The sequence below is a fragment of the Bidens hawaiensis genome, unplaced genomic scaffold, assembly GCF_021521415.1.
Source record: "Bidens hawaiensis isolate Kalapana, Puna unplaced genomic scaffold, B.hawaiensis_p1.1 tig00045939_1, whole genome shotgun sequence".
In the NCBI taxonomy this organism is placed as follows: domain Eukaryota; kingdom Viridiplantae; phylum Streptophyta; class Magnoliopsida; order Asterales; family Asteraceae; genus Bidens; species Bidens hawaiensis.
Window position 1 is genome coordinate 1638 of NW_027505953.1, and position 72089 is coordinate 73726.

General features: G+C 37.3%; 1 protein-coding gene and 1 pseudogene across 1 annotated transcript; both read right to left on the minus strand.

The window, feature by feature from the left end:
• Positions 1-38716: 38716 nt before the first annotated feature.
• LOC143616118 (putative pectate lyase 2) lies at positions 38717-40955 on the minus strand (annotated as a pseudogene).
• Positions 40870-49203, minus strand: LOC143616116 (heterogeneous nuclear ribonucleoprotein 1-like). Its single transcript, XM_077089050.1, has 6 exons — positions 49157-49203; positions 49048-49088; positions 48800-48963; positions 46111-46210; positions 45849-46018; positions 40870-41643 (listed from the first exon to the last, which is right to left on the minus strand). Exons 1-6 carry the CDS (start codon positions 49198-49200, stop codon positions 41062-41064), a joined length of 1101 nt encoding a protein of 366 aa, XP_076945165.1. The 5' UTR covers positions 49201-49203; the 3' UTR covers positions 40870-41061.
• Positions 49204-72089: the final 22886 nt, after the last annotated feature.

Here is a 72089-nt window from a genome sequence, read left to right on the forward strand (position 1 = left end):
TGGCCTAACATGTCTGTCATGTGGTCTGACACCTCTGCCACGTGTCACATCCGGGTGGCACATGTTGATGCGTCATCAAGGACCATTGCGTATCGCGATGGGTCCCTGAAATTTTTTTTTCATTTTTGGTCCTTCATCCTTTTATTGACAAGCTACCCAAACCATCTTATATAAGCACATGTTAATAAAAGCACGGGGTCATGCCTCCTTGGCCAAGGGGCCGTGGTCACCTTCAGATAAAGACAAAAAGAATTTAAGAACATGTCAATAAAAGCACGGGGGCGCGCCTCCAAAAGCACACCCCCGTGGTGAGTCATCATGTACGATCTGACAACATGCAACTGGGACACGTAGACACGGGGCCGTGCTTAATAAAGCACGGGGCCGTGCTCTTTCCTCCAGAAAGCCTATAAATAGAGGCTCTTGTGTCATTTGAGAGGTGTGCTTGAATAAGAATTCTAAACGGTTTTCACTTATAAAACGCCCGCATCACACTCATATTGAAGATCTTGTGAGGAGTTTGAAGGCTTGGAGGTTATCATCATCATCATCCAGCATCATCAACACCATCATAATCCATCATCAAGAGAGGAGATTCATCCATATTTGTTTAGATTGTTCTAAGTTTAAGTATGTGTTTGTTATCATCATCTCATATGTTCATAACAATGCTCATTATAAGCTAAACTTCTATTACCATATATAATCTATGAAGAAGCTTTGTTTTACTTGATGATTACATGAAATATGTGGTTTAGTGTGGTATAGTACATGGTTATTTTGCAATTATCCATAGATGAAGAAATGTTTTATCACTTTAATCCAATACATCAAGGTTGATGATTTTCAATCAATCATTGTAATACATGTTCTTGGAACCTAAAAATGGTAAAAAGAATACTCTGATACTTTATTCAAGATAAAACATGGATCCTTATGTTGTACTTAGAAATGATGAGATATAAGCTATGATCTATTTCTCTAGTTTTGATAATTCTATAATAACATTGTTAACACGATTGCTTAGGTTATCATGCTAGTTAAAGAAATCATATGTTAATTGAATGTGTAATTATAATCTAATTAAATCAACCAAGGGGAGGTTGTGTGAGTTAACTACAATCAATCGAAGTTGTTAGGATTGATATTTGAGAAATTGAAGTTAATCCTAATCGTTCTATTATACCAAACTGCTTGTCTACTCAAATTGATATTCTCGTGGTAACATGAAATTAGGAAATGATGGACTTTAAAATGCGCATGTTACTTTCTTTTATGTCATAGGATATGTTCACTTAGAAATGAGGGACTATTCTATCATATATTATTAGGACAAGTTTATCACATGTTTAACTATTAATCATCAAGGAAAAATGGAGTGGATTCTTGATAATAGATGGTAAACTTTCATATAATTGAACTACCCATTTAGAAATTCTATTCTTGTCACCTATATATATATATTATATATTTCTATTTTATAAAAGTTTAAAATCAACCTCAAAATGATTAAATTCTCCGATTAAACTAAAACAAAGATTCATTATTAGATACATTTGTGTACACGGATCGATACTTGGTTTTTACCAATACTATTCTACATATACGATAGGTACACTTGCCTATTTTGTGTGTGTTTAGTCTTATTAGAAATCACTTTTATAAATTTAAAACACGATCTTGTGCAAAAGTTAACTATCCAATCAGTTATCATATTACAAGACACGCAGCACGCATCAAGTTTTTGGCGCCATTGCCAGGGACACGGTACGTTTCTAAGAACGATCCAAGTTTTAATTTATTCATTGTTTATAATTGTACAAAATTTTTAACTTACATTTCATTTTACTTTTTTTATTAGCTAATTAAAATTATATATTTTAAAGACTAGCCTAACCTTTACCTTTATTTATCTAACCTTTACTTTAGCTTAAATAACTTAGACCTTAGTTTAGTTTTAAAATAGCTTAGCTTAACCATTAGCCTAACTTTAACTAACCTTTTGTTTAATTTAAACAGTTTCAATTTGATTTAACCCCATGTATGTCCTCTACATTCGAGCCTGAGCTTGTTTCTCCAATTTCTGAACCGGAACGACTCTTTCGTCGACGAGCATGTAAACGGACTGCAGAAACCGCCGAAAAAATCAAAGAAGAGTCAGTAGACTCCAACACATCAGGAGAAAATCAAACCGAAGAAATGATGGCGGCCCAAAACAACGAACCAAACATGAGCCAATATGCCAAGACAACTCTCGAAGGCTACGGCAATGGAGTGGCTGCACCCGAAATCACCGAAAATTTTGAAATCAAATCATAAACCATTCATATGGTGAAAAATTCAGTTGAATTTCATGGTCTCCTCGATGAAGACCCTCTTTCTCATATATATCGAGTCCTACGAATTTGCAGAACCTTTAAAATTCAAAACTGTTCAGAGGATCAGATCAAACTCAAGCTCTTTCCTTTCTCTCTAAGGGGCCAAGCCCTGGAATGGATAGAATCTCTTTCCTCTGGTTCCATCACCACTTGGGACCAGATGGTTGAACAGTTTCTCCTCAAATACTTTCCTTTTGATAAAACTGCCAAAATACCGAGCCAGCATTACCGGATTCCGAACCGATGATGATGAGTCGTTACACGCAGCATGGGAGAGATACAAAAGTCTCCTGAGAAGATTCCCACATCATGGACTGAGTGTATAGTTACAAGTACAAACTTTCTTTGACGCACAATCCAATCAAAATAAACAGGCCATCGACCAAATCGCCGGTGAAGACCTGAGATCTAAATAACCTAATGAAGCATTTGAATCCCTGGAGAAAGCAGCAAAGAAAAGTTTCACCTACAACCCACCAAGATCTACTCCAACCCATAAAGGAATACACCACGTTGATTCCAACACTCTTGTCACCGCACATCTTGAAACCCTTTCTAAAAAATTTAAACAACTTCAAACCGAACTATCAAAGACCAAGATCACCTGTGACACCCGTGGAGGAACTCACAAGACAAGTGACTGCAAACAAGTCATTATGGCCATGGAAGAAGTCAATTTCATCGCCCGTCAGAACAACGCTTTCAGCAACAACTACAATCCAGGTTGGAGGAACCACCCAAACTTCAGTTGGAATGACGGAGGTAAAAATCAAACCTTACATGGATTCGAAAAGAGACCGATGAATCAACCCTTCAAGCCTAAAACACAATTTCAAGATCAAATCTCCAAGAGCCATCAAAATTCAGGCTACTCGAAAATCGAAGAAATGTTGATCCAAATCATGACCAAATTAAATGAAGCAGAAAAGCAGGCCGACTAAAGAGCTGTTGATATCAGCGGGGTATTGTTAAAGCATGAAGCTTACCTAAAAAGTCAACAAGCATCGCTACAAAATCCAGAAACTCAGATCGGACAAATTTCCCGACAATTATTCGAAAGACCACCTAGCGCTCTCCCAAGCAACACAATCACCAACCCGAACGCGACAGCTAACGCTGTTACACTCAGAAGTGGTACAACCACCGTTGCCTCACCCACTTCAGAACTAGTTATGGAAAAGGAAACCACTGGCAAAACACGAGAAATATTGATTCCAACAGGCACCATACAACCTAAGGAACCGGTCAGAACCTATATTCCACCTATTCCATACCCAAGAAGACTAAAGCAGGAGAGATTGGAAGCACCGTACGGGAAGTTTTTAGAACTCTTAAAAAAACTCCACATCAACATACCTTTTATCGAAGCCATCGCTCAAATGCCAAAATATGCCAAGTTTCTCAAAGAAGTGCTGACAAACAAGAGGAAACTGGAGGAACTGTCTCATGTCACCCTAAGTGAAGAATGCTCAGCAGCCTCCAAAACAAGCTGCCAACAAAAATGACCGGTCTAGGGAGCCTTACTATCCCTTGTCTCATAGGAAATTTGCTTGTTAGCAATGCCCTGGTCGACCTATGAGCTAGTATTAACCTAATGCCATATGCGGTTTTTGAAAAACTAGGGATAGGAAAAACAAAACCCACCCGCATGAGCATTCAGTTAGCCGACCGATCCGTTAAATATCCTCGGGGCATTGTTGAAAACATGCTTGTCAAGATTGACAAATTTGTTTTCCCAGTAGATTTTGTAATTCTAGATATGGAGAAAGACAAAAGTGTACCTCTAATTGGCCAGGTTCTCAAACTTGTAACCGTGCTTGATCAGACAAAGAATCAAAGGATGATTCCTCCTTGCATTGTCCAACATTGTCTGTATATTATCCCTATGTTCATCTGTTATTGCAATGTTTGGGGAGTCAACAGTATCATCATCTTCTTTGGTTGTGTCTTCAAGAACCTCAATTCTGGGATCATTCATTCAAGGCTCATCATTTGGCGTATAGCTTTGTAGAGGAACGGCCTTGACAGGACTGTCCTTAGGACTTTTAACTATGTAGTCACTTCTTTCAACATCAGCCTTAACAGGACTCTCAACCATCTTGGGACTCTCCACATTATGTTCATCTTTATCAGTATTGTCAGCCTTCTTCCTCTTCCTTGTATATTTCTTTCCATGTTTGTTTCTAGAATCATAATCATAATCCCATTCATCAGGGCTTTCTCTTATATCATCTTCAATCTTCTCGACCCATGTTTTAGTAGCTATACGTGTGATTGATTCTCTAGCTTCATCAGTCACAATTTGTTTTTCAGGTTGAGCTTGTTTAAACTGATACATGACCAGGGCTAAGGTATTATCAACCTCTTCAATTTGTTTCAATTTTATAAGCCCTTCAATTGCTTCTTGGTCAATCTCTCATTCTTCAATCAACGTTTTGGCAATATGAGCTTCCTCCAATACAGTTTCATGTTGCACAAACTCCTCCTCAGTCAAGGATCTAGCAATATTCTCCCTCTCCATCATCTCATTTAAAATGCCAGCATGCCTCTTGGCAGCTTGTTCTTCAGTTTCATCTTTGTCCAACACATCATCAATAGACTTAGCTAAAGTTTCCAGTTGCTCTTCATTCTCAGCAATGGATTTTCCTTTCGTTTTCCTCCTCCTTTCTTCATCAGATTTCCTCACCTCATCAGGTGTACTGGGAAAGGTTTCAATATCGTCTATCAAGTCCCTCATCTCCTTATCTACCTCATCAACCTTTTTGGAAGTTTTATCATTTATATCTTCCTCAGTTGATATCACTTCCTCAGTATCTTCTCCTTCATCAATCACAACATTAGTTTGTGGCTCTGTACCAATAGCATCAGTTGCTATGGCTTCAGTCAATACAACTTCAGATTCAGCCACATTTTTTATCAACATCATCCTCCTTCTCCAACTCCTTCTCCCTCTCCTCATCCACATTTTTCTTCTTTATTATCACATCTTCTACATTATATTCTTGCTCTCCACCATCTAATTGATCTGCATCATAGTAAATATCATCAATCATTCTTTCTCCACTGTCATCATACTCATCATCACTTCCATACAAATCACCCAAATTCTTCAAAATGTCTTCCCTCTCAACCTCATTTCTCACCACTTCATCAGTCACAATATTGGCAACAGAGAGATTCTCCCCCTATTTTGGTACAGCTGAGGTCTTCTCAACCTCAGCCTCCAGGGTTTGAATTCGGTTTTGAGCTTTTGCCAATTGTGCTTTCAACTCATCATTATCCCTTTTAAGATCTTCATTATGCCTTCTCCGATCAACATTCTTTACCACTTCATCCATATCTTCTAAACAACATAGCACCAAGGGAAGGGGATTGGGTTGGTGGATCTGAAAATGGATCAGTTTGGGGTTGGAATGGTTTATGGGTTGAGATTGGTTCATGGGTAGGGATTGGGCTTTCAAAAATATTAGTGCTTGTTGAAGGTAGTGGATTTATGTTTCGGGTTGATGGTAAGGGTTTGTGGTTATGGAAAATTCCAAAAGTTGGCTGGTTGGGTTGGTCTAAGGTTTGGGATTGGGTTGGGGATTGGAATAGTGTGTTTGGCAGGTTAAGTTGGTGAGATGGGACATGTTCTGGGATGTATAGTCCATGGAAAGGTAGGTCTTGGGGTGGGATAATGGGTTGGTTTTGGTTAAGCTTTCGGTCTTGATGTGGCCTTTGGGTTTGGGGTTGGGTTTGTTTTTGGTTTTGCATTTGGGAAAATGGGATAGCTTGGTGGTGATTCTGTCTGGATAGCTTGGGATGGTATATAAGGTTCATTTTGTGGTGGTGGAGATGGTGTGTGGTGTTGTGGTGGGGATTGGATATGCTGTTGGGGTGGGCTAATGGGTGTGGTTGGTGGTGTTGGTAAGGGTTGGTTTAATATATCCCCATGTGCTTGTACATCATCATTCAACTGTCCTTCAACATTACCTCCATTACCTTCATCTTCATCTCCTGCACCTTCATCATCAGAATCATCATCAAATTCCTCATCCTCCTCAGAACTTAAGCCTGGAACAGGCATTATAGCCAAATCATTGTCCAACAACCAAGGTAAAACACAAACTCCACATCAGGGTTGAAGTAGCTTGTGGGAGCCAACTTCGCTATTCGTTTGTAGACAGTTGGATCCTGCAAAATGTGTGTGGTGCAATGGTTGGCAAGTCTGGTAATACCCTGTTGAAGATGATTTGCATAAATCTCGGATATGCCAGATATTTAACTTTATCCTCCTTCCTCAAATTCGCAGCTAACCCCTCAAATATCATCTTTGAAAAATTGAATGGTTGTCTGAAGTTGACAGCCACTGTGGCATTAGCAAGGTCACGACTCATAAGAGTCCATGATCCTTTCCTCGGTCCAAACCCATGTACGATTTAGTATATCAAAAACCTGTATACATTAGGGAGCATGCCCTTCTTGAATTGTCCCTCGTGGACATCACCCTGACATCCCATCGTGGTTTGGAATATCTTTAATAATCGGTCATTGTTGAAATGAATAGGGTTCTTCTTGTTATCTTGAAGTTGCAGGGTTGCTCTTATAAGGTATTCTGTTATTACTATCTCATATCGAGCCACGGTAGCCTCTATTCACCTACCTCCTGCACCGTCGTGTAGTTCGGCAGAGTGCCAAAAGTCCAATTGGTGATTTTTGTAGATTACTGGACTCTCCGTTAGGGAAACACAAATGTTTGATTGTTGTAACCATCGTATCATTTGCTCTACATGCCGGTTATCATCGGTCACTTGCAAAAGAGCACACATACTGTGTTTCTTTTCAAATGGATATGCAAGTACAACTGCCATATCAGTGCTTCGAAAAATTAATAACTCGAAATACAAGATTGCTTGAGAAATAAATCACAAGACAAATAATCAAGTGTAAATAAACAAATAGGCGACCTTATATAGGAATCAATAAAGAATCCCAAAATAATAACTTAGAGACATTTCTAATTTTCAACCTTGCTCGAATTTCGGAGTAACACAAATCGTGCCCGAAAATACTTAAACAGTTAATAAATATTCAATCAAGTATACTTTGAAAAAAATTATGCCCGAAAAACTTTAAGAATGCAAAGTGTGCTAGAGAAGACTTGTTATCTTCTGATATACAAGTGTGCTCTAAACACAAAGTGTACTTGAAAAATAAAGTTTGCTAGATATTATCCGAAATTACCAAGTGTGCTAGGAGAACACTTGCAATGATTTACCAATGTCCAAGTGTGCCCGAAACATAAAGTGTGCCCGGTAAACAAAGTTTACCCGAAAACACTTGTAATTTCAGAAAATCGCATTTGAAATCATTATATTATGCTAGACAAAGACATATCATTACTAAAAAAACCAAAGTTTACTCGAAATAGACATGTAAAGCATATTCAAATAAGTATCATACAATCATCAAGTATGTTAGATAAAACTAACCTTCAGAACATCTAAGTTTACTCGAAAGCTAATAAGTATCAAAGTTTGCTAGAATGAATTTAAACAGTCAATCAAAACACCAAAGTTTTCTAGAAAGTTCAAATAAAATTGAAGTCGCTAGTAATATCATATCAAATATCAAACTTACTAGAATGAGTTAAACTTCAAATAAAACATTCAAGTCTACTCGAAAGTTTGTAAAACATCAAAGCATGCTCGAAAAAGATGAACTTGGAAAAAAACATCTAAGTTTACTCGAAAAGGTTGAAAAACATCAAACCTTACTTGAAAGTACATATTTAAACATATTAAATGTAAAATGCAACTCTTTTTTGTCTTAAACCATATTTTAAACAGTATTATCATTAAAAACATTGTTTAAGAGCAAATGGTGCATAATGAGATCAAATTTCAGTCTTAATTCCTTTCAACCCATTTTCTTTCTTTTTGTGAAAAGATCTCAACATAGGATCATATTAATTAAGTCGTTTCTCAATACTTCATTCTCAGCATTATTGTGGCAAATTAGGCAGGTTAATAGCAGGTCTAGACTTAGCATGAATTTCATTGCCTTGGTGATATGATTAAGATTCAATTAATTTGCATAAGACTAAATGGATAACACATATTGTGTCATGATAATCCATATTTATTCTCAAGGCTTATTTGGCTTTCTCCAGATCACCCACAATTGACTCCGACCCCCTGACATTTGGTCAAAAATTTAATGACTAAACATATTAAATGTATTTGTTATTTCTTTTCAAAACTTCAAACATATGTGAGGTTGAACGTTGGACTTACATGCCATGCAGTTCGGAATTACAGGCCTTTCATTCGAGACTTGACAGGACTTACTTTTATGCCCCCATCTATTTAGTTCTATAATTAACCCTCATGTTTGGATTTTCTTTCAAATTTGGTGAACATATATCAACTTTTGGTTGAATAAAGTTAAAAGAATTTTTGTTCACATTTGTTCTTTGTCATTTTCAATAAGATAATTCATTTTTGTGACCAAATACCAACAGGCTCGTGTATGACTGGATAATCACTTTTATGCCTATCATGCGGAAAGATGTATGTTGGAACATGCATAGACAACAATGTAACTCCACATTAAGTTTAGCATTTTCATTTTGTTTATATCACCTTAGTTTTTTTACACATCATAGAAAGCAACCATACATATCAATGACTGCACTAATTGTCTTGTTAGCCTATTAAATCCATATGATTGACAGAATAATCAATGTACTATCATTTCCCAAAATGATAGTACAAATTTTCATTGAAACCCCCATTCTTAAGCTTCTATAGCTTGAACTGAATAATCTTATCACATCTCTACACCATAATTTACTTGCTCTGTTTTGTCAATAAAAAATGTTTTGAGCAAAATCTTCTTGAAAGCTTTTCATTTGAGCATGAAAATTTTGACACAAAAGCATACTTTGACTCCAACAGTAAGTAACATAATCAATGAATAATCATAATATGAAAGACACAATCAAAACAAGCAAACTCCACACAAGTTATGCAAAGCCTATCCTATCCTAGACATATCATTATATCAGATTATCCAAATACTCAAAATCCACTTAATTAAAACATCAGATAAGCACATAAATAGATCATTTCAAATACTTATCCTGATATCACACGCATATACTGACCATTAACCTAAGCATCAAAGATACATAAGTTACTCAAATAATCATTCAAAGAACATATCAGTGAATCATCGAAACATAATATCACACATCAAACACACAAACACTCATCAAGACCTTCCTGAAGATAGTCAATTAGTATAATGAGCACACATCATCAATCAGACTTCATTAGAGTTGATCATTCCCAGGGCTTTCAGAAGAAAGTGGAATATGGTTTTATCAAGTGGCTTGGTGAATAGGTCAGCCAAATTGTCACTTGTATCAACTCTTTTCATTTCAATTAAACCTTTTTCACTACAATCCCTAATGAAATGATGTCTGATTTCAATGTGCTTGGTCTTGGAGTGTTGAACTGGATTCTTAACAATAAGCAATGCAGCAGTATTATCAATAAAGATAGGGGTGTTCAAGAAATTCAAAACATAATCCAGTATCTTATTTTGAATCCAAAGAACTTGTGCACGGCAGGCAAATGCAGCTATATACTCAGCTTCAGCAGTTGATATGAACACTGCAGTTTGTTTCTCGCACTGCCATGACACTAGCATGTCTCCCAGAAATTGACAACTTCCAGACGTGGACTTTCTACTCATGTTACATCCATCATAATCACTGTCAGTATAAGCAATTATATCAAAGGCATGGTTCTTTGGGTACCATATCCCCAAATCAGGTTTCCCTTTCAAGTATCTAAAAATCCTCTTGACAACAGTCATATGAGAAATCTTTGGACTTGATTAGAATATTGCACAAACACACACAACAAACATGATGTCTGGTCTTGAAGCAGTCAGATACATCAGAGATCTAATCTTTGCTCTGTATTCATGTTCATCAACAGGCTCCTCCTTTTCATTTGCAATCATCTTTTCATTGGTGTCCATTGGAGTGGAAGCAGTTTTGAGGTCTTGACACTTGAACTTATTCAATATGTCTTGCACATACTTTGACTGGCATATGAAGATACCATCAGCCTTTTGATGAACTTTTAGTCCAAGAAAGAAGTTCATTTCTCCCATAGAGCTCATGTTGTACTTGGACTTCATCACTTCTTCAAACTCCAGACACATTTGTTTATTTGTTGAACCAAAAATAATATCATCCACATAGACCTGAAGAAAGAGTAAATCTCTTTCTCTCCTTTTGTAAAAGAGGGTCTTGTCAATAGCTTCCCTTTAGAAACCATTAGCAAGTAGGTGATTTGATAACTCATCATACCAAGCTCTTGGAGCTTAATGCAAAACATACAAAGCCTTGTTTAACTTACACTTTGTTAGGATAACCAGGGTCCTCAAATCTTTGTGGTTGAGCCACATACACCTCCTCTTCTATTTTTCCATTCAAATATGAATATTTGACATCCAATTGGAATACTCTTATGTTCTTTAACGCAACATAAGCTAAGAAAATTCTTATTGCTTCAAGTCTTTCTATAGGAGCAAAAACTTCCTCAACTGTCAATCCCTTCTTCTTGTAAGCATCCCAATGCAACTAGGCTTGCTTTGTTCGTTATAAAAATTCCTCTCGCCTCCCTCTTGTTCCTGAAAACACACTTGGTTCCAATGGCGTATCTGTTTTTTTGGCTTATCTACAAGTTCCTACACTTGCAGATCTCTGAATTAAGCCAACTCTTCTTGCATTGCGTCTACCCAAAAATTGTCTTTCAAAGCTTGAACAATGTTCTTGGGTTCAATTTGAGATAGAAAGCAGAACAAATGTTTGCAAATTCAAATGCACTTCTTGTTACACTCATTGATATCCCCAATGTTGTTCTCATGTGGATGATTTCTTTCAACATATGAGGATTGTACAATCACATCCGTAGACATACTTGTATCAAGATTTGTGTGATTGAGATCATGTTCATCAATGACCAAATCAGTTGTTGCATCATGAAATTCAGGTGCTTCTTCATTATTCTGTTGTGAAGTGGATGCACCATTATTTCCAATATTTAAGTTTTGAAACAAATTTTCAAATCTTGCTTCTCTTACAACTTGTCTTTGAATTTCATGTTGGTTGCTAGGATCTTCCTCATTCAAGATATGATCATCTTGAACTTCATGATTGTCTTGATTATCATGTTCTTGATCTTGTCCTGGATTATGACCTTGGTCTTTATCTTGAACTTGTTCATTTTCAGCAGTTTAAGGATCCTTAATGAATGTATATTCAGTCCTTTTACCAGCAACCTTGGACCACAGTTTGTACAAATCAATCTTCTTTTGATTATTCTCTTCATGCACACTTGTTTTGTAAAAAGTTTTATCAAAGTCCTCAGGATAAATCTTGAAGGACTTGATTAACTTCTCAAGATCAAACAACCATGATGCTCCATAAACTGTATTGAACTGATTTCATTAAATACCACATCAAATGATTCAATCACACTCAAATGGTCTTTCACATAGACGCTATAAGCTTTTGAGTGTGTTGAATACCCAACAAAGAAGCACTACAAGGATTTTGATTGAAACTTGTTAAGATAATCCTTGGAGTTTAACAGTGAACATTTGCAACCAAATGGCTTGAGAAACTTGATGTAGGCCTTTATTTTAAACAAAATCTCATAAGGAGTCTTGTCTTGACTTTTGTTGAGAAGTACCCTGTTCTGAACATAGCTGGCAGTATTGATTACTTCTGCCCAAAAAGTAACAGGCAAGAAAACATTTGCTAACATGGTCCTTGCAGCTTCAATGAGTGTTCTGTTTCTTCTCTCTGCAACCCCATTTTGTTCAGGAGTTCTAGGGTCATTGAATTGTTGAATAATTCCTTTTGCATTACAAAACTCATCCATTACCCCATTTTTGAACTCACTCCCATTGTCACTTCTCATGACTTTCACCATTGCATCCAATTGATTCTCAATCCTTGTCACAAAACTCTTTATCAACTCAGCAGCCTCATATTTAGAATTTAGAAAATAAACCCATTTTTATCTTGAGAAATCATCAATGATCACGAAACAATACCTCTTTTTGCCAATACTTGGGACACTCACAGGACCAAAGAGATCCATATGAAGCATTTCAATCACCTGATCAATTGAGTTATTTAGCGTTGTTTTGTGTGATGATTTGTGTTGCTTACCCTTTTAACAGGAAATGCAATTGTCATCAAGTTTGAATTCTCTTGTGGGTAAACCAATTACATGTTTACCTTTAACAAGTCTGTTCATGTTCTTTAAATTTTCATGACAAAGCTTTATGTGCCACAATTTGGTTTCATTTTCAGTGGCCTTTGATACAAAACAAGTACCTCTCCTTGAAATAACATATTTCATATTCAATTCATACAAGTTCTCATTTCTTGGAGCCATCATCATAATCATGTCTGGAGGAATTAAAAAGTCAGGTTTGAGAATAAAGCAATGATGGTCATCAAACCCAACCTTATAACCTTTATCACAAATTTGGGATATGCTCAATAAGTTATATTGTAATCCTTCAACATAGAACACATTATCAAAAGTGACTTTGCCATTTGTGAGCATTCCTTTCCCCACAATTTTCCCTTCATTCTCATCACTCCTAAATGCAACTGGTCGGGCCTTCAAACTCCTCTTCATAATTCACAAGTGACCTCTTCCATGAACTATACTTCACTAACCGGTGTGGACTATCCCTGCACAAATCTAAGAAATTGATCAGTTAGGTAATGAAGTGCAATCTGAATCAACTTGCAAATCATCAGTTACATGGACAAGTGTTGCATTAGGATTGGGAATAGGTTTAGGATCCTCATAGACAACTTCACAAGTGATAGAACCATCTGATTCATATCCTGTATCACTTGTGCTTCCCACATATGGAATGATACTCTTGCATTCTTCAATTACATAATCTTTCTTCACACTTGTTACAATAGTTTCACTCCTTGGTTTCCAAAGGAATCCTTGGGGTTCATATCCATGTTTAAATAAAAAATTCTCATCACCATTGAGTTCTCTTGGCTTCTTATTCAAGAATACTTCTCTTTTCACCTTCTTTTCACCTTTTGGTGACCTAGTAGACTCATCAGGCCTCATAGACTTAGAGTCTTGGTTAGGTACTATTCTGATGGGTTGTGTGTTCCTTTTCACTTAGTGAACTACACTCTTCTTTGTCTTCTCATTTGTAGTCTCAGTCTTCTTCTCACTATTTTCATTCTTTGACTCATCACTTTTTCCTACCACATCTTCACACTTCTTCCCTTTTCCCAAATATTCATTATACTTCTCTTTGTAAAAACTAAAGTCTTGTCCAAACTTTGTTTCATTTAGGACATGAATTTTTTTGAAGGTAAACCTTTCATGACAAGAATCTGTGTGGTGTCCATACTCATCACAATGTTTGCACCAAACTTTGCCCTTGAAGCTTTCACTTGACTTCCCCTTCTTGAAACTTTCACTTGGTTTTGGGGGTTCAATGCCAATTGTTTTCTACGTTTTGAGACCATCAAAGTCAATTGAGAATGGCATAAATTCTTCAATCTCGATGTCTTGCCTTTCAACTTTGCTCTTCACAAATTTTATTCTTTCCAATTTCATTGGCTAATCATTCAAATTACCTTTATACCTTGACTGTCTTCTCTCATATTCTTGCACAGTTTCAAATTCTCCAATATCAAATATTTCTTGACTTAAGAAAAGAGGATACACATGTATAAATTGATCATTGACAACAGTTTCTTTGGTCTTCTTCTTGTTATTGATCTTTATCTTCTTCAAAACTTCTTTGTTTGGTGGCTTCACAACATTATAATTCACCTTTGATTTTTCACATATGTCAAATGACACATGTTCCCTTTTCATCTGTTCATAGTGTTTTCTCATTATGGGTGTAATTCTTGGTAGAGTTGGGATCTTGCTTGGTGGACTTGAATTGCTCTTTCTTTCTTCATTTGAATCATCATTACTTGAGCACTTGTCATTTGACTCACTTAAGTCATCCACATTCAAGCAATCTTCATCAAAGTCATCCTCTGAAACTTGAATACCAACAGACTTTTCTACTTTCACATCTTCCTTTAACACAAACTCCCCATTTTCATCAACTTTTACCATTTCATAGTTTTCTAGAAATTCTTCTTTGTCTTTGAACACATCTCTAAACTGATTAAGGTATGCCTCTCTTTTCTCCTTATCAACCTTCAAAGAGTAATTGTCATTGAAAGGTGGAAGAACAACCTTATATTTGTCTTCTTCTTTGATTTTCTTCAGAATCCCACAAATATTCTCTATTGGGACTAGGTTTTTCAAGAATTCATTCTCAACCTGAAGTGTGGTAATCTTCACTTTCTCATCAATCACCATTTTCTTCAAACCATCAATCTCAGTCACATATCTAGACTATTTTCTATAACTATCCATGCAGTCTTGCTCACTACTTTTGATCCTATCTTCATAGGTCACATCACTTGTTTCATATACATTGATTATGTTTTGCTTTTTGAAACATTCACTTTCAAGCTTTCCTACCTTCAATTTTAATGATTCAATAGTTTTATGTAATTCAAGTGTTGAGTTTGAATGTACCTGAGTTGAAGAAGATCCGGCTTCATTTTCTGCTTGAGCCATAAGTGCAACATTGGCTCTACTTATATCTTATTCATGAATGCTCCAATCAAATTCTCCATCTTGTTGATGAGCAGCCAATGCAATATTGCCTTGATTTCTGGGTTGGTTACCATTGTTTCTGTTGGTGTTAGTAGGAGCATGTGTAGCATTTGAAGGGTTTTGATTATTGTTTCTTTGATAATTCTGGTTCTGAGGAATAACTTGCCGGTTGTGCTGCTGTGGCTGTTAGTTCTTGTAATTGTTGTTAAAGTTTTTGTTATAGTTTCTGTGATGGCCTTGCTGGTATTGATAATTGTTTCTTGGTTGTGCAAGCTGATTGTTTTGGAAGTTTCTTGGTTGATTGCACTCCCTTTCAAAATGTCCAGGTTGTTGACAGTTGTAGCATATAACTTTTGACTTGTTAAAACCTATTCTTTCATTTGACCCTAACATAAGAGGTCTTCCACTCCTGTTGAACAATTTCTTGCTTCTCAATGCCAACATAGCAGCTTGCCATTTTAAGTCCATGTCATCTAGATCATCTGCATCTATTTTCTCAAGATCATCTTGAACAACACTTGTATGGATCATGTTCTTGGCGAAAAAGACATTGTAGAATCTGTGAACATTGAAAACAAGGCTTGGTATTCATTTCCTTGATTAACAGTACCACCACGATAAGGTGTATGCCCACTAGCCATTGAGGCAGAGTCATTATCATCAAAAAGTTGGACATTGAACCTTGATTGTCCACCCTGGTTACTTGAACTTCCAGCAACAAAACCCCTTGGTGTATCACCACCATTCTCACTTGGTTCTTAAATAATTGGAATTTGTTGTTGTCTCTTTGTAGACAAGTTACCCATTGTTCCAATGAGTGCAGTAGACACTTGAAAACAAGGTTTGTCCTCCTTAATAATTTCATTCTCAATCATCTCTATCTCAACTGCTTGAAAGAAGCATATCACATCATCAAGATTGAGTGCATCATAGTTTGGTTTCTGCCTAATAAATTTGCTGGCAGTATACCTGATGTGATGTAAAACACACATGTTTTCCTAATAGTTTTTATGTTATTTTGTGCTTAAACGTGTACGATTATTTTGTTATTATTGCATTAAATTACATGTTTGTGTATGTGATAGGTCCCATGTTGAAGAGAGCGAGAAAACGAGTCAAATGGAAAAAGAATCAGCTAAAACGGAGCTCAGATGAAGCCGGTACGCAAAAACGAAGATAAACAAGCTGAAAGTAGAAAAACGTCAGAAAATGTCATGTTCGAGCTACGCGACCAGGTAATACCATTCAAGAAGCATGTGGTAGATTCCAACATGTCCCAAGGCTGCCAAGAATGTTCAAGAATCAGCCACCACGTCTATTTTGTCTTCTAGTGGGCCTAGTGGGCTTGTTTTAACCTATTTTATATTAGGAAGGAGGTGATTAGACATATATATAAACCCTAAAAGCCTATGAACGATTTTATTCAAGTTTCCAGCCATCCCACACCTGCTCTAGAGGAGAAACCAAGGAGGACAAGCTTACGGTTCTATCTTTTATCCTTCGGTTGTCGGTTTTGACTATTTTAACGTTTGTGAGTTCGTTTTTGGTTTTTAAGCATTCAAACCTTTTGTAATCAGATTTATATAAACATGTTTATCATTTATATCTATTTCATCTATTGTTCATTGATTATGATTGGCTAAACGTGTTAGTTCTACCTAGGTTAGATTAATATTGTTAGGTTTTAATGAGTAATATGGATTGTTGATTATCATGGCTTGAATTGTTAATGAAAAGTTTGGTTTAATATTGAATTAGGTTGTGTTTAGTGGTTGTGAATTTATTAATTACACTCATATACCTCTTGCTTTGATTAATTGAATACGTTTTGATTAGTTGCTGCTTGTTTGACCTCTTTACTTGGTGTTTAGGGTTTGTTTGCGGGGTGATCAACCGTAGGGTTTAAGTGAGTGTTTTAATTGAATATAATCAGCGGGTGAACACCTTCTTAGAGACCGAGAGGTGATAGGAAGTAAGGTCGTCTCTTAGCTTTTACTTGTTAGGATTAAGATCGCGCGAGAGCGGGTTTGGTTCTTGTCGGGTTTGGGTTTTTGAGCGATTAGTTGATCTAGTTTAAGGATGAGTTTGGTGAAGAGTTGATGGACTTTGCCACTACGGATGAAGGCAAGTTTGACCCACTTGGTGATCTAAAGCTGCTTGAAGATTTAATATATAACGAGCCAAGTGTGGGGATCGAGAAGGAGCTTTGTAAGGAGAGCCATGAAGTAGTTAGTGATTTGGTCCTTCCGACACTTCACCTCGATTGTGAAAAACCAAAACACGAACCGTACTCAATCTCCATTCGGGACGTGTTAAGGTTTAAAAGTTTGGCTAAAAGAACTAGAAGGAGGATTTCTGGGAGAAGAAATCGTAGTGTGATGAAGAGATTGACTTCCCCGTTTCACTTCATTGAACCATTTTTGGGGGAATTCAAGAGTTGGTGGGCCGAGTTTAATTCATATGGTCGGGCCAATGAGAGTTGTGCAATTGGTTTCTTCCCAACCAATTGTAAAAGGAGAGTGTTGAGGAGCATCGATGGGAAGAGGATAAAGGAGAAGCCTCCTGATTGAGGTTTCGGGAGTGAGTCCGGCTGAAGACTATTCAATAAACTTAGTGCTTCCTGGGAGGAAACCCGGTAATATCTTTCCTTATTATTTTATTTTCATTTTTATTTATATTTCCGAGTTTTGTCGGGTGTTTCTTCTCTTACTTGCAGGTTATTCCTTGGTTGGCTGATGACGGTTGATGAGCTAGAGTTTTAAACAAGTGTGGGGATGCAATATGCTTAAGGATTGTCGCTTTCGTTCGTTAGTGATAGATTGATAGAGAGCACTGGAGTTTTAAGCTTGCGTTCGAATAGGAGGGCGAGGAACATGATTCACCGCACACTTGCATGATCACATATACCAGGGAAGTCTGTTCCATTTTACTTTTCTTTATGTTTAGTTTTGTCTTTTCCTTGTCTCACATTGAGGACAATGTGAAATTTAAGTGTGGGGATGGGGAACTGACGTTTTCATTTTTAAGAAAAATAAAAGAATATTGAAAATCTTGAGAGTTAATATTTAAAAAAAAAAGTTTTAAAAGAAAAATGTCCCTTGAAAATTGTTTTTCTTCTACGTTAAGCAGGAAATGATATTATCACCGTTGTGTTAACGAACTCTTGGAACTTTTGAAATATATAATATAATAATAAAAGAAGGGATGGTTCACATATCTGATTTTGGATGTGTCGGTAGGCCCAACTAGCTTTGATAGTCCTCTTTAGCAGTTTTTATATATATAATAATTTGAAAAACGGTGAAACCGAATTTCGATGCTTAGGGAGGATTACCATAATCTGAAAACTTTGAGATGGTTATACTTAGACGCACTTAAACCAGCACACACCACATGCCCATCTTTCTACGAGCTTAGAAATAGTTATAGTTTTTAGGGTGATATAAAAGATTGAAAAAAAAAAGAAAAAAAAAAGAGAAAAAAAATAAAGTAAAAGAAACGCATGTATTGAAAGTTATGTTTGTGTATTCTCAAAAGTTGTTAAAGAAAAGCAAAATGCTTGTGAAGAAAGTTATGTATTGTAAAATGCCAAATGAGCATTCTTTAAAGTTAGTAAAAGAGGCCAAAGTGCACATACTAGACGGGACTTAGAGTTTACGTGTTACCAAGGGGATAGTGACTCTGAGGATACACTATTGGGGCTCGAAGGTTCTTAGTCAATAAATAAAAATTAGGAATTTATAGGACAAAGTCCAATAATATTTAGGAATAGCTCGTACAACCTCCACATGACCATTCATCCATCAAAATTTCACCGAGTGCATCTAATTAGTACTATCAACGAGTCCTTGGCTTATGGTGATTTGTCGAACCAGTTTGCTTCGACTCTAGTTTTTCTAGCTCTCTTTGTCTGAGATGGGGTAGGTGTAGCCTTAATTTTTGGACTTAAAAAGTTTAATGCAAAAGGGGGGCTTGATTAGCTGGTGGCTGGGTTTAAGTGGACAACAATATCGGCAATCGCGGTCAATATGTCGAGTTGTTTCTTATGCTTTAGTAATGTTAAATAATCTGGGAGTTTGTTGTTTTTCACTTGGTTATGATCCTGTGTAGATTTCTTTTTCAGGGACGAAAAAGATTTAAGTGTGGGGATGTTTGATGTGATGTAAAACACACATGTTTTCCTAATAGTTTTTATGTTATTTTGTGCTTAAACGTGTACGATTATTTTGTTATTATTGCATTAAATTACATGTTTGTGTATGTGATAGGTCCCATGTTGAAGAGAGCGAGAAAACGAGTCAAATGGAAAAAGAATCAGCTAAAACGGAGCTCGGATGAAGCCGGTACGCAAAAACAAAGATAAACGAGCTGAAGGTAGAAAAACGTCAGAAAATGTCATGTTCGAGCTACGCGACCAGGTAATACCATTCAAGAAGCATGTGGTAGATTCCAACATGTCCCAAGGCTGCCAAGAATGTTCAAGAATCAGCTACCACGTCTATTTTGTCTTCTAGTAGGCCTAGTGGGCTTGTTTTAACATATTTTATATTAGGAAGGAGGTGATTAAACATATATATAAACCCTAAAAGCCTATGAACGATTTTATTCAAGTTTCCAGCCATCCCACACCTGCTCTAGAGGAGAAATCAAAGAGGACAAGCTTACGGTTCTATCTTTTATCCTTCGGTTTTCGGTTTTGACTATTTTAACGTTTGTGAGTTCGTTTTTGGTTTTTAAGCATTCAAACCTTTTGTAATCAGATTTATATGAACATGTTTATCATTTATATCTATTTCATCTATTGTTCATTGATTATGATTGGCTAAACGTGTTAGTTCTACCTAGGTTAGATGAATATTGTTAGGTTTTAATGAGTAATATGGATTGTTGATTATCATGGCTTGAATTGTTAATGCAAAGTTTGGTTTAATATTGAATTAGGTTGTGTTTAGTGGTTGTGAATTTATTAATTACACTCATATACCTCTTGCTTTGATTAATTGAATACGTTTTGATTAATTGTTGCTTGTTAGACCTCTTTACTTGGTGTTTAGGGTTTGTTTGCGGAGTGATCAACCGTAGGGTTTAAGTGAGTGTTTTAATTGAATATAATCAGTGGGTGAACACCTTCTTAGAGACCGAGAGGTGATAGGAAGTAAGGTCGTCTCTTAGCTTTTACTTGTTAGGATTAAGATCGCGCGAGAGCGGGTTTGGTTCTTGTCGGGTTTGGGTTTTTGAGCGATTAGTTGATCTAGTTTAAGTTAAGCCGAATTGTTCCTCCATCCTTGGTTGCGTAGTATTTGTCTCCATTAGGGTAGCGTGTCGGTGAGACCGAGAGGAGAGTCGACATTAGAGCACTTTAACAATTTGTTTCCCGGTTTGTTCTTAAAATCAACTAAGTGTAAGTTAGAGTTTGTTAGTGAGACTGAGAGGTGATCTAGCCTTCTTGAGCGAACCTTAGTTGTGTCATCCTTTAGAACCGGTGTCGTGAGAGTCTTCAATCCATTATCTTATTATACCTTCAATATGATTCTTACTTAGGTAGACGTTCTCTCCGATTGCAGTTAAGTTTCCAAGTTTTGTTAAGTGTTTAGTTAAGTTAAGTTAAGTCTAGCTAATTAATTTAGTTAAAGTAAGTTAGGTTAAGTAGTTAATTATTAAAAATCATTTAAATATTCTTAGGTGAGTCTTGGTTAGGGTTAAGTATCATTAACGTTTTCAAGTGTTCTTGTGTTCGATACTCGGACTTCCATAGTGCTATACTATTAGTGATCGGTACACTTGCCGGTTTTGTGTGGTTTCTTTAGGAGTCTTGTTTAATAAATTTAAAGCTTAGTTGTGAGAGCATCATATTACACACCATATCACATCATCAAGCTTAAGTGCATCATAGTTTGGTTTCTGCCTAATAAATTTGCTGGCAGTATACCATTCTTTTGATAAAGATGATAGCAGCTTGGTGTTCAAGTCAGAATCAGTCACCATATAATTAGTTATCCTAATTTCATTGACAACGGCCAGGAACCTTTCCAAGAAAGACTTCAGTCATTCACCATCTTTATACTTTAATTAGTCAAGATGTTTCTTCAGCCTCTCTTTCTTGATATTCTTCAAATATGAATTTCCTTCAAGCATCTCCAATAGAGAATCATACATGGCTTTAGTAGTTTGATGGTGAGCAACCTTTGTCGGAATTTCCCAAAATAACCCCAATTTCAGCGTGTCTAAGGCTCTATCATCAACCTTCTTCATTATAGCTTCAAAATTAAGGTTGTTGTTTGTTCCATCAGCCACATAGGGTCCATTCTTGATAGAATGCCACGTCTCTACATCGTTGTAGCATACTACGGCTTCAAAAAGCACTTTCCATTTGATAAAATTCTCTTGTCTGTACAATCTTGGAATTTTGTTAGCTGACGCTTCTTGCTCTTCATATCCAGACATCTTTTTGGGGTTTTATAGGATAATTTTGAAAAAACAGAGAAACACTTACTAGAAATTTAGACACAACTTAAAAGCTCTTTTGAAAAATAATCAGATCTGTGGATGAAAACCACATATATGATATAACTGGACAACTAAGAGCAAGAATAATGACAAAGAAAATAAAGATATGAGACAAAAATCACTTTTAAACCTCAAACAAAATGTAGATCTGAAAAATGAAAAACATAACAGATGATGTCACAAATCAATGTAACAGTGGGCAGCTGACGTCATTCGTCATCTTCAAATCAGCAACAGTTCTTTACCCAAAACAACATAATCAGCTCTGATACCACTTGACGGTCCCATATATATTGCTCAATCACTCAATATCTCATTGTCGCAACCCACATGGTTAAGTGTTGACAAGAGGGATATTGACTTACTATTTAGGGTAAGAAACACAAACTGTAACTCAAAAGTTTTCAATTTATAGAATCGTCAATACAAACGAAAATCAATTAGGGTTTCAGAATAGAATATTTTATCCGTACGTAATAAAGACAACCGTCACAATCGATGTCAGGAATAATATCACGTGTCTCAGGTTTTTCTTAGCCGTCTGTCTGTTTCAAGGCGTGCCCTAAATTATTCCTTTTATAGGCCTGCTCTGACACCTGTCATTCCTTCTAGAAACCCTAATCATTGATACATAATCGTAAACATATTACAAAAAGATTCTAAGTATAAAGCAGGTCTTCGGGTAAGCTTTGCAGCTTTTGTCTTCATCGAGCAGACCTGGTAACCAAAGTGTGTTGGGGAACAGTTCTCCGGGTAGATGAAAATATTCTCATAGCAGACTTCAATCCTTTTGACCATAGCAAAAGTTGGTCGATATGATCATTCGAGCAAACTTTTTCTTCAGGAATCCCTTCAACTCTTTGTTAACTTTAACTTATTAATCAAACCAAAGTGTGCTGGTAACATTGTAGATTGTTCTGGTAGCTCTATAGCTTGCTCTGAGTTGAACCTTACTAGAATAAGTCCTTAAGATATTTCCTTATCAACTTTCTTCAAGCTTGATGGGACCATTGTTTATTAATAATAAATCTTGCTAGATCTTCCAAAGTACTTGGTTTCTTTAGCTTGGTTTAGCCAAGGGTTTGCTAGGAAACAAATCATGCTTGACTTGAAGAACGACCTTGCTATACAATGTGAACCCTGCTTATATTGACACTTAAGAGGAATTCTAAAAGATAACCTTACCCGAAAGGCAAAATACCTTTCTATGATAAGTAAAAGTTTGCTCGGAGGCCTAAGTGTGCTCGGTATCCATACTTAGCCATTTTCATAGAGTGTTCAGAAGATTGCAATCTCTCTTATGTCTTTTCTTGTCAAATCTTCGACCCAACAAGACATCTTCGAACGGTCCTTTGATGTATGATTTTAATCGATGTTCATTAACTTTGATATTGTGGCCGTCAGAATCTGAAATCTCAACTATCCCATAGTCAAAAACTGATTCAACTATGGACGGACCTGTCCAACGAGACTTCAGTTTTCCTGGAAAAAGACGTAAATGCGTGTTATATAACAATACACGATTGCCAACTTGAAATTTCTTGTTTCCCTTCAAGTGGGCGTCATGCAGACGTTTAGTCTTTTCTTTATAAGACCATGAATTTTCATAGGCCAGTGCTCTTAGTTCTTCGAGCTCATGAATTTAATCTTCCCGATTTTTACTAGCGGACATTAGATCAAAATTTACTGCTCTAAGAGCCCAATAAGCCTTGTGCTTTAGTTCTGTTGGTAGATGGCATGCTCCCATAAACAAGTTTGAAAGGTGTTGTTCCTATGGGGGTTTTGTAGGCTGTCCTAAGGGCCCACAAAGCCTCATCTAATTTTTCAGCCCAATTTTTGCGATTCATTCCTATAGTTCTTACAAGGATCCTTTTAATTCCCCATTTCGAAACTTCCACTTGCCCACAAGTCTGTGGATGGTATGGTGTTGCTAAACGATGGTGAACTCCATATCGTGCTAAGACTTTGTCCATCAATGCATTGCAGAAGTAAGTACCCCTGTCGCTGATTAGGGCTTTTGAAGTACCGAATAGTGAAAACAACTTTTTTCTGAAATCGTACAGCTACTCTAGCATCGTTAGTGGGAAGAACATGCGCTTCTACCCATTTAGACACGTAGTCGACTGCTACAAGGATGTACTTATTTCCAAATGAGTTAGGAAATGGGCCCATGAAATCTATTCCCAATACATCAAATACCTCACAAATTTGAATGCCTTTTTGAGCTGTCTCATTTTGGCCGAGATGTTTCCGGCTCTTTGACAAGCATCGCATGCTTTGATCAAAGCATGTGTGTCTTTACATATGGTGGGCCAGAAGAATCCTGCGTCGAACACTTTTCTGACCATGGTGGCGGTACTGTGGTGTCCACCAGTTGGTCCTTCATGGTAATGTTTGAGAATATTTAAGGCTTCTTTTCCTAATACACACCTACGAACAACCTGATCGTCGCGTATCCTAAACAAGTAAGGATCTTCCCAGAAATAGAACTTAAGGTCGGAGAAGAGTTTCTTCCGTTGTTGATTAGTTAGCCCCTTTCTTAGGACTCTGTAAGCTAGATAGTTCACGAAATTGGCAAACCAAGGACTTTCATCCTTCTCCTGCATGACTGCTTGGATATGCATTAGAACTTCATATGGGAAATTATCATCGATAATTTCCTTGTGATGTTATTCTGAAGCTGGGCATTCTAAGCGCGAGAGATGGTCTGCGGCTACATTCTCTGCTCCTTCGTTGTCCTTAACTTCAATTTCAAATTCTTGGAGTAGTAGAATCTATCGGATAAGTCTGGGTTTTGCATCTTGTTCGTTTAAAAGGTATCGTATGGAGGCATGGTCGGTGTAAACTATGGTTTTAGAAAGAACTAGGTAGGATCTAAATTTTTCAAAGGCAAAAACTACTAATAATAACTCTTTTTCTGTTGTGGTGTAATTTTCTTGTGCATCAATAAGAGTTTTACTAGCGTAGTATATTGGGTGAAAATGCTTTTCTTTGCGTTGTCCGAGTACGGCTCCAACTGCAAAGTCACTTGCATCGCACATGATCTCGAATGGAAGGGTCCAATCGGGTGTAGTCATGATTGGTGCGTTGACAAGTTTGTTTTTCAATATGTTGAATGATTCAACATATTCTTCATAGAAGATGAATGGTGCATCTTTCTCCAGAAGTTTGGTCACATGTCTAGCAATTTTGGAGAAATATTTTAGGAAGCGACGGTAGAATCCTGCATGATCTAGAAAACTTCTAATGGCTTTGACTGAAGTTGGTGGCGGAAGTTTGGATATGGTTTCGATTTTTGCCCTATCAACTTCTAGTCCTGCTTGGGATATCTTATGACAGAGAACAATGCCCTCTTTGACCATAAAGTGGCATTTTTCCCAATTGAGTACTAAATTTACTTCTTCACACCTAGCCAACATTTTGTCTAGGTTCTTCAGACAATGATCGAAATAGTCTCCAAAGACTGAGAAGTCATCCATGAATACTTCCATAGAGTGTTCGATCATTTCATGAAAGATGGCCACCATGCAACGTTGGAAGGTGGCCGGAGCATTACACAGTCCAAATGGCATTCTTCGGTAGGCAAAGGTGCTATACGGACATGCAAAAGTGGTTTTCTCCTTATCTTTAGGAGCAATGGGAATTTGAAAGTATCCTGAGAATCCATCAAGAAAACAGTAGAACATTTTTCCAGATAAACGTTCAAGCATTTGATCGATAAAAGGAAGTGGGAAATAATATTTCTTGTTAAGTCATTAAGCTTTCGATAGTCAATGCAAACATGCGAGCCAGTGATGGTCCTCATTAGAATTAACTTGTCCTTCTTGTTCGTTACAATTGTCATTCATCCCTTCTTGGGTACTACTTGAACTGGACTAACCCAAGGTGAATCTGATATTGGGTAGATTAATCTGGCATCAAGGAGTTTGATTACTTCTTTCTTCACCACATCTTGGATGTTGGGATTGACACGTCTTTGATATTGGACCACGGGATTTTATTCTTCTTCCATGAGGATTTTGTGAGTACAAAAGGAAGGATTGATGCCCTTGATATCCATGATCTTCCATGCGATAGCCTTCTTATGGTTCTTAAGAACCTTAAGCAGTTCGTCTTTCTCTTCTTTAGAAAGGTGAGATGAAATAATTACTAGGAGTTGAGAGTCATTTTCTAGAAAGGCATATTCGAGATGGTTTGGTTGTTCTTTTAACTCTATGGCTGGTGGTTCTTCGATTGAAGGTTTTGATTTTTCATTGCATTCGATGGTCTCACATACTACTTCTGATGTCTCTTGATTGTTGTTATTAGTATTTTCATCTTCTATAACGGATTTGGTGATAATGTCAGTTTAGATTTGTGTTTCCAGTGGGTTATTAATGGAGGATTTCTGCACATAGCAACTCACGATATAATCGATGATGTCAACACAGTATAATGTGTCATCGTGATGTTGCAGATGTTGCATAGATTTCTCTATGTCAAAAGTGATAGCTTCGTCATTGACCCTGAGAGTGATTTTGTCGGTGCAAACACCAACGATAGCCTTTGCAGTGGCTAAAACGGGTCTTCCTAAAATTAGAGGTACACTTTTGTCTTCCTCCTCAATGTCTAGAATTGCAAAATCTTTGGGGGGGGAAATTTGTCAATTTTGACAAGCATGTTTTCAACAATTCCCCGAGGATATTTAAAGGATCGGTCAGCTAAATGAATGCTCATGCGGGTGGGCTTTGGTTCTCCAATTCCTAGTTTTGCAAAAACCGCATAAGTCATTAAATTAATACTAGCTCCTAGGTCGGCCAAGGCATTGCTAACAGACAAATTCCCTATAAGACAAGGGATAGTAAAGCTCCTTGGATTGGTCATTTTTTGTGGCAGCTTGGTTTGGAGGACAACTAAGCATTCTTTACTCAGGGTGACATGCGAGAGCTCCTCCAACTTCTTTTTGTTGGTAAGCACTTCTTTGAGAAACTTTGCATACTTCGGAATCTGAGCAATGACTTCGACGAAAGGGATGTTGACGTGGAGTTGCTTGAAGAGCTCTAAAAACTTTCCGTACTGAGCTTCCAATATCTCCTGTTTCAGCCATCCAGGGTATGGAATAGTTGGAACATAAGTTCAGACGGGTTCCTTAGGTTGTACGGTGCCTGTTGGAATGCAGCTCATGCATTTTATCAGGGGTTTCCTTCATGACTGGTTTTGAAGCTGGTGAGGCAAAAGTGGTCGTACCGCTTCTCAATGTAACAGTGTTGGCTGTCGTATTTGGGTTTGTGATTTTGTTGCTTGAAAGAGTGCCAGGTGGTCTTTCAGAAAATTGTCGGGCAATCTGTCCGATCTGAGTTTCTAGATTCTGCAGTGATGCTTGTTGAATTTTTAAATCAGCTTCCTTCTTCAACAATACTCCGCTGATATCAACGGCTCTTGACTCGACCTTCTTTTCTGCTTCATTTGTCTTGGTCATGATTTGGATCAACATTTCTATGATTTTTGAGTAGCTCGGATTCTGATGGCTACTAAACTTTGTTCTTGGAATTGACGTTTAGGCTGGAAGGATTGATTCATTGGCCTTTTTTTTGAATCCGGGTAGGGTTTCAGTGTTACCTCCGTCCTTCCAACTGAAATTCAGGTGGTTTCTCCAACCTGGATTGTAGTTGTTGCTGAAAGCGTTGTTTTGACAGGCGATGAAGACAACTTCTTCCATGGACATAACAACTTGTTTGCAATCACTTGTTTTATGAGTTCCTCCACATGTGTCACAAGTGATCTTGGTTTTTGATAATTCGGCTTGAAGTTGTTCGAATTTTTTAGAGAGTGCTTCAAGCTGTGCGGTGACAAGAGTGTTGGAATCGACGTGGTGCATTCCTTTATGTGTTGGTGTAGATATTGGTGCGTTATAAGAGAAACTCTTCTTTGCTGCCTTCTCCCTGATTTCAAATGCTTCGTTAGGTGATTTGGATCCCATGTCTCCACCGGCGACTTGGTCGATGGCCTGTATTTTTTACCGGACTGTGCATCAAAGATCGTTTGTACATGTAACTATATGCTCAGTCCATGATGTGGGCATATTCTCAGAAGACTTTTGTATCTCTCCCATGTTGCGTGTAGCAACTCATCATCATCGGTCCGGAATCCGGTAATGTTGGCTCGGTATTTGGCAGATTTATCAGGCGGAAAGTATTTTAGGAGAAACTATTCAACCATCTAGTCCTAGTTAGTTACGGATCAAAAGAACAAGAATCTATCCATTCTAGGGCTTGACCCCTTACAGAGAAAGGAAAGAGTTTGAGTTTGAGTTTGATTAGATCTTCTGAACAGTTTTGGATTTTAAAGGTTTAGCAAATTCGTAAGAATCGAGATATATGAGAAGAAGGGTCTTCGTCGAGGAGACCATGAAATTGAACTGAATTCTCCACCATATGAATGGTGCTTGATTTGATTTCGAAATGTTTGGTGATATTAGGTGGAGCCACTCCATTGACATAGCCTTCGAGAGTTGGCTTGGCATATTGGCTCATGTTTGGTTCATTGTTTTGTGCTTCCATCATTTCTTCGGTTTGATTTTCTCCTGATGTAGTGGCATCTACTGAGTCGTCTTTGATTGTTTCAGTGGTTTCTGCAGTCCGTTTACGTGTTCGTCGACGAAAAAGTCGTTCCGTTTCAGAAATTGGAGAAACAAGCTCATGTTCAAATGTAGAGGACATACATGAGATTAAATCAGATTTAAACAATTAAACTACAGGTTAGTGAAAGTTAGGCTAAGTTGTTTTAAACCAAACTAAGGTATAAGTTAATCAAGCTAAAGTAAAGATTATGCTAGCCTTAAAAGAAATTATAATCTAATAGTTAGTAAAAGAAAATAAAATAAAAGTTAAAAATTTATACAATTATAAACAATGATTAAATTAAAACTTGGATCGCTCTTAGAAACGTACAGTGTCTCCGGCAACGGCGCCAAAAACTTGATGTGTGCGGTAAATTATAAGAGGGATGATTTAGCTTTTACACAAGATCGTGTTTTAAATTTATAAAAGTGATTTTTACTAAGACTTAACACACACAAAATAGGCAAGTGTACCTAACGTATATGTAGAATAGTATCGGTAAGAACTAAGTATCGATCCGTGGACACAAATGTTTCTAATAATGAATCTTCGTTTTATTTCAATCGGAGAGCTTTAATCATTTTGGGATTGATTTTTATACTTTTTATAAAATAGAATTACTTATATATATATATATATACACACACACATATGTAGGTGACAGGAAGAGAAATTCTAAATAAGTAAATCAATTATAGGAAGGTTACCATCTAAGATTAAGAATCCACTCCATTCTTCCTTGATGATTATTAAGTAAACATGTGATAAACTTTCCTTAATATTATATGAAAGAATAGTCCCTCATTTCTAAGTGAACATATTCTATGACCTAAAATAAAGTAGCATTCGTATTTTCAAGTTCATCCTTGCTTAATCTCATATTACCACGAGAATATCAATTTAAGTAGACAAGTAGTTTGGTAAAGTAGAACGATTAGGATTGACTTTGATTTCTCAAATACCAATCCTAACAACTTCGGGTGGTTGTAGGTAACTCAGACAACCTCCCCTTGGTTGATTTAATTAGGTTATAGTTACACATTCCATTAACATATGATTTCTTTAACTAGCATGATAACCTAAGCAATCGTGCTAACAATGTTATTTTAGAATTATCAAGACTAGAGAAATAGATCATAACCTATATCTTATCATTTCTAAGTACAATATAAGGATCCATGTTTTATCTTGAATAAGTTACCAAGGTATTCTTTTTACCATTTCTAGTCTCCAAGAACATGAGTGAACATGATTGATTATTAGTCATCAACCTTGATGTATTAATTTAAAGTGATAAAACATTTCTTCATCAAATGATAATTGCAAAATAACCATGTACTTTACCAAAATAAATAACATGTTTAACATAATAATCAAGTAAAACAAAGCTTCTTCATAGATTTTAGATGGTAAATGGAGTTTAGCTCATAATGAGCATGATTATACACATCAAAGGAGGTGAAGATAACAAACACATGATCAAACTAAAACAATCTAACCAAATGTTGGACTAATCTTCCTTATTCAATGGTGATAGATGATGATGATGATGATGATGATGATGATGGATAATGGGAACCTCCAAGCCTTCAAACTCTCCACAAGATCTTCAATATGATTGTAATGTGGGTGTTTTTATAAGTTAAACACGAATGGAGATTTTCTTCAAGCACACCAAATGAGTGCAACATGCTCCTCTATTTATAGGCTGTCTGGGCACTCAAACACGGCCCCGTCCTCCATGAGGCATGCCCCCCGTGTCCACGTGTCCAGTCGCATTAAATGCTCTGTCAGATCGTACACGTTGACTCAGCACGGTGGCGTGCTTCCTAAGGCATGGCCCCGTGTTTTTTGGTCTTTTGTTATATTTATTTTTTCTTTTCTGAAAGGTGACCACGGACCCATGCTTACTGAGGCACGGCCCCGTGCCCATGTGTCCAGTATTTTGTCTTTTCTTGCAGATTTTTTTATCTTTTCTTGCATAGAGAAGCATGGGGGCGTATCCAGGGAGGCATAGGGGGCGTGTTGGGGAGTTTTCTTGGGTTTTCTTTCATTATTCTTTGGCTTTTCGCTTGTTTCTTCGTTTAAGGCTTGGGTTTACCTGAAAGTATATTTTAATATGATAAGTTGCCATTTTAGCTATATTATATTGATAGAAGTTGAAGTTTTTAGAGATTATTTGATGCTAAAAAATATATATTTTTATATACGTCACTACCCAAAATCCCCAAAACTCACCCCACTCTCGTAGTACTCCTTCTTCATCTTACCCGATTTTATAATTTTTGTCTCATCTACTATTATGTTCCTTAAATCGTGTGAATTGTTTGTTGTGCGAACTAATTTATGTGGATAGTTATTCTTGAATTTTGTTGTCATCTACAATATCTCTATACATCAAATGTGTAAGATACTTATTTAACTTTAAAACTTCCCCCATCTTTTTATTTTGTTGTTATTATCGATGGTTAACTTCAACAATTTCGTCATTTTTTTATTTTTTTTTCTAGGATTATTTTTACTAGTTAATTATGGTCATCAAATTTCATTCTATTTTTAGTTAATTGCTCTTGATCAAATGATTCCATCTAAGTATCGATTTAAAAAGTTTTCTTTTACCCTTGTTTTCAAACCCGCACAACGGGACAAACCATGTGCATCATGTGACGATCTAAATAATTATGAGTGCACGCATAATTATCAAAATTCTTGCATGGAACTCATGGTGAATACAGTTGTAACGATTCCGGCAAATCCAGGTATACCCTAGCCGGTATATACTATTTACGTGTCATTTAATATTGATTATATGAGTTATAGTACGTTTATACGAGTATATATGATTCATATTACGAATCATACTCGATTATATAGTGAATCGTATTGGAATTACAATTAACCAATGAACGATTATTGAAACCCGAACGAATCGGGAATTACATTATAGACGAAGTATATAATGTTTAGTGATGTTTACGAAGTATTAATGCTTCGGGATAAGTGAATTATAGCACAGAGAAAGGATTTCGATTTATTAGTACGTCGATACGATAAACGAAACCTTTAACATCAAACCAAGCAAGAGACGATCGATCAAACCGAAAAAGATGCACAAAGACCGACAATACGATGTTTTAAGTCATTTAACGTCATGATTTAAGTTTTTAAAGTTTTTAAATCAGTTTTATGTAAATTTTATTTTTAACCCGAAGAACAACCATTTTAGGCTCGTTTTAAGCCGAATTACGAGTTTAAACGAGAAACGAACTGAACCAGACTATCCACAACATTATCCGGATTGTGTAATCCAAATGTGTGGCCATGGTTTGAGATGTGGGCCCCCCCCCCCCCACACCACCACTTAGGCCGGCCCTTACACACACACTTTACACATTTCATTTTTTTTTTCTAACATCAAACACTCAAAACTCTCTCAAAGTTTCATACATTCATCCAATCTTCTTGAGTTCTAACCAAAAATTTGAAGGTATAAACATGTTTTAATGCTTGAATCTTGTTTCTAATTCTATAATCTTGAGAAAAGGAAGTTTCAAATGAAAAACGGGTGAAAACCCGAGTTGAAACCGATTCTTGCATGATCAAGTGATGTATACAAGTTATACAAAGGATCTTGATCCAAGTGATGAGTTAAAAGAGTTTAGAACGAAATTTTACGGTTGAAATCTTGTAAAATGAGTTTCCATGTGAAAGACGGGTGAAAACCCGAGATGAAACCGACTCTTGCATGATCAAGAGATGTATACAAGTTATACAAGGGATCTTGGTCCAAGAAATGAGTAAAAAGAGTCGAGAACGGATTTTTACGGTTAAAACCTTTGTTTTTATATCAAAACCGACACTATGAAAGAAATGGTTTGATTGTTGGTGTAACTTGCTTGGTATAGTGTTATTGTGCTTGTAAGTGTTGTATCTAGTGGCTAGCAAAGGCTAGAAACCAAGATCTTTGCGATCTAACGCTAGAAAACACAAGATAGTTCGGTTTTCGTGTGATTTAGTGATTTTGGACAGATTGTAATGTGCTTAGAGTTGGGTCACGAAATTTCACAGAGATGATCTACCCATGAAAATATGAGATCTGTGAATTTTTGGTAATTTTTGGATAAAAGATGAATATTTGGTGAATTTAATGCTCGGTTTTGGCCAAAAATGGTGAAAAATAGCTAAACTTGATGAAAAATTCTGGAAAATTTAGGATAAGCTTTTTATAACATATAAAAGTCACACACAAAATTTGAGCTCAGTTGGAGAAGTATAAGGGGGCTTTTCGGTAAAACGAGTTCTAGAGCTTTCTAGCTCGGTTTTTGTGAAAATGGCTTGAAAAATGAGTTTTGGGTTCTGGAAAAAATTCCAGGGAGTTATGAGGATGGCAGGGATCATCCCAGAAAAATTTGGGATTTTTCTAAAGTCTTTTGGTATTTTTGACATATTTAGTGTTTTAATAAGGTTTAAAAATAGATAAATAAATGTAAATATAAGAAAATAAATCTGGAAAATTTTTATAAAATTCCTTACTGTCAAAATAAGTTTTGTGCAAAATTTCAAGACCCGAGACTAAACGGGTAATTATTTGTACTAAAAAGAACATAAAAACAAATTTTTAAAGCTTAAAACGTGTAAACCGGCAAAACTCGCATAAGCGAGCTGACTGGTATATGAAAACCCTAAAAATGGACCATTTCCATAAAACTAAGTAAATTAAGTAAAAAATAAATCATCCGAAAGTAATTCGGATGATTTGGGTAATTTTACCCGATCTTACTGTTTCCGGCACCTAAATGACGGAAACGGGCCCCGCGGCCAAACGGGGTGTCCAAACCGAGCTCTAATTTCATCACTTTAACTAAATTAACAGTCAAACACCATTTTTGGGTCGGGTGTGACCAAACTCATTTTTGAAACTAAAAACGGATAACCGTGCTAGGCACGCAAATCAAGGAAATCATAAAAATGATAATTTTGACCGTTAGACTCTAAGCAATGTCACAATCTGAGTCCTTAGAAGTGTCACGGGGTTAACATTGTCCCCGAATCGAGTACAGTACTGGGCTAACAATGTCCCCAGATGTACCGATTGATACGGATTTAATTTATGGGAATTATATAGTAACGACTAGATATCATATTACAGATCCAGGCTTATAGCAGTTCATTGTATCACATCCCGACTCACAGAAAGGTGAGTTTTCACGAGCCCCTTTTACTGAACTGTTTTAAATATTTTCCCGGGGCGGAAAGCATGTATTTATTAAAGTATTTAAGTACATACTGATCGTATGGAAACACTTGTATACTTAAATATATTTATGGTTTGATGCATAGAATATATAAATTGTTTATCGTGTGGGATTGTTCTGGGGTAACATAGTTCCCAGAGGTTATTATTGTTCTGGGGTAACATAGTTCCCAGATGTTATTATTGTTCTGGGGTAACATAGTTCCCAGAGGTTATTATTGTTCTGGGGTAACATAGTTCCCAGAGGTTATTATTGTTCTGGGGTAACATAGTTCCCGGAGGTCATTATTGTTCTGGGGTAACTTAGTTCCCAGAGGTTATAAATGTTTTGGGGAAACATTGTTTCCCGCATAATTACATTGTTTAATAAATGATTATTAAAATGATCTGTCAGTGTTTATTTAAATTAGTGAAACTCACCAACTATTCGTAGTTGACCCGTTTTCTTACATGTTTTCTAGGTATGCCCAAGTTGGAATGATTGAAATGTGCTTAATTATCTGTGCTACCTGTTGGAAGCTTGCTGCTCTATATTTTGTAATGAATATAAATTAATGTCTTATCGGTAAAATATGTATGTAACACCTAGACAGTAACGAAACTCGCAACAATGTAATATGTTATAAGTTAATGTAGTGGTATTTTCTTTATAAGCAATGCTGTTGATATCAGATGTGTCTGTTGCATCCCGTGTACGTTTCCGCTGCGGTTACGGGGTGTTACAACAGTTGTATGTCATAACTCGGAACCTAGGGTGATGTTAGGTAATGATACACTTAATTATCGATGTGAAAAGGGTATAGTGGATATGCCACTGGTACATCCTATGTATAAGTTTCCTTATCATATTTTCCATTTGTAGCGTTATTTGGGTCACTTGAAGATCTGTGTTGTTTTTTTACAAAAAAAAACAAAATAAAAAATCTCTTGACACTTACTTTCTTTCTTTATGTTATGGTTTTTCTATAATTTCGGGACGAAATTTTCAAAAAGTTATGGATAGTGTAACATTTGTCAATTTTCGGACCCGAAAACCCGACTCGTTTAAATTTCTTTTTCTTTTTTTATGTGTTATTTTATTTTCCGGACTATCGTTATTTATTAAACTCAACAATTTATAATTCATTCGATCATTGATTAGTTATTTCACTTCCCACCACTCGGTTTTAGTTTCATTTATTTAATAATTTATTAAAACTATTAAACTAGTACTTTTAGCCCCCTACTAACATTTATCTACTTGTGCACCCAATCCTATATTTTAAGGACTAAATTGCAAAAATATCCAAACCCCTTTCTCTCCATTCTCCCTTTCCCGTCATCACCGTTGACCCCCCCCCCCTTTGTGATTTTGATCCATAAAATCTGTCGGAAACACGGAATTGACTATTCTTATGCGACAATTAGCCAATTACGCGTTCAATCGTCATGTAAACATGGAAATTGACGGCAAGTGACAACCAATTCGTCATTATCATGAGTCGCGCCTATTGACCTTGTTAACTCTATAAATACTCGTCGTTTGTTCAATTAAACTTACCTGTACCATCCTCTTAGCATCTCGAATCTAAGCCCTCAAGAAATTGCATGAAACAGGCCGTCAAAGACCGATTTTGTATCCATGTTCTAGCCGCCACCCTACCTCGTTGTTCTCGTTCATTTCTTAATCATTTCAGGTAACTGAAACCGAGCTTGGGATCGATTTTACATCGTCTTAAAAACGCCTCTGTCAATTTTGATTGACAGAGGGTATAAGACCCTGATTGGGATTAATCGTGATTTAGGGTTTATATAAATTTAGGATAATCATAGCATAGTGTTTTTATATAATTAGAATCAATCTATATCAAATCGTAAGTCTAGATCAGTTGGTTTGTGGTTGTTTATTAAAGGCTGAATCGGCCTGGAGCGCGGGTTCAATCCCCTAGGCCCGGTTTTCATCATTTTTTATTTTCTTTTTGAGTATTATTATTATATTTTAATCTTTATATATTAAAACAAATGTTATTTTATCGTTTAAATGAACCGAACACCATGAGACCTCAAAACAAATTGTCTTTTTAACTTTTTCGTATGTGTGTGTATGTATACACATAACTTTATATTTATATTTTATACAACTTTACATTTATAAATATATATATATATATATATTTATATATATATATATATATATATATATTTCTTGATTTAACCTAATATAATTTATAGATAAATAATCAAATAAACTAAAATTATTTTACTCATCTAAACAAATTGAACAATGCTAAACTTTAAAACAAGTGTTCAATTAATTCTTATATATGCAATATTAAATTGATGATTTTTAATTAAAAATCGTCATGTAACTTTTAATAATACCTAAATTGACCACGTTTGTATTTCAACGTTATAGAATTTATGTTAAATAAATTTACATTCCAAATCCGTTTTAAACCCCTACTTTTCCCGTCTTGCTCTTTTCATGTCGTTAGATTGTTTATTTAATTATAACTTTAATTAGAACTTATTGTTGACACTCTCAGTGGAACTAATTAACTTGTTTGCTTTAACCACCTCCTCGCTAGCGGCTCCCTTACCTCCAAGGTGAGTTTACATACCCTTTTTCCATCTTTTATATTTTGGGGTAGCATGTATACCTTATTCTATTTTACTCATGTTTTATTTCCACATCTATTCAAAACACAACTCAATATATACGTATGTGTTATTATTGCATGCTCTATGATTATGCTCTATGTGCCTAAATGTTTATTTTATGTTTATGGTTGGTATCTCATCCTCATCTATTCTCATCTAGTATGATCATACATTTACCCAAGTACATTGATTTTGTATCAATAGGAACGGGTCCACATCTAGTTAATTGTTTACATTTTCATAAGAATTGTAATACTCATCATTGACATATGAATTGGGACTTTGTATCTAAATATATCTCAACTAAAACTTATGTATTCTCACCAACATTCGTATTGACAAACTCTATTGTTATACATGCTACAGGTACAAGTAATTTACATTGTTCAAGATTGAATAAATTAGTTTTACTTTAGGATATTATTCAAAATGCAAAAGCATAATGTAACTTTTTCTTATTATTGAATTTGTGTACTTGTTTACTGTTGATGAAATTAAATAACTATTGACACTTTAATTAGTGTATTTTGATCTACTGCCCAATCGATACGTTACACTCTGGCATGTTGCGCCACCTTTGGTCGGGGTGTGACATTTAACATATGTTTTGTACGCGTATTAACGCATTATACATATGTTGTATAATTAACATAAGTTTTTTTTTTGTTTTTTACAGTTCCTCCTTAAACGTATGTTACTTCCGTCGTCACCTTAGGCCGAAAACCATCATCGGGGTTTGCCTGAAACTTGTTGGTTGTCGATATCTTAAAGAAAAAGAGGAAGATGGTGGAATTGGATTGAGTTAGAATGAAAGATAAATGTATATATTTTTTAATATGTTGACTTTTGTGAAGAAGAGAGAGAGTGATGGTAACATAAAGTATGTGATAAAAATGTGTGGATATGTGTAGGAGAAAGTGTAATTGTGACATAAAGTTATGAAAAAGTAAGAGTGAAAGTGATAGGCTTTGATTGGATTGATTTTTTAAAAGTACAATTCATGTCTTTCACGCTCTCTTTTGCATTAAATGTTCATATAATTTGTGTAATCTTTGTCTCCAACTCTCTCTTGTACATGTATGAGTTACTCACATATTAAAAACTGTCTACTTAAATATTATGAATTGTTTTCAAATATTAAAAACATTTTATTTTGATGTATTATGTTTTAGGAATAATTTCATTTTTTATATCCTTGTTTATGTTGTTATTTTCAAAAAGTAGTTTCATGTCATTACAAGTATTTGACTTTTCTTACACACTAAAGAGAAGAAGAAAGTAGGTCCATGTCATATCAAGTACTTAAAGTAAGTTAACTTTTCAAGCATTCCGTTTAGTTTGATTTATTTGTACCTTTATTAGCTCACACAAAATTTTAAAACTATTATTAACTTTTGGGAAATTGTGGGATATTGGTTTTTAATACTCTCTACTTTCACTCGTTGGTCGATACCACTCCCAATTTTTGATTTGTTACACACAACTCCCAGTTTTCACCTTATTTGTTTTTGTCACTCCCTCATTAATAGGCCACTAACGTTGTTAGTGGTGATGCCGAAGTGGTTTTTCTTACTAAACTAACATAATATTATAATTTATAAAGCCGATGGGTCCACCACTCCACCTTCATCTTCTTCCCCCAACCATGCAAACCCAATTTCCCCGTCACCACCCAACTTATCATTTTACCTGAGACTAGACGATGTATCTTCTTCCTGTTGTGAAAAGATCCACCATTGAGCTACTTCAAACACGCAATACATGTCAACATATTCGATTTATATTCTAGATCTATATTCAAATAAACATGTCCTTGATGAGGCAACAATGGCGGAGAAGAAGAATGAACGGAGGTGGTAATTCTAGATCCAATTTCGTTCACATCAGTTAAACTCTGGTCAGTTCTAAGGGCTGGTTGTAGTTGACGGAGATGACAGTGGCGATAGCGGTGGTTAACGAAGATGACGGTGTGATGGTATGGTTAACATAGATGGCAGTGGAGATGTTGGTAGGTAATAGAGGTGGATCTAAGGATGATGACGACGACGGTGGTTAAGGGGGTGATATTTTAGCGGCAAAGATATTGATGATGATAGGTTCAAGTGATGTCGGCAGTAGGATAGTAGCGATGGTTGTAGGTAACTTCGAATTAGTGGAGAGTGATGTATAGTGGGTGGTGGAGGGTGGTCGGAGTTGTGGTGATTATGGTAGTTGGATTAGGTTTTCTTAGAGAGAAAGAGGAAGAAGACAATGTGGGAAGTTTGGGGAAGAAAATAAAAGTTGGACTTCCTTGTCAGCATCACCATCTGCCAGCTTAGTTAAAAAAAGCCACGTCAACATCACCACTAACGGCGTTAGTGGTCTGTTAGTGAGAGAGTGGCATAAACAAATAGGGTGAAAGTTGAGAGTGGTTGAAACAAATCAAAATTTAAGAGTGGTATAGACCAACAGGTAAAAGTATGGAGTATTAAAAACTAGTATCCCTTAACTTTTCTACAACTTAAAAGAAGATTATATATATGTATGTAAAAATATAATACATACGTGAAAATAATATTGTACATATATTTTTAAACAATGAATGTACATTAGAATTTAGAATGCTACAATACGTATGTTTTAGTAACATATGTTACAACATATAACATATGTTCTGATAGTGTAACACACGTAATAAAAGTGTTACTAAGAATGTTGCATATAACATATGTTCTTATAGTATAATGTATGTTCTTAGCATTAGTAGTCCTTGCAACTAAGAACCCATTGAAGTGAATAGTGATTTTTCTAGACATCTATAGTATGCATTCTTCAATTGCTGCAAGTAAAATATTGAAATTTATTTGAAGATTGTTAGAATATATATGATATTTTTTAAAAAAAAATTCCGAAACCCCATAAAAAATCCAACAAGAAAATAAACTTTTGAAATCTAACTAATAAAACACAGAGATCATAAAAACATACAAAAATCTATAAAATTTTATTCAAAACAACCAAACCCAAATCGGCAAACAAGAATCATCAAGAATCTATACAAAAAGTTGCAAAAGTAAAAAACAAACACACACGAAAAGTTTCCATGTATAAACTTAACCTTACTACACAAAATTTTCCATAAATCAACAGGAAAGTTGCAAAATTAAAAATAAACACACAAAAAGTTTACATGAATATACAGGAAAAGTTGCAAAATAAAAAAAAAAACAGAGACAAGAATCAACGTACCTTCGATATTAATTATAATATGCAATTCCGTTAACGACAGTGGTCCCAAATCCGTTTAGCGAAATTGGATATGGATTTTGGATCTTGGTTTTAATATGGTTTGGATTGTGGTTTTGATCACCATCATGATCATCATCATCTCAAGATTCTTGTTTGTTATGAGAAAGAAGAAAAGAAATTAAGGAGAAAGAAAAATATAGATCAAGATGGAGGAAGAGGGATGATTTTATCTTCAATATTGTTGTCGTTGTGGCCGAATAACATAACCTGCGTAATTTCATATATCATCTTGAATCAACAAAACAATATAAATTATATAATCATTTATAGATGCATGAGAAGCTAGTATTTTTACCTTATCATGTTGAGAAAAGAAGTTATTAGAGATGTGACAAAATTTGAAGCATGAATGACATCAATTAGCCAGTCATACGCTCGAGCGAGGTAGCAATGGTCAATCCATACGTACGTTGATGCGAATATTTCAACCGCGTCTCCATCTGAGCCTCTACGGTGGCCCACATGCATGGGTGTGCTTCTTACAAGGCCTGGTTTCCCAGGCTTACAATCATGAATACTGATTCCATGTATAATCACATGGCTCACTTTTTGAATAGTTATACAAGGCCCATTAGCGATTTCAACTTTCGCCCCTCTTCCATCGATGGTCTTGTAACTGTTCATGATAAGTTCATTCTTGAGATTGATCACCATATCCTTAGCAAATATAATCCACAACGGTTTCATTTGGATCACTCCATAACGAAGTGTGCCTGGTTTAGGGTTGATGGGATCGTCGGAAGGGTTTGTAACCACATAGATTGCACCATTCTTTCCTCCTATAGCGCCTTTACCAAAACCAATGGCACAATCAGCTAAAGCGCGATGATTAGATGCCCATTTTGAGGTTCTAAGCCGACATGCATCGATCAAGTTCGAGGCTGTTGAAGTCGGTTTTGGAATGTAGGTGCTGATGGGTTTAGGGGCATACTAGTATGCCCCTAGTAAACCTCTATAGTGTCTTTTCTAAACCCCAAAATTCTCTTTCTAAAAAAGTTAAAAAAATAATACACTCCCCCCATTTATTAGACGCTGACGAGAGGACATAGAACGGGATAGACTCAACTCATGGTTCATATCTGAGTTTTGACGTGACCTAACACTCTTATGGGTTTTCCTAATGCATACTAAACCAAAGACTTACAGAGACTCTTCTCCTCTTTAACGCCGTCTTACCACTCACGAACAAATTTTCTAGCGACACAGGTGAAGTGTTCACACGTCGTATCAGACTGTTCGAGTCCTTAACAAGATCAGTTGTTCTGAAGTGAAAGATCCGATCAACGTCGACAGTCACAGAGCATACTAAAATGATCCAGTAACAACGAAACAGGAGCCTGGTTATGGCTCTAATACCATAAAAGGGGGAAGTGTATGGCTGATCTTCATGAAGACCAATAAGAACCTCAAGACACAAGGCAGAGCTCGGCTTGAAAATCTTCTGAACCTCAAGTGCCTAATTACCTTACAAATAAGCTTTTAAAAAAAACATTTGCCAAACATAATAACCAATTAACAAGCATCTTACATAAATAAGAAAACCCATACAAATATTACATCCAAAGGCCCTCAACAAGTCACTCTACTTCACTAAAGCTATAAGAACAGCATCTCTGGACAAAGGTCCATTAATTAACCTCTAAAGATGGTTCCTATCTTCCATACGGATGATACCGACCACCAGCACCACCATAACCACCCCTGCTTCCATACGGTCCTCCCACTCCACCATAACCCGAACCAGCACCAGACTCGTAACCACCACCGGACTCATAGCCACCACCACCGGACTCATAGCCACCACCACTTCCCGGACCACCATAACCACCATAACCTCCACCCCCTCCGCGGCCATAACCACCAAGCCCACTTCCTCCATATCCACCACCACCATACCCTCCACCGCCAAATGAGCTGAATCGACTAATATACCCGCCAAGTAGTGGCTCACCGCCTCTGTAACCACCATAATCACCTCCAAAATCACCATAACGACAACTGAGTTCACCACCACTAGGTCCATATCCACCATAATCACCATATCTACTTGAAAGTCCTCCAAGTGAAGACCTATATGGAGGACCATACTCACCACCACCACCACCGTATCCACCGCCATAACTATCACTATAACCCCCATAACTATCACTATACCCGCGCCCCCTCGGTTCACCACCATACGACATTGGTCCTGGATTTGATGACTTCTTTGGTTCTGCCTTCTTAATCTCCACCTACATCAACGACAAACAGACCCGTTGTAAACAGGTAGAAAGATAAAACTTACTTGCAGACAAGGGTTTGTTTGAAAGCGAAAAATCCAAAATAACCAACCCTCGTAGAAAACGACTGTTAGGTTTTATGTTTTGATAATAAAAATGAATTTTGGTTCTGTATCGGTATTGTATGTAGTTAAAAATTGAAGAAAACTAAACCAAACCGAATGTATGCATTTTCATGTTTAACTAATGTAATAATGTAACTTATAACGTAGGGGTGTCAATGAAACTAGAAAAACCGATCCAAAACCAAAATAACCAAACTCTAATCAAATCGACAGTTTGAATTTATATTTTCAAAAAACCAAACTTTTTGTTAAGGTTTGCTCTTGCATGTAACTAAAACTAAATACTCCGAACCAAACAGCACTTACGCATTTTCATTTTTTATGTAAATTCTCAGCATTTCATAATAAGGATGTAATAAAGAGTGAAACCCAAATGATTTAGCCCAAATAAAAAACAATTGATTATTTATTAATTAACAAAAACATTTAGACAAAATTCATTAGTTTGGACCAACTTTTTTCCAGCCCAAATAACAAAACCAAAAAAATCCGAGTTCAAAAACAAAAAACCGAAAATTTGGTTTTAGCACAAGTAGAGATGGTCAAAAAAACCGGTTGGGGAACCGGTTTACCGGTTTAAACCGGAAACCGGTTTTTACGAAAACCGGTTTTTTAAAAACCGGTTTGACCGGTTTACAAACCGCCGGTTCGTATTTCGGTTACAAGTTTTAGATCCAAAACCGGTTAACGAACCGGTTAATGGAAAAACCGGTTTTTTTTAATAACCGGTTATGGAAAAACCGGTTAACCGGTTTATAAAAAAACCGGTTTTTGACCGTTGTGGAAAAACCGGTTAACCGGTTAACCGGTTAAAAACCGGTTTTTGAACGTTGTAACGGCTATATGCCCGTTTTTTTTTTTGACCGTTTTTTTTTTTTTTACCATTTTACCCCCACAAACATCTATATATAGTTTAGGTTGGGTATTGGTTAGATCACACTCGATTATACAACTCCAAACGCTCTAAACGTTTATTTCATACGCGATTATTTTGTTATCTCACGCTCAATTATACCACATTACCACTCCATACGCTCTTATTTCGTAGTCGATTATCATGGCCTCCCAAAGTGCTGTTTCATCCGTCAACATGGGTGCCTCGAACACGGGAGAAACGGTCGTTCGGGTCATCCCCACGAAACGAAACCATGATGTTTGGCAACATTTCGACCTATGCGAAATGTCTAACGGTAGCCAAAAAGCTCGATGCAAACATTGTTTGAAGTTTTATGGCAAAGATGCAAACTCCACTTTAAAAGCGCATGTACAAAGGCCCTTTTGCAAGGCCTTGAAGGACGAATCGGGAAGTAGTTCGCAGCCGGAGATGACGAATCAAGGAGCGGTGTTTACGTACGACGTTGAAGCGGTACGTCAAAAGATTTCAAACTTTGTGATTCAACAAACACTTCCTTTCAACCACTTCGACAACCCTCAATTCACGGAGATGATGCAAAACTATGTTCAACCACGCTACCAACACGTAAGTCGTTCGACCCTTAGAAGAGATTGTCTTAAAGCATGGAAAAACGCTAAATCCGAACTAATTTCATACTTTTCAAACTTACAAACTGGTGTAAACTTAACAACGGATGTGTGGTCGGTACCTCATGGTTCGCCAGACTCATACATTTGTGTGACGGCTCATTGGGTTGACCCCGAGTCGTGGCAAATGATGAAACGAACCGTTGCGTTTCAATTGTTTGATTACCCGCACACGGGTAGAAATATTTTTCAAATCTTGGATAAAGTCATTCGACAATACAAGATTGAACATAAAATATTTTCAATTTCGTTTGATAACGCGTCCAACAATACGGCCGCGGTTGGCCATTTAAAATTAAAGTATAAACCTATTTGTGATGGAGCGTTTTTTCATAGCCGATGCATTGCACATATTATCAACTTGGCCGTGCAAGATGGGTTAAACGTGATCGAAACGCAAAGAAACAATTTTAAAAGAATGGTACGAGATGTTTTTAGCAACAATAAAACATTTTCAAGATACAAAAAATTTTGTGTAGAAGCTAATTGTCAATGGTTGGGGCCAAATTGGGATTGTCCAACAAGATGGAACTCGACTTGTAATATGTTTGAGAAAGCCATCCAACAAAAAGAATCATTAATTGTGTTTCATCAAATTTTGTCAAGTAGGGGTAAATGTGCACCGTACGATCCTAGAAACTGGTTATTGATTGAGATCGTTACGGAGGTCCTTCAAATTTTTAAATCTTGCACAACTAGTTTATCCGGGGTTTACTATCCAACAAGCCCCATTGCTTTACCAAAAATTGCTGTCATGTGCACAAAGTTGAGTGAACTTCATTGTAGGGGTGCACCTTATTTTGATATGGGTGTAAAAATGAAAGAAAAATTTAGAAAATATTTTCAAGAACTACCCGCTGTTTTGACATGTGCTGCTGCGTTAAACCCTTGCATCAATGTTGGTGTTGAAGCTTTAATAGAAAAAATTTGTGATGAGCTAGAGTTAAACGACGATCAAAACCCCTATTATAGCCAAACTTTAAAGAATGCTTTCAACACCACCTTGTCAAACATGTATGATGTCTACCTTACAAAATACGGGTCGTCTTCCCAAATTCATGACTCGTTAAGAGCTGTTGCCCAATCCCAATCCCAAACCGACCTTGAAATGGGGATGTACTACATGATTTGGGAAGACGCCGGTAAACGTCAAAAGGTAAACACCCCAAGCAGTGAACTTGGAAGGTATGGTGGTACCAACTTTGTGAAACACATGACTCCGGATGAATTTAGAAGTCTTGATTTGCTGGCTTGGTGGAGAGGTAAGGAGGATGAGTTTCCGATCCTCGCCGCCATGGCCAAAGATTTACTAACGGTCCAAGCTTCCACGGTAGCTTCGGAGTCTGCTTTTTCTGTTTCTGGCAGGGTTATATCGATTAGGAGGACTCGACTCACTGCACCAGCTCTAGAGATGTCGATTTGCTACAAGGATTACTTGGACTCTTAGATAGGGCACAACATCAACGCTCACTCGAGGGGGAAATGGAGTATGAAGCGGGCTTGTATGAAGACGAGGTCAATGAAGGACACACTCAACCAATGACCGATGAAAAAGCCGCGTACGACGATTACCTAAGAAATAGCTCGGGATCGGGTAGCGAAGAAAATTAGTTAAAGAAACAGCAAACATGGAGGCAAATCATGAGTAAGAAACAGCAAGTTGTTCATGTAATCGTGTCTAAGCATTCTTTAATGTTTGTATTTTTGAGTTACGAATATGCGATAACGATTTAATGTTTGTATTTTTAATGTAAAAACTATAAATGAAAGTTATGTGTTTTTAATCTTTGGTTTGTTGAAAACACATTCACCAACACACACTCATACTCATCTTCCATGCAAAGAACCCTAACAACGAAAGCAAAGAATGGCTTCGGTCAGTCCGTTTTGCCTTGTAGTTACCGGTTTGCCTTGTAGTTACCGGTTTGTTTATACTGTGAAAAAATAATGGTTATTAAAAAAAAAAAAAAAAAAACCGGTTAACCTAAAAACCGGTTAATAAAAAAACCGGTTAATAAACCGGTTCTAACCGGTTTCTAAACCGGTCCTAACCTGTTAGACCGGTTAGGGTTTTGATAGAAAAAAACCGGTTATTAACCGGTCCGGTTATTAACCGAACCGGTTTTTTTCCGGGCCAAAAAAAAACCGGTCCGGTTAATAACCGAACCGGTTTTTTTAAAAAAACCGGTTTGTGCACCTCTAAGCACAAGACTCACCCATGCACACCCCGCCTTGTTTATAAAAATATAACAAATATTTTAACTCAAATGTATAATGTTCAATTGATCATTCATTAACATACAGAATTAGACCCTAACTCGTTACTTTGGACCAATTTTTTTTCGTCCCAAAAATTTCAATCCCAAACGATAAACCAAAAATACAGAAACAAAGCCGAACCGAACCCAGGCTCAAAAACGAACACTTTTCAAACCCTCAAAAACAGAACTTTCAATTTTTGCTCCGGTTTGAGCCCAAAACCAGTCACGCACACTCCTATTACAGAATGATCATATATATTAATGGAAAACACGCATTAAACTCACTAACCTTTGTACCATTCATGTCAATCATATTTCCATCAACAAGAAGAGTATCAACAACTTGTTCACTATCAAAAGCAATAAATCCAAATCCGCGAGAACGCTTAGTTGCATGATCTCTAATAATCTCACGCTCAACAACCTTCCCGTACTTTGAGAAGAAATCTTTGAACTCATCTACACATAAATAGCAAAGTAAATAGGTTTGTTTATTAAATAATTAAAGAAAAGTAAACGTTTTTTTAATATTCAAATCTTCAAATGCGAACCTTCAGTAACTGATGTTGGAATCCCGCCAACAAAAACCTTTTTTGTTTTGAAATCCTTTGAACCACCAGAACCTTTTGGAATAGTTCTCTTGATCTCAACCTGCACAACATTTATTCAAACATAGTGAAAAAAAATATTAATTTATTAAAACCAACATATTATTGCTAGCAAACGCCCTGCTTGCGGTGCGCGCATATAATGTATATATGTGTGAACTCTCGGGTGGGCAAAATTGAATAAACGGATTAAGTCAATAAAAAAATCGAAGAATTCAAAGAGCTATTCGGGAAAAAAAAAAACAGAAAAACTAAAGTTGTCTAAAGTTGTATGGATTCACAAATAATTTATCGAGAGAAACTAAAAAAGAGATATCAAAGTAATTTTGATGATTCAATAATGTTATTACTTGAATTCGAAATTCGTAGTTACTTCGACTAAATGAATCGTCGCAATGGAATAATTAAGTCATAGTTCATTGGTTAAATGTATCATTAACCATTTTTTTTTGTACGAGGAACTTATCATGAATCCATTGATGAAATTGCACTAATTTTGACGTTATTTTACTAATCTTGTGAAAGTAACGTTAAAAGTGGCATAAGGTTAATCAGGCATCATGTGGTGGCGTTGATAGCCGAAAGACAAGGGTACATGCACCGATCATCCGGTGTCCCGATGATTGAGTGCTATGTGCTAAGGTCCAAGGCTTGATGCAAAACTACTATCGAGCCAGGGGTCTCACCAGAAGCAGCCTCTCTATCCCTATGGGGTAGAGGTAAGGCTGTCTATATCTTACCCTCCTCATACCTTACCATAGCTTTGCTATTGGTGGGATATATTGAGTACGATGATGATGATGATATTATTGCTAACCATAGTTGTTAATAGCGAATAGCGGACGATAGCGACAAGCTACCTATACACTACGTAGCGATAGTGATACACTAGAAAAAAAATTAAAAATATTTTATATGTATTTTTATACATATATTTGACAAAAACGGTGTTTTTATAAGTATATTAACAAAAAACCCTGAAATCGAGCTAAAATATAGGGTTTAGCATCGCTATTTTGACTAAAACAGAGAAAAAAAATTAAAAAAACCTGAAAGATCGCTATTCTTCACGCTATTAAGCGCCAAATATGAGATAGCGATGAAATCCTGCTACGCTACATAGCGCGCTATAGCGAGCGCTATCATCGCTATTGACAACTATGTTGCTAGCAAACCATGGACTGAATTAAAACTCACATAATATATTTAACTACAATATGAAATGGTTAGTATAGGCAAATATTTCAAAAAACAAAACAAAAGACACACTGGACAAACAAATATAAGCATTTACAAATACATAAATTCACACAGACACAAGCTGCTACAACTTTCAATTTTCTGAGTGAAATTAACTATAGTCATCCTCATAGGAAATGCATAGCGACATAGAGTCACACACATTCATCAAATCATTTACAAAACTCAAAATAGAAACAGCCTTTCATAAGACAACTAAAATGATAAAGGACAAATTAACAAATTAAAAGACTCACAATATCATTGTTCAAAACCTATAGAATGTATGTGACCACACATATGGGCGAGCACAAGACAATAAATATTGTCAATATAATATACTAAAGACAAACTTTATAGGTAACAGATTAACAAGAATATAATGGATCAAAATATTAATTTTTTTTAGCGTAAAAACTAGTTCTATGGTTCTTTTCCATCATACATATGTATATAAAACTACAAAAGTTACTTCAGTGCTTCACAATTGTGTGAGGCCTTATCATACATTCATACTGAGAAGTCTAGTTAACCAAAACTTTAGGCTTTACAAACAATAAGATCTCAACTAGACTTTATCCAACCGTCATCTATGCAAAATTACCAAACTTGACCTCAAAAACACCATCGATGAAAGTTTTTTTTTTAACATTCATGGAGGTTAATGCACTCTATCCCTGTCAACATTCACACACACAGACACGCATTGTGCATAGAGGGTGTGTGATGTGTACAGCCGGATAAAAACTCAAAATTTTTAAGCATCTTAATTAACTAACAGTATACACTTAATGAAACATTTTGATTGTTTATCTATAATTATTGCATAAAGTAGTTCATGAACTATTTCCGTGACTAGGGGGTGCAAACAAGTCGAGCTGCTCGTGAGCTACTCAAGCTCAGATTGATAAATAGCTCAAAATGAGCTGATCTTTTACAAGCTCGAACCTCAAATAAAGTTTGTTTGGTTATTGAGCTCAAGCTTGAGCGTTGCATAGAAAGCTCATTAGGCTAGTTGAGCCTTAACGAGCCTTGTGTATTTTGTAAGTTTTACATCTTTTGTGCTTCTATGCATTAATTTCACACTTCACAACCGAGCTCAAGCCTAGGCTAAGTTTGAGGTTTTACTCAAAATAAATTAAAATCATTAAAAACCCATATAATAAATTGATTAATAAATAACAAAACAAGGCGAGCCCGAGGTTCAAAAAGCGAATCACGAGTCGAGCCTAGTCGAGTTCGGCTCGTTTGCACCCCTAATCGTGACAATTGTTTCTCTAGAAATAAACTATCTTATTTACTTTCAACTTTTCTTAAAATGCAACATGCATCAAAATACATAAACCTACAAAGGACACAATACTTCAAAAAAAAAATTGTTGAATGAACTCACTTGTTTCCCATTGATAACATGAGTGTCGGCAATAACAGTATCAACAACGGAAGGATCCGCATAGGTAACAAAGCCGAACCCCCTGGGGCGACCGGTTTGTCGGTCCTTCATAATAACGAAGTCCGTAAGGTCTCCATACTTGGCAAAATACTTTTCAAAGGTATCTAAACACAGATGCCAACAATGAATTAAATAACAATGGCATATTGGTAATTTACATCATATTAAATTAGGGCTAACCAACCAACCTAAGGTAGTATCTTTGGCTAAACCTCCGATGAATATCTTCCTGTAAAGTGAACAAATAAATTAGAAGAAATATAGATGGTTAATTGAGAGTGAAGATCGAAGACGAACCCGGGACTAGCTCCGTCTCCGAAATCGGGTCGTTTGGAACCCATTTGATTTGAAGATTGGTAAGGAGGGTTTAAAGGTGTGTGTCCTGAAGGGGTTTTAAGGAAGATAGAGTGTCAAGAGGTAGGCTTAGGGATTTCATTTCAGGGTCACTGCACAAACATCAAGTGTAATATTTATGGAGTGGAACCTTACGTTACAGTATTATTAGTTTATCTAATTACTTATCGGCTTCATGATGTTTGTTCCTTTGATCCATCTACTTGATGTGTACTAATTTTCATTTTCATCCGCTTTTCAAATTATCATCGATTTTAGTTACAGCATTCCCAACAAATCTTTTAAATTTATGTGAGTGAAGTAGCAACTAAAAAATCTTTTTTTAACGTGTCTAAAGAGCAAAGATGTATGCGATATCAATACTGTAAAGTGTGGAGTTGAGATCTTGAACATTGATGAAATGACCAAATGAGTTTGTCTCACGTTGATAGAATGATAAATTTATGAGTTGCTTATAAGTGTGAGAACTCACAAGGTTATATTGTTATGTAACTACAGACACACCCTCTATGGTTCCAGCAATTCCACATACATCAAAGCATAACTTGGTTCGGTTCATTTCTAATTCCTTTGATCCTGACCTCGCGTTTCAATTATGGTTGGGTGCTAGGGGTGGTCACAACCCCCTTCGTTTTTTTTGCTCGGTAGTGTATTTTAACCTTTTTGGTCGAAAGTTTTTATACACATTGTAAATTAACTTGTTTTCGCCCGACCCCCTTTGGTTTATGAATTTTTTATATATATATTAAGTCTGACCCATTCAACATTTATGTCTAAGCTTCACCACTATACATATATTGTAATTTTTATTATTCTTGTTTAGATGTGTATCGATATATGTACTATAGTTTCTCAAGAATACAAAAAAAGTATCTTTGTTTGTTTTATTAAATATTGTTTAATAAAATTGTAACCCTATTGTGGGTCGTGGTATTCTCTTAAATAAAATATACTCTTGGTTCTTATATAACTATGTGTTTTGTTGGATGTTGAGTTTAAATTCATCTTTATGTCACCCTTAAATTTTAACTTTGACATATAAACAGTCACCGATAAAAGGAAGCTATGATAATCTAGAAAACTCGTTCAACACCAAGGCGACATTGTATTTTTCTCTAATGTATTCATTTCGCGTGTTTGTTTTCGCTCAATGTAGATCAAACAACTATATCTTTAAACTCTATCATGTTATAGCTTTGAGCCTTTGAACTGCTATATCTTTAAATCTACTAATGTTTTAATTATTAAACCCGAATCAAAACATCTTTTCAAACATCAATTCATTTATGCAATGTTTATTATATAAGGCCATTTAGAAGAAAAACACTAGCATAACCAAAAATGTATATTGGGCAAGTCAAGGTGTCTACATTAATATATATATTAAAAAGAGGATTTATCCCCTTCACAAACTCACTATTCATTTTACTATTCATTTTTTAATATTTTATAATTATTATAACTACTAATTCATTAATTATAAATCCATGAACAAAAATAATAGTTTTTATTTCTTTTATTATAATTTTTTTGCCAACCATTAAAATATTTAACAAATTATATTTTCAAACGCTAAATATGGACAAGTGTCGGCTTTACATATTTTATTTGTTAGTTAAGCGATTTTCTTAAACTTAGCTACATATTTTACAATGACCGAAATTTTTTTCATGATTTAAAAATATCTCATCTCGCATGGTTTTATATCCGTGTTTCAACGTTTGATATCTAGCTCGTCTTTAAAATATTTTTTTATACTAATTTATGCTTATGAATATATGTTGGTACCGCTGATACGAACCGAATTTGTGTTGGTTCGTAGCTGTAACATGCCGATCTTTTTGGTCCCACGTACATATGATAATTTGTTGTATTTGGCACTGACGGGTTTATTTCTTTTGTTTAGTTTCGATTCCGTAACTTGATAAAGACTGAGTTCGCATCGACTTGCAGCGAGTTTATGCTTTAGCGTTTTTTACTTATGTTTTTTGTTCCATTTAACGGCCCCGTCGCGAAGCACGGGTTCCTAAATTCTAGTTTTAGTTTAAATAGTGAAACCGTCTGAATTGATTTGGTTTGTGTGTTGGTTTACTTTTCGTACGTTCGGTTGGCCAACTTAAAAAGTTTCAAACCGCAACACAAAATATAACTTGAGGTTTATACAGAAACGAACCAGACCCCATACTAATAAATTTCATTCCTGACAACCTGTTCTATGCATTATTGAACAACTTATTTTTGGATGGTTCATTAGTTTGTATTTTATGCAGTATGTATAAGAAAAAAATTAGACGGATACTCGCATGATACAGCGGTAAGCATAGACTTGGTAATCACGTAACAAGTTTATGGGTGTTCACTGTTTGGTTTAAAACCCTAAAACTGTTAAAATCGGTCATTGGTTTGATTTCACGGTTGATTTTTTTCTTTAGCTTTTGGCCAGCCGTTTACAATTTTTAATGGTTCGGTTTCGGTTTACGATGACAAAAAACCGTTACTAACAATTTGGTTCACGGTTTAACTTGAAAAACCATCAAAACATACTGCAAACACCCCTATGCAAAATGTTATCTTTTTAACTGAAAAAAAAATTCTAGCAATACCATACTTAGATTAAACAGAAAAATTATGCTTGTTTGTATGGTGCAATTTAAAATATATATATATATATATATATATATTGAAGTACGAAAAAGTTATTAACGTTTAAAATCATGGGGAAATTAGGTTAAAAGTGAAAATATAAATAGACATGAGTAAAAGATTAAGGTTAATAATTGTAACTATACATTAAATTTACAAAAAGTTAATTATACTTGAGGGGAAAATTGTAAAACAAGTTAGAAAACACGTGAGTTTTGATGTTATAATGACATTTTTGTCATTTTTAAACTTTACTGTGTGCTTCACTACTTGTAAATCCCTTAATCTAAGCGTCTTAATTTACCTTTAAGTGGTGTATTATATATAGTATAGATAAAGGTAAAACTAAACCGTTAACCATTCAAGTTGATTCGTTTTAGTTTTAACAATTCGACTTTGAGCAAGTTTGGGATTGAGTTTAAAAATATGCTTATTGACTTATTGGTGTTTTGAAAAAGCCAATAAGTTAAAAATGTGTTTGGCAATCACAAAAATCTTATTTATTTTAGCTTTTTGAAAAGATTAAAACACAGCTTTTCAAAATTACCAAATCCTGACTTTTTTAAAATAGTTTTTTGAAAAAGTCAATAACCAATTTTCAAATTCAATCCCAATAATGTTCTTTATCTTAGATTATAATAAAAAACTGTTGAATGGTTTGACTTACGATTTAACATAACTAATATTTAATTTTCTGGTTTTTAACAAGCCAACATAAAATAACACGTCTCCCTGATATGTTAATTTAACATGGAGAACGAAAAGAATTACAAACAAAGGGTTTCTAAGCAACTATACCTAGTTAAATTTTTTTTACCATTATGAGGCGAGAAACACAAAAAAGAAGCTGAAACAATCAAATCAAAAATAAATTCTCTATACTTTTCACAAGGAACTAAAACAATCGAATAAAAAATAAAAAAGAAAGCCATAAAAAATCTCTTTGTTTCGAGCTCTCCAAATGAACCACCAAGTAGTAAAGACAATCGCCTCGACCACATATTTTTCTATTTCAATCATCTAGCATAATCCAACCAATCCACAATACTTTTCTGTCTTTTGTTTGAAGGAAATACCACATCCAACAACCTACAATATGTCACACCTGGCTCCATGGGCCTAGGCGTGTGACCATAGTTGGTACCTGTTTTGAAAATACATCAAAGTGTTGGTACATGTGTGTCAGTAGTTCATAGTCTAGCATTTGTAATCGAGTCTGTAATGTAATTATGTTTATGATTATGTTTATGTTTTTGTACGTGCGAAGTTGTCAACAAGTTCGCTCAGGCGAACTTGTTGAACCAGCGAAGTTATTGACAACTTCGCCTAAGGCGAAGTTGTCGTGTTTATATACTGTTCAGCCGAAACAGTTTAGTGTGTTGGTTTTTAGGGTTTCGTTTCAGCTGTTCACTTCGAGTGTTACGTGTCAGTGTCTGTAATAGTGACCTCGAGTCACGTGTTCGGTTATCAATATAACGTGTTCGTTCATTGCTCGTGTGTTTGGTTTATACATATTCTGCACTCGTATCTAACTACGCAGGGATTCCGCACCTGCGCAGATAGCGACATCCCGTGTACGATCCGTCAAGGAACCTACAATTGGTATCAGAGCCATCGGCTCGATTGTGAGGTTCGGGATTTCACGCGGGTGTAGAAAACGTCTCGTTTGACCTATTCGCGGGACGTGTTTTTGTTGGGATTGTGTTTTACTCGTGTTTGACAGTCATTTTCAAGCCATTACATCGATCGGAAACTGCTAGATTGACGAAATCAGATCTGAACAGTTTCCTTGTTCATCGGGCGAAGTTACCGTTCTTCAGGCGAAGTTGCCGTCACTGGAAGTAGGGTTTCGGCGAAGATATAAGGATTAAGCGAAGTTAACCACAACTTCGCCTACCTTATAAGTTCGCCTTAGCGAAGTTATCCTCAACTTCGCTTACCTCCCAAGTTCGCTTATTTTCTAAGTTCGCTCATTCTAAGCGAAGTTATTTTTAACTTCGCCCAGTCAAGCGAATTTAAGACCCAGCGAAGTTACACTTTCCAGCGAAGTTAACTTTCAAGCGAAGTTATTCTTAACTTCGCCTACTGTGCTGTTTTAAAAAAAAAAAAAAAATTTTATTTTCAGGTTTTCAGGTTTTCGCAAAGATGTCGTCAATTAACATCTCCGATTTAGTCAAGATGGAAGTAGAAGCGGGGTCTGCCACTAAGGCCCCGAGGTTAATGAAAGGAACTGACTTCGTGGCATGGAAGGACAGATTCATCCAATACATTAAATACCAGGATGCAAAAATGTGGGTGTGCATCCAGGATGGATATATCCCCCCAACTATGCAATACGAAGGTCGTGATGTGGTTAAGAAGTACAGCAAAATGGAGGACGAAGAAAAGAAAATGTATGAGGCCGAGAGCAAGGCCCATGCAGCTATAACTATGGCACTTCCTCAAGAGGTTCTCCGCACTTTCAGAAAGTACACTTCTGCGAGAGAGCTTTGGGATGCTCTTGAAAATAGATTCGAGGGGAATGTGGGTATCCGTGCATCGAAGATTAAACTTTTGAAGACCCAGTTCTCCGTCTTCAAATTTTTGAAGAACGAATCACTGGATGATATTATCACTAGATACTATCATCTAATGACAGAGCTTAGCAATTATTCGATTGCTTACCGAGAAGAAGAGATCGTTGAAAAGCTTCTCGATGCTCTCCCACCAAAGTGGGAAATGTACACCGTTCTTATGAGGGAAGACAGAGACTTTCCTAATTATGATCTGGAAACGGCAGTAAACAAGCTCAGAACTTATGAGCTTAATATGGTTCGAAAAGAAACACCAACAGATCAGATGCAAGACCCTGGTATGTATGGTGCAAAGGTTAACTCAGGCTCAAGTTCGAGGCCTGAATCAGCTGCTTATTACTCAAAAGGGGAGTCAGGTTCTGACTCTTCTCATGAAGGAAACGTTTCTGTAAACTCGAACGGTGATGTCTGTTTCGTTGCTGGAGGATCAAGTACTTTAAAGCCTCAAGCATCCACAAGTGGTTTCTCTGCAAATGCCTCAAGCAATAATTATTCCAAGATGCCCATGAGTGTAAAATCTGCTGAAGAGCAGTTTGCAGTCTATGCATCATTTATTGCTTCCTATGAAAACTACATCCTGGGGAAGATTGTGGACCCTGCTGTTCTGGATGAGGATTACGACCAGATCGATGCTGATGATATGGAGGAGATGGATTTGCAATGGCAAATGGCAATGACTGTGAGGCGAGTTAAACGGTTCATGAAGAAAACTGGGAGAAAGTTTGTTGGTGGTAGGCCTGGATTCGACAAATCTAAGGTAAGGTGCTATAATTGTCAGCAATACGGGCACTTTGCCAAAGAATGTAGAAATGAGAGGGTTGAACGAGGACAAGGTCGGCCTACACAACACACTGGAGTTAACAGAGAGATTAATGCCATGTTGACCAGAGAAGCAGGTGAGTACAACTGGAACCTGCATTCAAATGAATCTGGTGAGCAAGCGAACATGGCTGAGGCTGAAGTTGAAGAATGTGAGAAGGTTGTTGGAAATGAGAAAGCTACTGAAGAAGAAACCGCTTTCATGGCAGATGACAAGGATAATCGCTCCGAGGTAAGTACTAAGAATATTTGTACTAGTTGTGAGAATTTGTCTGAGCAACTTACAACGATAACTGATCAGTACGTCCGTTTAGATGCTGATTTTAAAACTATTAAAGAAGATCACCATTTTACGAAAGCAAGAGAAACAAGTTATAAAATTAAAATAAAAGCATGTGAAAAAGACATTCAAAGCTTAAAAACTAAACTTGCTGAGAAAATTGAAATAATTAATCTTAGTTATGAAGTGTTAGAAGAAAAAACTAAATTGATTGCTGATCGGGATAAACAGATTGCTGACCACCAGGTAAAGGTGGTGGAATTGAACCGCAAACTTGAGCAGTTCAGGAATTCCTCGACAATCCTTGATCATCTCGTGAGTGATCAAGGTACCTCTGCAAAGAGGGGAGGAATCGGTTATCACGAGGTTCCACCACCCTTTAACCACAACTATACTTATAATCCGAGTGTTCAGAAATCTGTTGATTTCGAAGTTCCTCAGACAACTCCAATCAAGATTACAAGTGTAGAACCAAGTGTTAGCTGTGGCGAAACAAGTTCGCCTGTTTCTAGTGTGAATATTTCTGTTTCGAGTCCAGTCTCATCGGATTCGGATAAGTTGTCCGAATCTGGTCAGACAAAAGAGAAGGTAGGGTTACCCACCGGTGGAGATAAAAATAAAATTTCTAAAAAGAGTTCTCCACTCAATTCGTACGTCCCACCTTATGTGAGACGAACGGCTGGGAACACTGCCTCTACATCCAAACCAACATTTGACAAGAAAATGGAGAGTCGATGTTGCTTTAGATGTAACAAGTTAGGACATCTAGTTGCAGATTGCCCTTTGAAGCCGAGATTCAGAGGTGTGAATCCAAATAAAACTGAGTATAAGCGTCATTTTGTTACTGCTAAAAATGAAAACTTTACAAAATGCCAAAATGTAACTAATTCAAGTTTTCATAAAAACAAACCTCAGTTTTACAACCAAACCACAAGATATAACACTTTCAATTCACAAAGGTTTGGGAGGCTTTACTCTCAATCTGCAAGGAGATTTCCTAACAGGACTTACAGAAATTATCCTGATGCTAACTTGAGAAAGCCAGGGTACGGGACGTATCGATCCAAGACCAATTGGTCTTGGGTCCCAAGATTCTAACTCTTTGTTTTATTGTGCAGGAACAGTTGAACAGGGCTGCCAACAATCTCTGGATTGTAGATAGCGGCTGTTCCCGGCACATGACGGGCAACAAACACTTGTTGCAAGATTTAAAACCTGTTCAGGGAGCAAGAGTTAGTTTTGCTGGTGAGAGCGGAGGAAGGATTACTGGTAGAGGAACAGTGTCGAATGGGTGAATGACACTAGAGAATGTGAACTTTGTGGAGGAATTAAAGCACAATCTGCTAAGTGTGTCGCAGATTTGTGATAAAGATTACACTGTCCATTTCACGAAGAATGAAGCGATCGTATTGAAGCCTGGTTTTCAAATACCTGACGAATGGATAGTTATGAAAGCTCCACGTGAAACGAATACATATGTGATGGACATGAGGTCTACTGAAATGGCCACCGGAGAATCTTGTTTAATGACAAAAGCAAGCGAATCAGAATCAGAATTATGGCACAGGAGAATGGGGCACATTCATCTTCGGAAGATGAACTTCATTGTCAAAAATGGGCTTGTGATGGGCGTTCCCTTAAAAAGTTTTAACTTTGAAGACAAATGTATAGCATGCAAGAAGGGAAAGCAACACAAGAAAACCCATCTCACCAAGAAGGTCAATTCTATTGCCGGTACTCTAGAACTACTTCATATGGATCTCTTCGGTCCAGTGAATGTAAAAAGTCTAGGCGGTACTTCTTACTGCTTGGTGATAACTGATGACTACTCGCGATACTCGTGGGTATATTTTCTGAAAACGAAAGACGAGACGGCTCAGATGGTGAAGAATCTAATTACAAAAGTTGAGAATGTCATGAGTAAATCAGTTAAATACATCAGAAGCGACAATGGGACAGAGTTCAAGAACTTTGAAATGGAAATCTTCTGTCTTCAGAAAGGAATTGAACATCAATACAGCGCTCCGTATACTCCGCAACAGAATGGAGTGGCTGAAAGGAAGAACCGAACGTTAATTGAAGGAGCCAGAACTATGCTGGCAGACTCGAAGCTTCCTGTGATGTTCTGGGCTGAAGCAGTTGCTACAGCCTGCTATGTTCTGAATAGGGTGTTAACCGTTAAGAGACTTGGAAAAACTTGTTACGAGCTTATGCATGGAAGGAAGCCCAACTTGTGCGGTCTTGAACCATTTGGGTCTCCTTGTTCGATTTTGAAGACTAATTCGAAATTTGGTGAAGTAGCCGATGAGGGAATCCTAGTCGGTTATGTTGTTGGGACTCCCAACAGACGGGTCTTCAATACGTCGACTTGCAAGGTGGAGGTGGTTTGTAACACTGATATTACTAGTTACCAATCGCCAAAACCAAGCAATGGACCTGCTGAGCTTTTCGACTATGTTAAGCTTTTTAAGTCGTTTAACGTACCTGATTTGGAAATTTCTGAAGAATACGAAAGGGCTGTGACGAAGATGATCCTTGATGAGGAAGAGAATCTATTGCAACAATAGTTGATTGAGAAATCTCAACCTTCCACATCAAACACTATTGGTACCCCTACTGCCTCAACTGAAGATGAATTTATTAATCCTTTTCACTCTCAGCCAGAAACAATCATAGATGAGATCTCTTCAAATTTGGAAGATAATTTGCATGTCGGTGCTGTTCCGACCACGAGAACTCACAAAGATCACCCATTGGAGAATATTATAGGTGATGTGTCCTCCAGTGTACAAACCAGAAGTAGCTTGAATGAGCACACCTGTGTTTATACAAGCATTAAGGAAACGGGTATACTGAACGAATGTTTGTACTCCTGCTTTATAAGCCAAATTGAACCAAAGAATTATCAAATGGCTTTAAAGGACAGCTCGTGGGTCGAAGCCATGCAAGAAGAGTTGGCTCAGTTCGAGAAAATGGAAGTTTGGACTTTGGTTGAAAAACCAAAGAATGTGCACGCTATAGGCACAAAATGGGTGTTCAAGTGTAAGAGAGATGATAAGGGAATTATCGTAAGAAATAAGGCGAGGCTGGTTGTTAAAGGTTTTAATCAGCAAGAGGGTATTGATTACAATGAGTGTTCGCTCCTGTCGCCCGGTTAGAAGCGATTCGATTGTTTTTGGCGTTTGCTGCATTTAAAAAAAGATGAAGGTATTTCAGTTGGATGTGAAGAGCGCGTTTCTAAACGGGAAAGTTGATGAGGTTGTGTATGTTGAGCAACCTCCGGGTTTTCCTGACCCAGACTTTCCTGATCACGTATACAGGTTGAGCAAGGCGTTGTATGGGTTACATCAGGCACCTCGTGCCTGGTATTCAACGTTATCAGACTACTTGCTGGAAAACGGTTTTGAGAGGGGATTGATCGACAGTACGTTGTTTGTGAAGAGAGAAGGATGTGACTTCCTGCTGGTTCAAGTCTACGTGGATGATATCATTTTTGCTGCATCAAGAGTATCCATGTGTCAGGATTTTGAGGCTGTCATGAAGAAACGATTCGAGATGAGTGCTATGGGTGAACTAACTTTCTTTCTAGGATTGCAGGTTGATCAGAAGAAGGACGGGATGTTCATTCATCAAAAGAAGTACGTTCATGATGTGCTGAAGAGATTCAAGATGGAGGACAGCTCTCCATATGACACTCCAATCTGCGTCAATCACAAATTGGGTGCTGAATCAGATGGTGACGCAGATGTGGACCCAACTCTGTATCGGGCGATAATAGGTTCATTAATGTATTTAACTGCTTCTAGGCCTGATATAATGTTTGCTGTTTGTCTTTGTGCACGTTTTCAGGCAAATCCGAAAGAATCTCATTTGAAAGGTGCAAAGAGGATACTACGGTATCTCAAGGGCAAGCCGAAGCTAGGGTTGTGGTACCCAAAGGGAGGAGACGTTGAACTGGTGGCATATACAGATTCTGATTATGGAGGATGCAATCAGAGTCGGAAGTCGACAACAGGAGGCTGTCAGTTTCTTGGAGGAAGATTAGTTTCCTGGCAGTGCAAGAAACAGACATCAGTTGCAATTTCAACATGCGAAGCTGAATACATGGCAGCATCCAACTGCTGCTCTCAGGTTTTGTGGATTCAGCAACAATTACGCGACTATGGTCTGAATTTCTTACTCACTCCTATTTTAATTGATAACACTGCCGCCATCTCAGTAATTAACAATCCCGTGAAGCACAGTAAAACTAAGCATATTGACATTCGTCATCACTTCATACGGGATTGTGCTGAGAAGAAACTGATCAAGATCGAAAAAGTTGATACACTGGAAAACTTTGCTGATTTGTTTACAAAAGCATTTGATAAAGCCAGATTTCAAAACCTAATTGAGCTGAACGGGATGATCAATCCCGAGTAACCATGTCTTTTTTTTTTAAAATAAAAAAAAAATAATATAAAAAAAAAAAAAATGTGTCATTATTGCTTAAAATTAGTCGGTTACCTCAGTTTGATGGACATATCCTCGGATATGTTTTGGTCCTCGTTTCGACTTAGAGAATGAGGATCGCCATTAACCGGAAGACTGAAAGTGACCGGGGCAGTTATGACGTGTGTTCTTTCAGTTGCTGAAAATTAGTCGGTCATTCTTAGTAAGAAGGACACAAACTTGTATGTGGTCGGTCCAGTTGATCCATTGGATCCTCAGGATTGCCGTTTACCTGAAGACTTTGACGTGATCGGGGCGATTGAAATCAAAACTTTTAAGGGAAATGAAATTACCTTTCAAGTCTATTACTTCTTATGAAGTAAATGTGCTATGTCTAACAGAAAATTGATCCAACCTTGGAAATTGATATATATACTGATTGTGTGTGCTTAACTAGTGAAGTTATTAAGCTTAAAAGGCTTTAGAACAGTCATTGTATGTCATGGTAATTTTTATGGTGCGTAAAAGTGTATGTGATATTAACTTAAATTACTCGATTTTACGTGGAAACTCCTTAAGAGTTTTGAATGTCTTCATACATATCTTTCCGAATGATAGGCAGAAAAGCGACTACCCAGTCATACACGAGCCCGTGAGTGTTCTGATTCCCGTAATGAAAGCATTTCAAGACACTGCAGTGATCCAGATTCGGGACTTGCAGTGGTTTAGTACTCCGAAGTCTATAAGTATGTATCGTTCAAAAAAAAAAAAAAAATGTATATTTTCAGAACTTATGAGTCATAGTAACAATCAAGTCTTCTCAATTCTGGAGTAAGAAAAGAACGGGAAGCAGACAACGAGTATCTACAAGTTAATCAGACACTATGGGTCGAAGTCAATTCGGGATGACTTGGGTATAGCCGAATACGCTTTGAGAATAGATAGAAGGCATCATTATCTCTGAGTTGTTGCCTACTTAAATTTTGAGCTTAACTGAACCCTAATCCGTATCACAGAAACGATGAAAACCATTTAAGTTATTTACATGCCTACAACCTGTTTCTCTAAGTCATAATACAGCTAAACACGGATCCAAGTGACAGTCAAGTAGTTAGTATGATTCCTGTTAGGATCTTTTCTAAAAACGTAGTGGTCCCTGACTAGACTGAAATTTGATCCCTTATTTCGTTAAATTTTTATAAGTTTTTCTATTTTTGTAGTTATATTATTTTATAGCTGGTTACTTGGACTTGATCATATTTGTTTAACTCTTTTTGGATGCTTCTAATGTTAAGTGCAAGATTCTTCAAACTTAAAGGGTTGATTCTGAAATTACGGGCGAAGTTGTTGAATCAGGCGAACTTGTGCTTAAGTTCGCCAAGGCGAAGTTAAGCGTAACTTTGCCTGACCAACACTGACCCTATATAAGGGTTTTTAAACAGTAAAATATCATTATTTCAACTTTTTCCGGCGAACTTGAATTGTTTATCCGGCGAACCTGATTTTCCGTTCCGATTTCGATCTTTTGTTTCCAGTTTCTATTATAATCGTGGGTATGTGTTGTCGATATCTCTCACAAAAATACTCGTTCATAATCGTTTTTAACCGGTTCGAGACCTCGGGTCGTCGAACCTTCAAAACCAAGTTTTTCACCCTTGTGATACGTGTTCATGGACGAACTTTACGTCTCAAAACCATTAATATATGTTGTTCTTCACTCCTGGATCGTCAAATCGTTCCGAAATCATCGGATCTAGACCCTTTGAATCTGAACAGTCGCCGTTTCAGATTCAGGCGAAGTTAGGGTTTAGGCGAAGTTATCCACAACTTCGCCTAGAGCTTAATTTCGCCTGTGGCGAAGTTATCCGTAACTTCGCCTTGAACTCAAGTTCGCCTGAGGCGATGTTGTGATAAGGCGAAGTTATCATCAACTTCGCCTATACCAATTTACTTAACAGGTTTTAGACGAACTTACAGATGAAGCGAAGTTGTTCCCAACTTCGCCTCACCTTTAAGTTCGCCTGTACAGGTTTAATCACAACTTCGCTCGTGGTACAAAGCGAACTTGTGAGTTGCTTACACATTGTCTAACTTGTTTTGTTTTGTACAGATATGGCTGCTGTTGGCGGTGCTGGTGGTGATGACGGTGATGATTAACGACAATTCTTTCCGGCCCATAACCAGTATATCATTTTAGATCCAGACGCAAGAGGCGTAGAAGACTACAGGGAGATTATCACGTTTCTCCAGAGATGAAGAATCTTTCATGCGATCACAAATACACTGCCCATTTCACTGCCTAACATAGAAGACTTTTGGCAGACAGTATACTATGATTGCAGGCCTGAGCCCCCGGTGATGCGAGCAACCGTCAATGGTCATGATGTGCAGTTTTCCTCGGAAGATATACGGTTGGCTCTGCAGTTTGGTGAAGAAACAACAGATGACCCAACGGAGTTCGTAGCTCCTTTTCGTGATGGAGCGTATTTGAGGATGGGTTATTCGGGTCCGCTGGGGGACTCGCAGAGGAGGAAAGGGTTTTTGCTGGATCAGTGGCGCTTCCTGATGCATGTATTGATTGTATGCATGTCTGGGAGGAAGGCAGGAACGGATGGGATGGGCGCGACGATGCAGTCTGCCATGGCTGCGCTGACTTACAACCGACGATATTCATTTAGTCAGCTGATCTTTTACGAGATCGATCGTCAGAGGAGGGCTGTGGCGCGCGAGCGATTTATCATGTATCCTCGGTTCTTACAAATGATTCTGAATCATGTCGCTCCGTCGCTACCGCAGAGACGCCCTATTAGATACGTCGAATGCGTGACGAAACGTATCTTTGCTCAGTGCTGCACTTCGAGCACTCGTAGCAAGCCTGAGCTGCGTCCCAGGCATACTCCATTATTCGGGTATCTCATCAACCCGGAGTATGTTCCTGCAGGAGGGGACGAGTTCAGAGACCCACAGCCACATCAGGCGGCAGCACCCCATGTTGTACCAGCTGCGCCTGTTGTATCTACTGTGGTTTCTGCTGCTGTGCCAGCTGCTGCATCTTCTGCTGTGCCTACTACTGAAGATGTCGATCTTGATGCTGCTTTTAGCGGCCATGGATTGTTTGATATGGATGTCTCAGTTTCTCAGGTCATGGATGTTACTAGAGCAGTTACTTCGGTTGCTGACTCCGATCTTGACGAAACATTCGCTGAAGCAAGACGACTAATGGTGTCTCGGGAGAGAACTACGGGAAAGAGGCCGAGAACTGTTGACGAGGATGATGAGGAAGTTGATGAAGAGGAAGCAGTTCAGATTGTGATGAGGCGTTCAAGAAGAGAACGGACAGGTATGGGTTCGGGAGCTGGAGAATCTTCAAGGCTGGTACGTTTTGCTCCACCTGCCTTGTCTGGTATGTCTCTTATTCCTTCTACAGCACAGGTTGCTGCTGTCGAGACGTCGGCCCCAGCAGTTGTGTCTCTACCACCCCAATCGCTTACTCCACCGGTGGTAGTTGCACGATTTGTTGAGTCGACCGTCACTACTACTGCAGGGTTACCAAGTGTACCACCTGCGGTCACTTCTGCTGCTGATGTCCCGCCAACTCCAACGCCTACTTCTGACAACGAAAGGATTGCATCGCTAGAGCGGATTGTTGCTGAACAGACAAAGACCATTCAAAGCCTAGTGGAATCCAATCGACTACAAGCAGCCCTCCTAGTTGAACACGGACAAGTAATAGATGCCTTCAAAGCATTCTTGGCATCTCAGGGGGAGAAGACTTGTAGGGGAGATGAGTTGAGGACGAAACGGAGAGAAGATCATGACGATGATCCCAATGCATCGGAAGGTGCAGGTGGTGAGCTGCCAAGAACCTCTCAGGCTCTTGGGGCTTCCACAGCTGAGGGGGAGTCTACAAGTGCAGCCGGTGACGACGTTGTAGATGTTGATGATGATGCTGATGTTGAAGATGTTATAGATGCGTTGAAAGAGTTGGATGAGGATGATGATGAGTTTATGAATGAAGATGATGTGCTGACTGTTGATGAGATCGAGAGGATCGGAGAGCAGATTACTTTTGAAAACGTGATAGAGGAGGGTGAGATTGTAGATGACTCCGTGGAACACGAGATTCCGGAGGTTGAGAGACCAGAGTTGGGTGATGAGAGCGTGGTGGAAGATACTGAATGGGAGGAACAACCGAATTGGAAGGAGGGTTGTGCTCACTGGTTCATAAAGACGAAGGAGCCGGCGGTCCCTAAGATGTTCAGAAAAAGTTACAATATTAAGGGATACGCAGAAGCTAAGAAAGGTATTATCTGCTGGTTATATGACGAGCAGCTGCGGCTCTTCGTGATCAAGAGATACGATGGCATTCAGTACTTCAGGAGAACGTTGAGATCTCTAAACACACTGCCAGAATGTGAGGTAAAAGATTTAGCCAGATTGGGATTGATAAACAGAAGTGAAGACAACATGGCTAGAATCATCGGGAAGATCGTGTGGAAGGAGTGCGTTAAAGAGAAAAAGTTTGAGCTACTGAAACCACAAAAGGGGAAACTTGTCGAAGACAAGGATAGAGGTCTGAGAGTTGATGGAAAACCTTGGATGGTTATGAAATATAAACCGATCCGGTGCCTTAAAGAAGTACCGATGAAGCTCATGCCCAAGGACGTGCTCAAAGACCTAAAATGGTTGTTCGTGGATTGTGAGACAGCGGAGGCGGTAATGGAAGATGAGGATGAACAAGTAGTGCTTAGGGTTTACGACCCGATGCATCTTGTTAATCTATCGCAGGCTGATCTGAAAGTGCTCAACGAGAAGAAGATCTTCTACATTCCTGCTTGGAAGGATCAAGCTAGGAAATATCAACGGGTGGTGTCGGTATGTGTTAGAGAAGGAGCGCACGCGTAGAGATGCAAGATTACAAGACTCAAGATTTGAAGATCAAGATATGAAGCTACTGCCAAGGGGGAGTCTGTTGGTACATGTGTGTCAGTAGTTCATAGTCTAGCATTTGTAATCGAGTCTGTAATGTAATTATGTTTATGATTATGTTTATGTTTTTGTACGTGCGAAGTTGTCAACAAGTTCGCTCAGGCGAACTTGTTGAACCAGCGAAGTTATTGACAACTTCGCCTAAGGCGAAGTTGTCGTGTTTATATACTGTTCAGCCGAAACAGTTTTGTGTGTTGGTTTTTAGGGTTTCGTTTCAGCTGTTCACTTCGAGTGTTAAGTGTCAGTGTCTGTAATAGTGACCTCGAGTCACGTGTTCGGTTATCAATATAACGTGTTCGTTCATTGCTCGTGTGTTTGGTTTATACATATTCTGCACTCGTATCTAACTACGCAGGGATTCCGCACCTGCGCAGATAGCGACATCCCGTGTACGATCCGTCAAGGAACCTTCACAAAGTATATGTTGCGTAGCGGAAGTCTTTTCTTGATTAAAATATTCATTTATAGAGACTCGCGAATTAAAAAATGTTGAATTGTCTTACAAAACATTAAAAGTGATAAAATGTTAATTTACATATTTTACATAATTAAAACCAAACTGAGCCATCAGGTGCGTCTAACGGCTATATCGTCTATCTTCTACTACACTTTCTACCGATTACATGTAAAATAGATTTATAAAACACGTCAGCGACAATTGCTGGTGAACACGCTGACACTAAATCATTTATATAAACCTTTAGCTTCACTCGTAACAACTCAGCGGCCTTATAGATCGGCATACAAAATATATCACACAGTCAAGCCCTGATGACCTATAGATTGGCTTAATGAGTAGGGAAATGATTCTAAGTGTGACGGGGTATGCCTACCCTCTGACCACATATGAATGGATCCAGACACATATATTTAGCCTGAGAGCCATCGACTATTAAAGGTTTAGGGATTTATAATCCCATGTAAACTTTTGACTCATTTAAATAATATAAAAGAGTTGCACGTATTCACCTTTTGATGAGTTGCTCAATTAACAACTTCTTTGTATTTGATGAAGGATTACCTCGTACATATAGTTCGAGAATAATAGTTTAATAATTTATCTAGATCCAATGATCTAGCTTTAGACCTTTAGTCTTTTTAAATAGCTTTAAACTTTGATTAAATATTTTATTGTTAAAATATTACTTTAGACCTTTATTCTATAAAATCATACATCTTGATATTGACTTTCTTCATATAGAAGAAATCATTTAAATTCTACGTTTCTTCCTCAAGAAGAAATCGTGTTTATAAACTTATATTTTCCTCCTTTAGAAGAAATAGTATTTATTCAAAATGATAACGTTGATTGCTTAAAGCCTTTTGGTTTGTATGATGTTTGGTGTAACATGCTCTGGCCTAATAGGTTGGAGCACTCTCATCAAGCTCTCCAGGAAAGTAAACAGGTCCAGCAGTTAATTGAGATTTATACGAATTACTTTCCTTAGACAAGATACTCGACTACTGGTGTTGTCATCCTTCCAGTTACTACATGCCCGTAATGTTTTTCTGTTTGATTATTTATCATTATATTTTATAAAAAAAAATTAACGTCTATTCATTCAGAAGAACGTCAATTGATAATAACCTTTGTATGCAAAAGTTTATGTTTCTTAATAACAAAGAAACGTCTATTATTGTAAACCTTAATACATAAAAAGCTTTAAAATATTTATAAACTTTCCAAAGTAGGCTCGTTTAATAAACGAGTCTGAGCCTGAGCTTCACTTATCAACCTCAAGCCGGTTTGAGAGCCTAATTGAGTTTGTCATTTATATAAATTTTATTATATATGTAGGTCCCAAATACGGATCTGACAACACAAATTCTTGAATCAATCTAAGCTTTAGCTAGCGGAATTCACTAAAGCTAACCTAGATCTCGGATCTTGTTTGTGGAATGTCGTGAATTTTAGAGAGATTACGAGTAGAGAGAAAAACTTGAAGATATTATGTCAAAAGGTTGTTTTGTATTGCATGCCATGCTTCCTTATATATGGGAAGCCAAGTGAAGTTGTTACATAACATGCCCAATGGATTTACAAGAAATGGCCTCGAGCCCAAACATCACAAACATAAAAGAAATACAAACACGTTTATGATCGTGAATAATACATAACACTTAATTAACAAAAATGGATAATACAATCTCCCTCTCGTATAATTCCTCGGCACCGGTCTTCAATCGGTTTCATAATCAAAGACATCGTTATAATCAAAATGGGTGATTCTCAACAAGAAAGCGTACAAACTTGTTGAATTTCTCAACAATCTGATCAGTGGTGTCACGATGATAATCTTCCACGGTTGACAATGGTGACTTGTAAAACTTGAGCAAGTCTTCCTTGATGAGACCAACAAGTTCATACTTATCGAAGAAGTGGAGGTGATGCATATTATCACAGTGAGTAATCACCTCACCACTGCTGTTGTCGAACTCCCACCAGACGAAGTCGTAAAAAAGGTCCGGGTCGAAAGGCACACTGTGGAAGATTGGCTCACCATGGTTATCGGGCATCCTATATCTCCAACCTTTTCTCTTCTCACTAGTTGTTGGATCAACCTCTTCAGGGAGTGTGTATTACCTACCTGGGTTGAGAGTGAAATTCAGGTAGTCATCCTCCCACTCGCGGTTTAGAAACTTCTTGAACCAATCCTTTATCGTATTCTCATCCTCGTCGCAACCCAGTATCCTTCTAAAATAGTTCATATCAAAGTGGGACAGAGTTTCATATCTGAGTAGCTTAGATATGTAAGGTCGCCATTTGCACATCTGGCAGCCCAACTTTAACTGAACTTGTGCCACCGAGCATAAGGAATGGGAGAGTCGTCATGATAAGGCTTCAGTCTCCACTTAAGGCTTGCTATCTTGCTCACACCGTAGTGCTTGTTCTTCACATTTCTTTTCTTTTGGCAGCACCGGCAGCAGGCAGAGCAACAACAATTTCTTCTACCAGCTCATCTGTCTCCCCTTACGGAGGGTTCAAATTTGGAAGAGTAGTTTATTCCATCATCTTCTTCCATGACTTCTTGAACAAAAGACTTGAAACCTGCACGTTCATCAACATTGAAAATAGATGAGTATTCGGCTTCAAGATCCGCATCAGACTCCATGATCTTTTTCACTTGATCAGCGGATTGATGATCCAATCCAGGCGCATCACTTTGGGAAGCGGTCTGACCCTTTTCCCGCGCCATATGCACCAACACCATCACCATCATCGACATCATAGCTATCATGAGGACTATATTCGTTCTCATCATCATCATTCTCCTCATCTCCTGCCTCATCATCAGAATCACCATCATCTGAATCACCATCTAAGTTACTCGAGTTATCTCCATCACCACCTCTAGGAGCTACTCCTGCTCCAACATCCGGAGTAGTTGCAGAAACAGTTCATTGGAAGATTATTCCAACGTTAGCTGCATCATTGCTAGAGATAGCAGCTCATGCACCACTACTTTTGTTACCTAGAGTTTGAGCATCCGACACAATGTTGGCAAGAGCGGTGCGTTTCTTCTAACCCTTCACATTTTCTGCATCAGCGTCTTGTAACCAAAACTTGAAAGTATAAAGCAGCCTCAACTTCAGCTCTTCCATGTCGTCGCCAGTCATTTGTAGAACATCAGTAGCTGCCAAGTATCGATTGACAAAGGCCTCATTGATAGAGTCTTGATGGATGTTTTGACGCCATAGACTTTTTATCTCAGCCTGTAGACGGTCAATTTCGGCTCTAAGTTCGGAGTTATCAACACCACTCCTTGATGACGAAGGCTCACTTTCCAACAAACTAACTCAAGACTCTAATATTTCATATTCAAGCATTGTGGAATCGATCCCAGATAGTCTTGATGGATGTTTTGACGCCATAGAATTTTTATCTTAACCTGTAGACGGTCAATTTCGGCTCTAAGTTCAGAGTTATCAACACCATTCTTTGTCGACGAAGGCTCACTTTCCAAAAAACCAACTCAAGACTCCAATATTTCATATTCAAGCATTGTGGAATCGATCCCAGATCTCAACTCGTTCCTAAAATTTTAGGTAAGGTTCGAGGAGGAAATTAAGTTTCTCTCTAAGTGTGATACCTGAGATTTCAGCCTAATATGAGCATCATGTCTTTCAACTCCCAAAAAAGATTCACATGAAATCAATTATTGTTGACTTTCAACTTGGTGTTGGAGATTTTCGATCCATTGCCTCTAGCTCTTGGTTAAAGCTCTATCCAGTTCCCTTCTTTCCTCCAGCTTGGCTACACGAGCAGCCAACTCATCTCTCTCCTTACCACCTTCTCATTCACCTTCTGTTGATCCTTGACGAACTGGATCATAAGATGTTCCCTCCTTGACCCTTAGTTCGTGCGAGACCTCCAATGCCTTAACCCTATCAAGGATAGGATCTCGGAAAACTACAGGTTGCCTTGACATTTCTTGGAAAATAGGTTTAGGTGTAAGGATAGTTGAATGTGTGGATTGAATGGTTTTTTTGTGTAGGCATAGTGTTGGTTTGAGTTGGGAGAGTTGGAAGTATAACTATAGTTAAGCTAGTGGTTTGGGTTTGTATGGTTATGGATGTCGGTATGGCTTGGGTTGAGGGTGAGGATTGGAAAGTAGAATCCCAATGTGAGGGATGCTTTATAGGTGAAGTTGGGGCAAATGTCAGGGATATGGTTTGGGTTGGACGTGTAATGGTTGTAGGTGCAGGGTTGAATAAGGGATGGAATGGCATTGATTTAGTTTCGGTTATGTTTGGTAAGGTAGATCCTTGGATAGGTTGGTCTCTATGTGAAGGTGGGAGTCCAGGGAGGGGTTATGGGTTCATCCTGAAGGTTTAAAGGAATGGATTTGGTCTTGGTTTCGGCTTTGGTTTTGGTTTTTGTAACTTTTAATTATTTTTCTTTCATTGCAGCTAGGGTTCAGGTTAGGGCTTCGGTTGTTCCTACGTAGGAATTGAGTTGAGGTGTGGTTAGGGTCTCGGTCGGAATGGAAGGCACTGAAGTGAAGATTACCTTGGGTGAAGTTGGCATCTTCTCATAAGTTGACTTCTGGGAGTCAGCTAGCTTCTTCTATCGCTTCAAGGGCCTTGTAGGTTCTTCACCAACAGCATAGGCACCTACGGAAGACTTGCTGGCGGCCTTCTTTTTCTTTGCTTCCAGCTGTTGATCATGGAACTTCTTTGTTCTATGCTCCCATTCGATCTCAGTATCTGTCTATATGGCCTCATCATCACCACCTTCATCACCACTATCACCGTCATCACCATCATTGTCTTCATCTCCTTCACCTTGAACTTCTTCTTCATATGGCTCAGTCTCAGCACACTGACCAAATTCGACCTGGAGTTTCACTTGGATACATGTAACCACTTCTGACTAGTGGTTCCAACATAGCCTTGAACACTGTCTGTCTCACCATCTTTGCATGGTGTGGCTTGGTAGGAGGTAACTTGTTGCCTTATTTGTCAAACTTCTTTGGATAAACCGGCCTTGGAACATCAGGCGTCATCGTGTCAAGTAATAACTAAGCAAATCGAGGATACAGTTCCCTTTTCTTTTTTGACATAACATTTCAGTGCATACACTTAAAGAAACATTTGGAGTAGTTGAACTGTGTTTGTTTAGTAAGAGCAGTCATAACCCCAACCCATTCAAGCTTGATCTTGTCGAAGCCACCTTTATGATCTGAGAGACAATTTGTCATAATTTGTAAAAGAAATTTCCAATAAGGCGGCAAGTGCCTCTTTTTGAATATGGTCCAGGTGGAATCATAACCAATATTCATTCATAAAGTCCTCCAGATCCTTCTTCTAAATGTTGTCAAACCAATGATCAGCAGCGTCCTTGATGTTTAGGGCACTACTTATATGTTCCTCTTTCACAACTAACTTATTACCGGCCACATAAATGTTAATTACATCTCCATCTTTGACTGTCTTGGCATTGATCCAAACTTCTTTAATCCATCAACTATGTGTTTCCGGGTTAGCGGAAATAACATGCATCAGAGGTCATTCCCTAAGTCCCTTTATCATTGAAGTGAATACTTTATGCTTTTTCTTCCTTACAGATTCAAGGGACAGTACATGTTGTGTTGCTGCAAAGACATATAGAACAAACCATTAGGACTAAAAAAGAAAACAACATATGCACGAGATTCGAAAAAAACTGTAAAAGTCAAAACGAATCGACTCAAAACGAATCGAATTGAATTAGGTGTGTAAATAAATCTAATCAATTAACAAATTAAACTAAATCGAGTATGGATAAATCGAATCGACTGATGAACTAATTGATTCAATTTTTTGAATGAATCTAACTTAAAGTGAATCAAATCGAATGAGAACCAACCAAATTGAGTCTTAAAAACAAATCGAATCGAATGAGCCGTTCGATTCGATTTGAATAGAGTTCGATTGATTTAGGTTCTATACTTCGATTCCACTTGATTGGATAGTCGATTTGATTCCTTTTGTCATTGATTATTCGATTCATTTTTACTTTGATTAGAGAGCATGTTGATATAGTTCTTTGCATTATAATCGAATCGAATCGAGATTTGATTCGATTCAAATATGAACACATCCGAATACGACTAAATATTCCAACATGCTATAAATTCAATTCCCTTCATGTCACACCCTCAAAATCCACTAACGGAGTTTTACCGTCAGAGGGTGTGAACTAACAGGATCGGAATCATTAGTTATAATCAAACCATAAAACAAAGTTTCAAAACCATGAAAACGTTTACGAGTAATTAAATGCGGAAGCGTAAAACCATAGAAACCAATGTTGCGTCACGCAGGACGACTTAAAACCCAATGATCACAGTTTAAATAAGTTTGCATAATTAAAAATATTTCAAGCAATGCATGATCCTAAACCGCGCGCCCGCCTCGGCTACCTGAAAATAACATACTAAAAGTGTCAACACAAGGTTGGTGAGTTCACAAGTTTATATAAAATAAAGCGTTTAGCGTTTGCGTTCAGCGTTATGCGTTAAGCGTTTTGCGTTACAGCGTTTTGCGTTACAGCGTTTTGCGTTACCAAATAGTGTTATGTCAATTATATATCTATAGGTAGCTAGCCTATAAAACAAGTATCACTAAGTGTTCGACACCAAAGCTGACTGTTTATCAT

Excerpts from the sequence above, each read along its gene's own strand:
- LOC143616116 (XM_077089050.1), bottom strand. The coding sequence starts at position 49,200 with ATGGGTTCCAAACGACCCGATTTCGGAGACGGAGCTAGTCCCGG. Across the intron at positions 48,964-49,047 it reads AGCCAAAGATACTACCTTAG|ATACCTTTGAAAAGTATTTT; the intron begins GTTGGTTGGTTA and ends ATCTGTGTTTAG. Across the intron at positions 41,644-45,848 it reads TTGACATGAATGGTACAAAG|GTGGAGATTAAGAAGGCAGA; the intron begins GTTAGTGAGTTT and ends TCGTTGATGTAG.